General features: G+C 36.1%; 1 protein-coding gene across 1 annotated transcript; it reads right to left on the bottom strand.

Moving 5' to 3' along the window:
• Positions 1-26263: 26263 nt before the first annotated feature.
• On the bottom strand, positions 26264-55062 carry LOC137401827 (tripartite motif-containing protein 2-like). The gene is made up of 9 exons (XM_068088300.1): positions 55005-55062; positions 49441-49610; positions 47907-48063; positions 38990-39173; positions 38316-38506; positions 37603-37773; positions 36762-36870; positions 34632-35369; positions 26264-26943 (listed from the first exon to the last, which is right to left on the bottom strand). The coding sequence occupies exons 2-9, from the start codon at positions 49602-49604 to the stop codon at positions 26777-26779; spliced, it is 1881 nt and encodes a 626-aa protein (XP_067944401.1). The 5' UTR covers positions 49605-49610; positions 55005-55062; the 3' UTR covers positions 26264-26776.
• Positions 55063-72089: the final 17027 nt, after the last annotated feature.

Raw genomic sequence — 72089 nt, forward strand, 5'->3', positions numbered from 1 at the left:
TCCGATGTAGCAACAGCTGCCATCTCTAGCGCATCTAGGCAGTTGCCTCGTATGTATCGGGTTGAATTGTGCTGATACTTTTATTGTGTGTTGTAGTACGTGTCTTGGACTATACCAATAGCAAAAGCTGCTAAAATTGGGCTCACAAATAGTTTGTTCAACCAATTAAAAGCATTTTGTCGACGACTTCGGTGTGTATGCACAGCTCAGACAATTCTGTGAATTTCAGCTGAATAATTCCGTGTATCTTGTTCAGTTCGTGATTTTGGTCAGAACCAACAAGAGCATTGTTACGTGTGGCCGCACCTTTAAGGTACGGCCGCACGTAATAAATCATTAATTAATTATGACCAAAATTACGCAATGAAAAGAATTGTCTGAGCTGTGCATACACACCAAAATCGTCAACAAAATGCTTTTAATTGGCTAAACCAGTTATTAGCGAGCACTACTCTAGCAACTTTTGCAATTTATATAAAACAATCATACAAGTGAATGTTACAATAACTGTAAGTACAGTAACAGTAACCTTTTGCTGAAGTTTCATTTCATGCTTTTCTTTTAGATTTATATATGATTACCAGATGTAGCCACCACAAAGTTTTTTATTGTGAAATGAATTAATGAAAATACAGTAAATTCTTATGGGAATATGTGCGTCATCTTATGGCGGTTTTGACATGCAAAAGAGTCTTGGAAAGCATTAAAACAATTATACAAATGAATGTTACAGTAACAATATATAGTGGTCATGTAAAAGTTGTGTAAGGGATGGTAGCTACAATTAATGACCGTCACGCCCACAATTTGGTAGCAATGTTTGTTGCTTTCTGATGCTGCGACTACTTACTAGTAAAATGAGGCTCTTTCAGGATGACTTTCTTCTATAAGCACTATTTCCTCGAGTTAATTGATTTTTTATTTGTATTAATCTAGTTATGGTTGCTCTTTGCTAACTAAATTGTGGCCAAGGCTAAATTTTTATTAATTACAAATAGAACCTGAAACCTATCTTATCTTAGAAAATGTAAACAAATTCAATTGTTATCACTTACAATATTAGTATTTTTAAATCAGAATTGCATTAGCTTTTTAATAAAGGTGTATGCTAACTTTTTAATAAAAGTATTGTCATGTACTCTCTGTATAGTGATTATCCATACAAGTATATAATAAGTGTAGGTGTGATGATTGTACAGTAAATAATTAAGATATTCATATACTTTTATTACAGGTGAGAAAGTATCAGAGTTGACAGTTGATCATCTTGATCTCGATATAGATGATGATACTCATCATGTTTGTGGGTTTGAAAGCCGTATCACAAGCTTGAGTGCTACTGGTAACACTTTGGTTGTATCTTATCATTCATTTTCTGCCTTCTGCGATTGTGGCTGGGAGATTGACAAGGTGTTCCTCTATAAACTGAGTGAGAAATAAGGACCACAATCTTATTAATCATCATATAACAACATTTATGATCAGGTTTCATCAAGACTGACTACTCTATAGTGAAGTTATACTAACAGTATCATTATTATTATCATCATATTTTATCTTCTATCAACTTTCTTAGATAAATGACTGACTGTATGACCGTAAACTGATTATTTAGATGTAATGCTGTCAGAAGTTAAACTTTACTTTTTGTTCTGCTGCCAAAGCCTTCTTTTGTTAAAATGAGCAGAACATACCAATTGTTTGGTCTTACATCATGATATTTCTTTCTAAAGTATGATACATGTGTTTCACCCTTTAACCCTTTTGCTGGGTTGAAGCTGCAAAAACACCCAAAAATCGTGTAATTTATTTTTGAAAACTTAATAAAATCAGTATTTTATGAACATGCAGTTCAAACTGAAAATTATTTCTATTAAAAAAGTCTTTTGTACATAAACATTCATTTAGATATGTACTACTTCAAAAAGAGTTACGACTATGTACAGTTGTTCCTGTATGAAATGCTTGAACGTATTCCTTTCGGTAGAGTCCAACGCTACAGCGTAGTCGTGCGAGCTACCATAATGATCACTTTTCTCTGTATATTCAAAAGTTCTAAAAGTTTACATCACTTCTATCATCTGACTTATTTTTTTATACTGATCTGACAAAAACCACTAATGATCGCAGGATCGAATAGTTTTTTATTTTACTGTTTTGAATGTCTAGCCGCTGTTGACTGACTTTTCCAGCTTCCATTTTTTTCCAAGGAGGCACAATTTCTTTAGCTTTTAGCATAAGGCAACGCCTCTCGGATAATCGTTTCATATTGTAATTTATCAACTAATATCTTGTTGATGATATTTACATTTTACTAGCCTTTCTATTCTTTGTTTAACGTTACTAGGCGACAGCTTTATAAACATCTACCGAAAGTGACATAAAAATTGTTTCCCCACGTAACCGATAAACAAAATTTTTGTCGTTTCTCCAGCCAAAGGGTTAACACACATTTGCACATTAAGTTTATATACTTTTGTGATCATCAAATTATACATTAACTATGAGGCTAATAAACATTATCCATTATAAGGATGATTTTGAACAAGATTTCTGTATGGTAATTACCTTCCTTTTTATTTATGTTTTGTTGCGTATTACTAGATAATATTTGATGTGTAATTTTAATACATGAAAATTATTACGGACTGAAGTTGACATGAATATGGGACATGAGCATGAAAAGGAACATGAACAGGAACTTGGGCACAAACTTTGCAAACAGCCTTTTTCCTATGTATAATATAACCACAGAACCTTTGTTGAACCACCACAAAATAAATTCTTCACTCAGAACTTAGGCTATCTCATGATTATATATTAACATATTCAATCAGCATAGGCCTACAGCCTGGTTTCCATATCGGTTGCAAGACCCCGGCAATAATCTTGCGCAGCAAAATTTTCGCAACGTTAGGCTCGGCGGCTTCTGTTTACATAAAGCTGCATCGCTAATAACTGCAATAAAAATTTTTGCACGCCATGCCGTTTTGATAATGCTGATCTTTATCCGTACAATGAATTTTGGGAAGGTTTTGCCTGCGGCTCATCGTAAAATTTGAACAGCGCTAAACTCTTGCGTTGACTGCCGGCAGCTACTGACACTACTCGGCGTGTAGGTTAACATTTCACCGCTGATAGCCTGTGGTGCTGTCACTGGTGCTTTGCAGCGTATATGGGAATAAGGCTTTAGCAATGCTCTACTCAACTCAGCATGAGTATTATGAGTCAGCAAACAATTTCAAGTAAAAAAGGTTGCTCTATCACACTAACAGCCACGATGATTATAGAGAAAGGTGTGACTAATACAGAATAACAAACAGGACAATGTCTGTAAGAAACTTGAATGTACACATTTTGCTTACCAACTGCTAGAGTCTCTAGTTAGGTTGATTGGCGCAAAGTCCTTGGTTGGTCGTTGGTTCTCACAGCAAATTCTACTGTTGTCTATTGTTGCGCTTTACATCATCTTTAATATGTGTAATATTTTAAATATTTGCTTGATTAAAAATTAGACTGACTGGAACATGGCTGTAGGAGACTTGAATGGAATTACATGGGAGGATAGGTGGAGCGAGTGATGTTTCTAGTAGGTGTAAATGTGACTGGGTGCCTGGTCTCTAGTTCTAAACTATCTGGCAGTTCTTTTTGCTAACATTATATATTTTTAAAAAATATTCTCAGCCAATATCTCATTACAACACAATAAGTTCATACACACATGCACTTGAAAATCCATGCACATTCAAGTACACACATGCACACACACACAAACTAATGCACTCCCGCACACGCACACATGCACACACCCACACATACGCACACATACACTAGCACACACAAGCGCATATGCAAATAATTGCGCGCACACGCATGCACACACACATGCATGCACACACACGTGCACACACATGTATGCATGCCCATACACACGCAGACACATACATATGCATAATAACACAAATGTGCTCACATGCACACACATACATGCATGGATAGCTGCTAGCATGCATAGAGCTGCTAGTTGGGTGGTTCAAAGAGATTTCTGGAAGAAAACAGGAAACTGCGCTCTCAATATGACCTAACGGCTGAAACAGCCAGTGCATTATTAAAAAACCTCAAACTACAAACTAAAGATAAAATACACCCATTTGGAGAAAAAGTGTTGAAACTAGTTCAGATGGTTTACCCCGATCTGACTCCTGAGCAGCAAGACCAGCAAGCTAGACTGAAAGTAGTGTGCACAGTTGCTTCCTCCCCCCCCAGTTAACTTGGACGTTGCGATTGAACCCACCCAGCACCCTGGCTGAAGCGGTGGATGTCATACACAAATATTATACTCTAGTGGATACAGATGTGAGTATACACTAGTGCTGGGCACAAGTACTTCTTGGTCAACGGGTCTAAACCCGCCCCTTCTGTTCTGGTTTTTCGAGTATCGGGTAGCTAATAGTGCTAGGCTCAGATATTTCTTTGGCTACGGGTTTTTTGGGTATCGGGTTTGTTGATATGGATTTATGTTTAAATTTTGTAAACAGATATATCTTCAAATTTACAAAGCAATTATATTTCTTTTCCATTTATTTATCATTTTTCAGTTTTTATCGACTGACATTCGTACTCGCAGCGTTAACAGGCGGATTGTTAAACACTCAAGATAATCTGGGCCACAGGGAATTTTCGTGTCAACAGGAGGCAGAAGATAGGGTCTATGGTAGCTTAATACTTAGGCATGTTCTATGGACCTCTCTGATTTTCTGTAGATGGTGCTCCAAATCTCATAAAAACTTAACATTATCGACTTTTTCTGGAAGTAAGACTTGTTGGCTTAGTAAAACTTGGTTATAATGAATTATGTAATCCATAATAGCTAGCTGTGGTAATACATTTAAACAGAGTTATTAACTTTTTACTGCTACTACCAACGCTGATGGCAGTTTCTAACAAGGCGATAGCGGAAACAGACTAAGAACCTATGTGTTATCGGTGTAAGCAAACACGCGCCGTATTAAAAAAGGCATAGATTTGTTTTTGAAGCTGATTTGGCTAATTGTGCAAATAAAATTTGATTTAAGTATTTCTGCTCACCTTTTAATGACAAGTAATCACTGCTTGACTACAATATTTCCGGTAGGTATGGTAAATAAGGTATGAGATGCTTTATTCTATCTATTAAATTAAAGACTCATTATGCCCTATTGTCATGCCTCCTTAGCAAAAATGACACAGAAATGCCCTGTGGCCCCAGACTAAGAGTGCAGGGTGCAATAGACCGAGTTTTTGTTCACACTACCCGACGGATTCGTGTACCAAAACCCGAACTCGAAAGTCAAAATCTGAACCCGAAAGATCGGAATACCCAAAATCTCTATTACCTGATACTCGAGAGAAGATAAACCCGCGAGTTCAACGAGTATTAATACCCGTGCCCAGCATTAGTATACACCAATTAAAGCTTGATGAAGCCAGTGATTTGCATCAACAACTAAGTAAGCAGAATGAAACATTTCAGACTAGACCAAATGAAATGATGCAGCAATTTGTTGATCTTCAAACTAGCATTAGTCAACAGCTGGCAGAAACGCATGAAAGGCTCGCTGCATCACAAAAAGAGTTTCTGGCTGGGTTGCTAGATGCTCGTACAGATGTCCGAATGTCCCGAAGCTTAGTGCGGTTACAACTGCAACGAAATTGGACACATCTCTCGATTTTGTAAAAAAACCCAAAAGTTCGAGAAACGAGACTGTCCAGGAAAGTTAATGCCCAACTTTTATGAATCAACTGACAATTTGGGCCAACGATATATCAACATAATTATGTCGATTGACCAATGCCTATTACGTTCGCAGTCACATTGGTGGGGGAAGATATGTGATGCTATTGGATAGTGGGTGCACCCAATCAGTCCTCCCCAAAGCAATTTAAGACCGATTACCAAGTACTTGCCACGATTCAATGGGACCGGTAACTGGTATAAGAATTTGGCCGATGGAAATAAAATTGAGTTGTATGGTTCCGTAGTATTGACTTTCAAACTCGGAGAGGGTCAATATCAACACAAATTTATGATTGCTGATCTTGATCACCATGTTTTATTCAGACTAGATTTCTTGGAAGCTAATCAGTTTCACCTAGACTTTCATAATGCAAAATTACGGTGTGGCAAGAAAATTATATTGCGTTGCACCGCCGATGGACATCCCCTTTTGGCCAAAGTATAAGCTAAGCAGGAAAACATTATACAGCCAAAATCAGAACAAATTATTACGGCAAGATCAAATCAGCTTTGAACACAAGGAACAGCCTGTGTTGAAGATGCAAGCCAGATACCAGGCTTAATGGTAGCGACTTCACTACACACACCCTAAAGCCAAGACATTCCAATTCGCTTAATGAATACAACTAATAAGCCCATCATCGTCAAATTGAGTAAAGTATTGGGAAAGTGCTTAGCAGTTGATGTCATAATGTACATGTTGTAATGATATTAGTACAAGTGCGAGTTATCCTCTCATGTTTATGTTTTCATAAAGAGTAGACAACTCTTGCATTTAACGAGCACATTATATTCATGTCTGGGGATGACCATGCGTTTTCGGTTAAATACAAAATTAAAGAAAAACGATCTTATATCGCTCTCGTTATAATCCAAACCATCTTCTCCATCTGTGTAATACAACATGGTGGCAGCGGTCTAAACTTGTTCCTGGGTGTCATGCAAGGTGTTTCGCCTCCACACGGCTTAGATCTGAGGGCTGATGATCTCTCTGGAAAGTAGAGAAAATGGTCCAGATCATTTGAAGATTATTTGCTGGCCATAGATTTGGTGGCAACAAGCAAGGCTGCAGAAAAAAGGAAGCTTGCCTTGTTCAGACATGTGGGAGGTGAAGATGTAAGGGAAGTATATTCACAGCTGGAATTTACAACTGACCCTGATGAAAATGGTCTGATTCATGAGATAGAAGAAGGAACGGAGGGGAAGAAGTTAAATGACGTGTTAAAGAAATTTCAAGATTATTGCAACCCAAGGTCCGGAACTATAGTGAATAGATTTCAATTCCACGGCTGCACTCAGTCAGGTGAGTCATGTGATGTATATCTTATGAGGCTGAAGAGGCTAGCTGAAGGGTGTCAGTTTGAAACACAGAGGGATTTACTCATCAGGGATAAACTACTCTTTGGAATGGATGATGTGAAGCTTCGTGATAAGCTAATGAGAGAGCCTGATGAGAAGCTCACTTTAGAGTACGTTGTCAAGGCAATTCGAGTGCAAGAAATGGCAGTCAAGTTCAAAAATGTAACTGCCACCCCACAGCAAGAAAAGCAGGAAATCAAGGATGGAGATATTGAGGTAGTAAGGAGTGAAAGGAAAAGCTGGAAAGCCAAACCAGCAATAAAAACAGTTGGTGGAGGCTTTTGTGGCAGATGTGGAAGGAATCATAGCAAGCAAGTAAGGTGCCCCGCTATGGGTCAAAAATGCAGAAACTGTGATATATTTAACCACTTTGCCAGACAGTGCAGAAGAAGAGCAGAAATAAATGCTCTAAAAGAAGATGGAACTGAGGTTCAGGAGGAGGTTTATTTAGGAGAAATAAACCTAGTGGAATCCATCAACACAGGAGCATGGCATTCTACAGTCAAAGTAGACACAAGCTTGAAGAAGGGACAAACAGCCAGCTTTAAATTGGACACTGGGGCTGCACTAAGTGTTTGTGGACCAAATCACTTCAAAGGGAGATTGGAGCCTTCAACTAAAAGATTATACGGGGCAGGTAAAACACAGTTAAATTGCTTAGGGGTTATAAGCATCCAAGCTGGTAAATTTGCCACAAAAGAATATATATATGTAGTTTAGAATCAACAGACACCATTGCTGAGCAGAAAAGCCTGTGAAACACTACAGGTAATATCAGTGGATGTTGACAGATGTGAAGTGAGTGATGTGAATGTGGACCAGCAGCTGTTCAAGGGTCTAGGAAAAGTGAAGAGTGAACATTCCATCACACTAAAGGAGGATGCCATACCTTTTGCCATACACGTCCCTAGACCAATAGCATTCCCGCTAAAGAAACAAGCAGAGCAAGCATTAGATGAGATGGTGAAGGATGGAGTCATCACGCCAATTACTGAAGCAACACCCTGGGTTGCACCAATGGTCATTGTACCAAAAAATGGCCAAGACAAAGTTAGAATTTGTACAGACTTCACCCAACTCAACAAATATGTGATGAGGGAAATTCATCCAATGGCCACTGTAGAGAGCAGTCTTGCTAGTCTGGGAAACGGTGTAAAGTTTTCAAAAATTGATGCTAACAGTGGATTTTTTCAGATACCACTCAGTCAAGAGTCAAAAAAGTTGACTACTTTTTTGACTCATAAGGGAAGATACATGTATGAAAGACTTCCCCAAGGCCTTTGTAGTGCCCCAGAAATATTTTCAGCAGAAATGAATAGAATGCTGAATGGGATTGAAGGAGTGATAGTTCATATGGACAATGTGTGTGTATTTGGAGAAACGGAAGAGAAACATGACAAAAGTTTGGAACTGGTCCTGGCCGCAATCAAGACGGCGGGTATGACACTGAACAAGTCAAAATGTAAGTTTGGTCAAAAATGTGTGGAGTTTCTTGGGTATATCATTTCCAAGGAGGGTATAAGCGCTGGACCGCGAATACAAGGAATACAAGACTTTCCCACACCCACTTCCATGACAGCTGTAAGAAGTTTCCTTGGTCTTGCTAATCAATATGCACGCTTCTCAGAGAAACTGGCTGAGAAGAGTGCCCCTCTGAGGGCTTTGCTGAAGACAGGTATTCAATGGCACTGGGGTTATGCACAGGAGAGTGCATTTCAAGAAGTCAAAGAGCTGTTCAGCAAACCAAACATCCTTGCTCCATACAGTACAGAAAAGCCCACATTTGTGACCACAGACGCCAGCAATCAAGGACTAGGAGCTACTCTGAGTCAACTTCAAGGTGACGGCACTCGTAGGCTAGTGGCGGCTGCTAGTAGATCCCTTAGTGAAACTGAGCAACGTTATGCAGCAATAGAAAAGGAGGCGCTAGGAGTGTGCTGGGCAATGGATAAATTTTCTCATTATGTCTTAGGAATGAAAGATGTAACGATTGAAACAGATCACAAAGCCCTCATTTCCTTGTTCGGTAATCAGTTTCTAGATAAGCTGCCTCCCAGAATTCAAGGCTTCAAATTGCGACTACAGAGATTCTACTATGACATCAAATATGTGAGTGGAACTGACAACAAGGCAGTGGATGCACTATCACGATATAACACTAGGGAACCAGAACAGAGTGATATAGTACGAGTAGAAGTGATTGAGAGTTACGTACGAGAGAGTGTGCATTGGAATGGAAGCTGCGACAGATTGGAGAAATTCAAAATGGAACAAAGGGATGATGAAACTTTGAGACAGGTTATTCATTATGTTGAACAGGGTTGGCCAGTTTACCTTTCATCCATGGACACAATCCTGAGGCCGTACTTTGAAAGGCGAGGACTACTTACTATGAACAAGGGACTGCTGATGCTAGGCATGAGATTGGTGGTTCCCCTATCCCAGAGAAGTCAGGTTCTTGAAGATATACACAAGGGACATTTAGGCATTACTAAATGCCAAGCAAGGGCTAGAAACAGTTTGTGGTGGCCGTCTATGGCAAAGGCAATAGAGGTACAGATAGCTAATTGTGAAGTGTGTAAGAGAGAATTGAATATAACATACGAACCCCTGAGACTTTCCGCTACCCCTGATCACCCTTGGCAAATGTTAGGCACTGACTTGTTTCAACTAGAGAGAAACAACTACCTGATAGTGACAGATTATTATTCAAGATACCCTGAGATAGCTTTACTAGGTAGAGATACTACATCAAAGAATGTCATATCCCACATAAAAAAGTATGTTTTCCCGGCACGGTATTCCAGATTGTTTAGTGTCTGACAACGGACCGCAGTATTCATCTGAGGACTTTCAGATATTTGCAAAAGCATATGGATTCACCCATGTCACAAGTAGCCTGAAGTTTGCTCGCGGCAATGGTGCAGCTGAGAGAGCGGTTGCAACAGTAAAATCCTTGCTCAGAAAGGAGAAAGATCCATACATAGCTCTCCTTGCCTACAGAGCATCACCACAGTTAGGAGTATACTCTCCTGCTGAATTGCTTATGGGACGGATGCTGAAGACAACTTTGGCAGTACATCCTGATAGTCTAATGCCAAAGCTACTCGATCATGAGAAGTTTAAAGCCAAGAATGAGCTTTACAAAGAGAGAATAAAGATGAACCACAATATCAATCCTAAGGTAAAAGATCTTCCAGCAGTGTGTGGTGGAGATTGTGTTATGGTGAGAGATAGTAGCCAGGAGGGCACAGTAGTCAGAGCTAACCAATATGGCGATCGAAAGGTTATCATAGAGGGAGATAATGGTCAGCACTTGGTACGGAACAGGTCAGCAGTAATCTCAGTTAATGACTCTAATGTAAATGCGGAAAGACGCAGAGCTAATGTCAGATCAGTTATGACGGCAACCCCGAGGATGAGTATGCGGCTCAGGCAACAGCCAAATAAATATGAGGCATAAGCTTAAGAGTATGGTAACTACCATACTGCGACATGCTACTACATCATATCACTGAGCAACAAACTATGAACTATGGTAACTACCATACTGCGACATGCTGCTACATCATATCGCTGAGCAACAAACTATGAACTCTAGACAATCACTATTGCATATTATTACGTACCTTATCTTGACAAATATTCTTGTTGTTTACTTGCGTTGCATTTACCCATACAAATTTATGATAGCTTATGTGGTTGTCACAGGTTTTATATGCCGATTTATCTTAGTAGATCATTATATAGATATGCCAGCTTTTGAGCTTGTGAAGGGATGTTGTAATGATATTAGTACAAGTGCGAGTTATCCTCTCATGTTTATGTTTTCATTAGGAGTAGACAACTCTTGCATTTAACGAGCACATTATATTCATGTCTGGGGATGACCATGCGTTTTCGGTTAAATACAAAATTAAAGAAAAACGATCTTATATCGCTCTCGTTATAATCCAAGCCATCCTCTCCATCTGTGTAATACAACAATACCCACCACCCCCCCTCTTTGATGCAGAAAAACTTTCCAAAGCATTTAGAAGAGCACATAGAGAGACGGGGACAACATTTAAGCACCCTCCGAAAAGGAACAACTACAAACTCTGTTGATCAAGCATCAAAGTGTATTCAGTGATGGGAAGTTTGACGTGGGCCGATACAGTGTTACAAGACATCAGATGCCCACGATCATAGATGCATGCCCAATCAAGCATTGACCTTACCGACATGGTCCGACACGAAAGGGTGAAGTTGAACAACAAGTTCAGGAGCTAAAAGAACAAGGGCTCATTAGAGATGGGCATGGTGCCTGGAGCTTTCCTGTAGTCCTGGTTAAAAAGAAAGATGACACCTGGCGATTTTACGTAGATTATCGCCAACTAAACGACGTAACTATAAAAGATGCTTACCCTCTATCCGGTGTTGATGACAGCCTGGATGCATTAGGCAGAAGCAAACTCTTTTAGCGCGTTAGACCTAACCAGTGGCTACTGGCAAGTTGAATTGTATGAGAAAGCTAAAGAAAAGTCAGCTTTGGTGACTCGAACGAGCTTAGCAAATGGGAGTAGGAAGTGCGACCCTTCAGGATGACTTCAGCTCCTTCTACTTTTGAGCGGCTTATGGAGACTATCCTAAAAGGGTAACAAAGGAAAACCTTTCTCATCTACCTAGATGACATCATTGTGTTCTCAAAATACGTAGAGTGTCATTTGAGCAGCCTAAAAGAAGTTTTTATGCATCTGAGAGAGGCGGGACTAAAGCTTAAGCCAAGCAAGTGTACCCTCTTTGCACAGAGGGTAAAGTATCTATAACATTTTTAATGTTCAATGTGTGAGGGATTGGCCTCTTCTCCAACACAAGAGAGATGTGCGAGCTTTCTTAGGGACCTGCGGGTATTACCGAAAGTTTATCGCTAATTATTTAGAGTTATCCAGGCCGCTAAACCAATTAAGCTCGAAGCACACACCCTTTGTCTGGACAGAAGCCTGTCAAACTTCCTTTGATGCATTGAAAAAACCGCTTGATACAATCACCCATACTGGCTTATCCCGACAATTTTAAAACTTTCATCTCAAATACTGATGCTAATCAAGTGGGAACTGGTGCGGCTTTGTCACAAATAAAAGATGGCAAGGACAAAGTAATTGCGTACTACTCAAAGATGTTCCAGCTTGAGGAAGCGAACTACTGTGTCACATGAAAGCAGTTGTTAGCCATTGCGAAGGCTGTCAAACATTTCCATCCTCAGTTGTATGGGTGAAAGTTCTTGATACGTACCGATCATGCATTCTTGACTTTGTTGCTGCACAACCCCACACCTGTCAGACTGCTCGCACGTTCGATTGAGGCCTTATCAAAATATGATTTTGAGCTGAGTCACCAGAAAGGTTTGAAACATAATAACGCAAATGGGCTCAGCCGGCCGACCTGCACAGATTGTCAGCAGTGCAGACGCATGAATTCCCACAGGGTCGAGCAACACATCCACTCGCTCCAACTAGCAGATTTAGCCAGTCAGCAGCGAGCCGATGCAAACATTGAGCCTGTTTACCATGCGATTGTCAAGGGAATCGAACCAGAAACACAACATACCGGCTGGGTCACCAAGCGTCTGGCTGATAAGCAAACGCTATTGCAGTTGAATTCGGATGGCGTACTGTGAATCATGCTTCCAATAAAATGACAGCACAGGCGTCAAGCTATTTGTCCATATGAGCAGCGCAAGAGTGCTATTCAAACTGTTCACCGACAGGCTCACTTAGGCTTTAATAAAACTTTGGAACAGTTAAAACTACTTTGGTACTGGCCGGGAATGACAGCGGATGTGAGACGATATGTTGCCTACTGCCAAGAATGTCAACAAGCAAAGCAAATTACACATAAAATAGCTCAAAGAGAAAACATCTTCACGTAGGAAGACCTTGGCAGGTAGTGGCTTTTGACCTATGCGGACCATTTCCAGAAACAACCCGAGGAAACACTTAAATATTGGTTTTAGCAGATCATTTTACAAGGTGATATGACGCCATTCCCATTCCATATGGCAAAGCAGAAACCGTTGCCAAAACCTTGGACGAGAGAGTTTTTTCCTACTTCAGCCTACCGAAAGTCATACATAGCGATCAGGGAAGTCAATTCGAGTCGCATGTGTTTGCCGAATGTTGCAAGCTGTGGGGAAACAAGAAAACATGAACCACCCCATATCATCCGCAAGGAGATTTCGTGGTCGAAAGGCTGAATCGTACGTTGGAGAATTCGTTACGAGCGCTCACCTGTGGTGTTGAACGCCGAGATAGAGACGAATTACTGCCACAACTAATGAGGGCAGTCCGGGCATCCCCACATCGCATCACTAAATAAAAGGCAAATTTCAATATGTTCGGAAGGGAAACTAAATCGCCTGAAACACTGATACAAACAGGTATAACATCAGAACTGCTTACCGAAGCGAAATATGCCACTCAGTTGCAAACTACCCTACAAGAAGTAGGCCAGCGAATACAGCAATAACAGTGGATAATGCGCTCAACTACCAGCAATGAACTTTCAACCTTTAAGAAAGAGGATCGAGTTTGGCTTAAATCATTTTACTCAGGAGGGAAGGGACAAAGCTCAAGCCGAAATATGTCGGTTCTTACCATATCACAAAATCTCTCCCTTATTAAACTTATGGAATGCTGTGAAATGGGAAGTTGACAGTACAACACGAAGGGCAAATCAAACTGTATTTGGAAGAATCTGAAAAGTTAGATTTACATGTTAACCCAATAGAAAAGGATTACCCCAGCCGCTATTCCCTAACGACACATGGGGGAACCCAGCTCCAATTTTGGTTGGCGGAGTTAGCTCTCAAGGTCATACCAGACGGCCCAGGAGGCGAACTCAAAAACCTTTGCACCTCGAATGTTACTGGCTCAATCAATTACAGGCAGAGGCACCGAATTAGTCCATTCTGAGGCAGAATACAAAAATAGGAGGAGGTGATGTGGTAAATTGGCATGAAAGTTACAAAAAGACTTTGATCATGTGAAAGTATGACTATGGTGTCGGTGATAGTTGCAAAGAGACTGACAGAATAGAGACAAGTAATGTGCTAACTTGATCGCAATAGCTGATATCAACTAGAGCAGTGATAGCAACTAGTGATATCATCCCGTTCAACATATTTCTCTTCTAAGCATTTTAACCATGAACGATTAACTATAAGTTTTGCAAATTTTATCGTCAAAACATCCAAGCAGTCGGAACACCTCAAACAAAAAACATCACGAACAATTGAAAAATATTGATACTTTCCCAGGAAGTTTACTTAAATATTTTGCTAATTCAAATTTTGCTGTAAGAAGTACTGGCCTTTAATAAAGCCAGTACTAATATAGATGTGTTAACAATTATAAGGGAACAACTAAGAGAACAATGCAAGACAAATGTAGCTTTTCGACAAAAATATTACTGAGACCAACATTTTAACTTGTGATACAGGCCAAAATATAATATAGCAAACCAAAATATTAAATTTATCCTCTGACTTCCAATAATGTGGACATCAAGATATGATGAATATTCTAACAAAGCCATGTTTCACATACTCATTCACTACTGCAAGCCGGTCTATCGGCTCGGGTTATCTTCTCTCTGTGGCTTTTAGACGGGGTTAGTTTATTTATAATTACTTACCTTTTACTTCAGATAGACCAATAAGTTCTGGTCTCCATGGAAAGAAAATTGTTGCTAACCATATAGACCAATCAGCAGGCCTCTCACTAGCAGCTCAAGTTTAACACTGATTTTCAAACAAAAACTTTACTACAGAAAAAGCTTGGATGAAAAAAGAATACCACGACAGATTACAGCTCTAGAAGCTTCTGACATTCTCAGCTATTAGGACTCCAGTAACTCTACATCTAGTGAATCTGAATCTTCTAGCAACGAATCTTGCTATGAAATAGCCCAGTATAGTAATAGTAAGAGCAGTACCAGTATAGCATTAGAATATTATGGTGACAGTCAGAGTAGAACTATCGAAATTGCTGGCAAAATATGGTCGTTTAAAATTTTGGAAATTGCTGTTGTTTTGTAATAGAGTAAATATAAAACTTTGGTTTACTTCCCAATGAATTATTTCGTTATCAACAACCTGTTTTTTTAGCTTGAGTGGGTATCTTCATTCCGTCTCAAGTTATCACAATATTAATGACAATGATATGTCAACATTTGCATGAATAAAAAAACCTTGGTCAAAGCTAAAAATAAATACAATAGTAAATGAGTTAAGCACAAAATCATAAAAGCTGAGACATGATTGACTGTGTGGAGTCATAAGGACAATAATGAAATTGATTGTAAAACATTACAAACACAAAAGTATAATAATACTGATGATTTCGGTCTAAATAATTAAACTTAAAAGAAATATATAATAGAAATGTGGACTTATCCTAACATGAATGCATTAAGTAGGTCGAGTCATTCCAGGTTTTTGCTGATCAACTGAGTATATCTTCCAACTGTTGAAAAGCAGCAGTAAGAAATATAGATTTTTGGTGATGCAGTCGGGGAGTTATTGCAGCTTTTAAATAGATAAAACGTTTTCAACTGTCATCCTGGAATACAATGCCTTACTTCAATTCATAGAGTGTCAGCGTTAAGAAGCTTTTCAAAAGTTTTTTAGAATCTTAATGAAGAAGATTAAGAAGTGGCCAGGAGAATACATCAATTCAAATTTAAGTGAAAAATAGTTCCAAAATATTAGCATTTCATGAGAAGAAATCTTTGAACCTTCTGAATGGAAGCATATATATAAAAAAATCATTCTACGCTTCTATTTCAAATTTATTTATAAAAAAGTTTTTACTATAAAATATAAATCTTGATTTAAAATTGTTGCTATATCACACCAGTTTATTTTCATAAGAAGATGGACAAGAATAGAAAATAGAGAAACACCATTAAGCATTTTTTAAGCTGCATTTTTAATTTCTAGTTTAATAAACTAAATTTATTACATTCAACTTTTATGAGAATATAAAGTCTGAAATACAATTATTATACCATGTAAAATTATAAAGAAAATGCTACAAAATAATAAAATTATTAATAAAATTATTATATTTTGGGATAAAATTATGTTTATATAATTAATAGTTGGACTAAAATACAGCGATTAAATAATGCAAAATTGCAAAAAATTAGATAAATACCCAAAATTTTAAAAATTTTCATCAAACCTGTGAAACATTATTTGTATATGTTGAGGTTTAATTCCACATGAAACATAAATGTATAAACTTTAATGTTTATTTTTTTCACTGTCAGTGCAGTGTTGTTTTTGTGTGATAATCAGGTAGGTAGAGTCTGAGATTTAAATAGTCTACAGGGTTGTTTTTAGACCAATAAGAATTGAGATTAATACTCACACATAAAATAATAGTTTTACTGAGTCAGTTTCCAATGGTTGGGTAGTAGACATAACCATTGTAGCAGACGATATTAGGTTCTGAACAGCCATTGGTAAACTGTAGGGCGGGTATCAGGGGTACTCGTAGTCCTTATACATGTAATACTGAGTCATAGTGCTAAAAGAAACAATTCTATTAACATAAAAATCGGTTTCATTTCCTAATAGTGCGACACTCCAACCAAGCTGTATATTCTAGTCTGGTTCTGTATCGAAGTTTGTATGAACAGTGTGTTGGAGTTGTGTTTTCCATATATAATAATTATAATGCAAGTGATGAATGACTAGCTTCTTGGTAGCTGTACCAGTAATTAAACCAATATGACTCTTCAATTCAGTTGCAAAATAGTCAAATTGTTTTATAAAGAGAACAGCTGTAGAGATTGCAAGGGACAACTTCAGTTATTATGCAGCAATGTCACTCCGATATATACCTAGCTTCATTGGTAATTATTAGTAAGCTCATCAACACTACTTTCACGCGTCATGAGAGATCTTCCTGTGTAGTAAATATTCGCATATTTATTCATAGATGCCAAACAAGCAGTTGAGTGCAGCAGATAGTAGTGTGCTTGACTGGGAATCCAAATATTTTATTTCAATTATTATCTGGTGCAAACCTTTTTTTTGGTGTTGAGTTGGAAAGACAGAGAGACAGACAGACACGTCTATTATTATAGTAAAGTTTAACCGTAAATTTGGTCTTGCTCGTGATTTATTTTTAACACAAATTTCAATTTTGCTTTTGCTACAATAATTGATGAAAGCTTCGACTGGGAGGAATTGTTCTTAAAACATGCAATGTAGCATTTTAGATTTTTTTTAAAGATATACCATGGCATACTTATATGAATACTAATGTTCTTAGATTGCCAATAGAGACAGGCATTGCTTGGAATGATCTTGATGTTTCCCATAGAATAAGCTGTAAGTAATGCCTGACAATTTGGCAGTATGCTTTTATAACTCTTCCATCATACAAAACTTATTAAACTCACAGAACACCATCATTCTTACAGTATAGATTATTAGAGAATAGCTGGATTGGCACAGTTAGTAGCCTAGGGTTTTGGTATTTTAACTTGAATTTCACAAGTTCAAAACCTTTAAAAAACAATGTTTTATGAATCAGTGCGACAGTGTGACAGTATTAGGGATGCTAACAAAATGATCAAAGTTTTACAAGTATATGGACTTGTGAAATTGTTTAAATGTAATATTTATTATATTAAGAGTTGAGTCCACTTGTCTGAAGCAATGATTAAAAACAGAAAAAAAGGTTACACCGTGCTAGATCTGAACCCATGACATTCAGCTTGCTAGACTGACATTGTAACACATCTGGCAACCAGCTACAATTCGACATATTCGAATAATTGTTTATACAATTATTCCACTTAATAATCTCTCACACCAGGATACTAGTATATTAAACTATATGAATACTATAATAATAACAATTACTCAGTAAGTTAAACTGTAACACATGATCATTATCTTTTCACTAGAGTAGGTACTATTAAAATTGCTGACACAGTAAACTAACCAATCATGATGAACAGCATGGGAGACAGCATGATATTGCTATTGGCAGGTTTATTAGAGTTACTCATTACAATGAGTTACTAAATGGTAGGTAACTAATGGAACAAACCGGAAGGTTAAGTCTTGTATGTATCTTCTCCCGTCTTGAGAGTCATCTACTCTCTGAAAGCATTGCATGGGAATAAGCAGATTGTTGAGATAATCAATACTTAATAAAGTTATTTATAGTAAAGTTCGAGCTAGCTCTAGCTTTTCTTCACACAAAATTGGAACTAGGTAATCTGCTCAAAAGACTTCCTACTCTACTACTTGACTATCACTATGTTTCCTTGATGCGCAGTGCTTTGGAGTTGCGCTATTTCCGAATCATGAAAACGGCGTCTTCGCACTGAAATCACTGCCCACTGATCAGTGCAAAGCCAGCGCAAATTCGCAGCAAGGAAACAGCGATTGCGCAGTGTCTGCACATAGCTCTCATGCTGTGGTGACAGATTCTTCGAGGGCCATAGACTAGTACAAAGGTTATCCCGCTAATCTTGTTATTTTTTCTATTCTTCCGATCTTCTTTCACCTAAATTAAATTATGGTCTGCATTCACGAGGATGATGAGGTGATTACTTTCCTGGACTTTGTTTTCGATGCCAACATTTCGAAAAATAGGTGGCAAGTCCTAAATTAACGTTTAAATAATATATTACATAAAATTACTTATTAAAACTATATTACTTTGTAAAAATTGTGTTAAGGTTTGTAAAACCTTGTGAATGTGTATTGTAAATAAAAGTATAATGACGACAGAAGCATAAAAAGACTGTTTCGCACGTTCGGTATCCCTGATCGATTCAATTTCTTCATCAGGCGATTCGATTTATACAATTTCTTTTCTCTGGCTAATTTGCTGAAAACCACTGCGCAGCATGGAAACGTACAATCTCCTCGACTTTGGAGGGGGCTGCTTCGCAGTACTGCGCACCATGGAAACATATTGTTTGAGTGAGGTCGTATGAAGGTCGAAATGATGTTTGGCTGGCAGCTGTCATGAGCTATGGAGAGTTCACCTGTAAGTTCTGTCTGACAGCAACAATCATATCTAGGTACATCATGTACTCAGCAGTTGCAGTAGACCTTCAGCCATTGTACACTGAGGTGCTGACTCTCTGGCAGCATAGAGGTATATTCTTGCTGTAACATTATGTTGCAAGTGGATACATAATATAAACTAAGCTACATAGACTTAGAGTGTCTGAACGTGTCTGAACGTGTCTGCACATGACTTTTTGGCAGTATTGTTATTGAACTTGCTTTGAATCTATTGCCTCAAATCTATGAACAGTGTGGTCTTTGCAACTTTTATTGCGACGAGTCTAGTTATTGACCCAGATCCGATGTTATTTTAATTCGACTGTGCCACGTTAAAGCAAGCACCTGCTGATTAATAATACAATAATTATTACATTCAAGTAAAAATGATTGTTTTGCTGTTTGTTATGTTATTCAACTTACTTTAACTTTAAAATAAAGTCACAAAGAAAGAAAATAACCAACTGCATCATTATACCTTCTGTATTTTACACCATACTTCAACTACTGTCAATAGCCTGGGATCCTATGACTTTTACGTACATGTAACGGCTCTATAAGTATTATTTCCTACTTTTTGTGTATTAAATATAATTCTTTAAACCAGCAGTGATGTTATTAAAATTTAAATAATAATTTGCAATGTTATACTTAAAAAAACGCCTGCTGTTTAACAACACATGTTCAAATAAATATAAAAAGAAGTGTTTTGCTGTTTTTATATTTTATTTATGAAAAAAAGTGTAAATAATCATCTAGAATAATAAATAGTTAAAATCTAATATAAAAGTATCTTAAAAATATTATTTGTCAGTTTTTCAAAATTCAACAAAGTATTTAAAATAATTCTCTAAGAAATGATGAAAGACAGTCTTTTTATTATTGTTATAAACAACATTGAGAAGACATAAATTTTAGTGCCCTTTAAAATGACCTTGGAAAATCTGATCAGCTCTAAGACACCTTAATTCAAAAAATTCACAGACATACGAATGGAATGAAAATGACAAACAAAATTATACAGAATTTTTGAATTATTTTGAAGGCTGAATTTAGATGATAATGAGTTTAAGACATTCATCTATATTTTAGATCGGACTAAACATCCCCCAACTACCGTTCCTAAAAACCTACGTTGCGCCACATACTTATGAATAGAGCTTGCTGTGTCGATTGCTTCAATTGCGAGACCGATATTGAAACGCTGTAAAAAGCATTCGTGACTTTGAGATAATAAACCAATTTTGATTTTGAATAGAAAATCGGAATCAGCTTGTATGATTTACCTAAAAAACAATGAAAGCTGCTCGTGTCAGTTATGTTTTAATATAGTATTCCTGAGACCTCACACAATCTTGGTAGAGTTATGTGTGACTAGTATAGAAGGCTAAGCTTAATATTGAAAACTTGCCAAGGTTGTCAATACATTGCTGGTTCTTTTTAGCAGCCTATAGCACCTGCCTGACATGTCAATCAACTTGCCTATTCAGTCCTCATTGGGCTATGTAAGAACTGACCTAATCATATATTTTGGCTTATTTTAAATATTTTATTTAAACAATATTTTAAATGGTAAGTTCAGTGTTGATTAAATTCCATTCATACTATTTTTCAAAGAAGGAGAGTGCCGCCTGCATAAACTTTAGAAGTGTTATGTATGTCAAAGAACATTGGCTAAGGTTCAACTAATTAGCTCTACAGTAACTCTAACAGTAACTGTAGTTTAACTAGTTTGCGCCAAACCCCATGTCAGCTAGTCTCAAGCAGTCACAATTTTTACATCAACGAGTGTTTTATCCGGATGCTCGACTACTGAGCTAGAACGCCATAGTGAGCAGATTCATTTTCATATAAAATATACAACATGTGCATGCTAATTATTTTAGCCTTAGGTTTTCCACCAAAGATTTTGAGATTCGTTTGCCTCGGAGCTTGAAAATAAATTCTGTTCTCGACTAAACTGGAGCATGCGCAATGCAATTAGCAAAGCTCCGGAAAAATTTGGAAACGGATAAGCATTTTATGCTTCATAAATTCTTTACAAAAAGGGAGGAACCATGTGGGACGATGCCTCCTCTACCAAAGAGATTTGCTAGAGAGATAACCATTTCAGTGAGAGTTACCTTAAATCTTTTTGGAGGGTGAGTCTCCTTTAAAGATGTAAAGTTAACAGGCCATTGCTGGTCATATTTACTTTTCCCTACAATTTTTGATGTAACTATCTGTTGCATCTTTTGCTGCTTCTTTATCTATTTTTTAAATTTTCAGTGTAGTATTTTAACCTTTAATACTTTGGATGTTTTAAATGCCAAAGGTACGACATGCTTACTTTTCCTTTCTTTTTCCATCATCATAAATATAAAACATTTCATTAAAATTAAACACGATCTATATATACCCATTTCTATTTATAGTAAGCAGTATATAGTACAGCTTATGGTGTAAAATGTTGAAAAAAATACCGAAGTATATTTCTGAATTTACCCAAGTTTTTCTTATCTTTGAACGGATTAAAATTTACATAATTTTTTTTTAATAGGGAAAATTGTTTCGGATCTCTAAAAACTCCATTAGCAACGCTAAACCTGTTCTGCTAGAATAGGTTCCAGTGTACGTTATTAAAAGCTATGCGTTGCTGAAAGTTATGAATTTTTTAATTTACAGTCGTTTGAAAACCTTTTTTTCATGATATGAAGTTTAAAAGTTACAGTTGTTTGAAAAAGTTTGAAAACCTCTAATTTTGCTTTTATTTTCTCTCTTAAATTTTTTCAACTACACAAAACACTTCTCATGATATGCAGTTTGAAAGTTAGAGTAGCAAATGTTGTTATATGTAAAATACAAAACAATTTGCTTTCCAAAGAATTTTTTATTACCCGGGCATTGCCGGGTAGCACAGCTAGTAGTCACATAAAATTACAAACAATTATGAAACTTTGGAAGATTGAACATATAACTCCTCCTTCACAAAAGCATTTTACCATAACAGAGCATAACTCTTAATATGTTAAGTATTATTCATAACCTGACCTGAATGCCACAAGTTTAAGACCAGTTTAATCACCATCCATAAGAATATCTCATGGTGATATTATCAAGCATGATTACATGATGATCAGAGTTTTACAAGTCGTAACAGACTTGTGGAATTGTTTAAAAGATAATCTTTCTTTTATTAGGAGTCATGTTCACTTGCCTGAAACAATCGTTGAAAGTTGTTAAAAAAATATTACATTGGATTTGAACTCTTAACACTCAGCTTGTTAGACGGACATCATTACACCTCCACCTTTCGTTGGTCATATAGCAGAATAATTGTTTGTATAGTTATTACACTTGAATATCTCTAACACCAGGATACTAATATAATAACAATTATACAGTAAGTTAAACTGTAAACACATAGTTATTATATTATCTCTAAAGTAAGTACTATTAACAAGGCTAACCCAGAGAACTAAAAACTGTTTGTGGTGTTAGGACAAGAACCCAGCCACAATTGTTTCTGTGCCATATGTCATGAGTGAATAGCAAAAAATAAGAACATGTCTACTTACACTACTCTAGTGCAAAAGTGAGAGCAGCCAACTCTTCCAAGCAAATAAACCACAATGCACAAATACTTTTTGGTAGAATAGTTCTGGAGCCAACTGGTGCACAACTTGCAACAGAGATCACCTATACTGTAAATCATTATACTTTAGAATTGTAAGTTTAAATTGTTTTACAAATATGGTTGACAAAATACAAAACTTACCACATAACAAAAATTATAGCCATACTGACACCTTGCGCTGACCTCAATATTTGTGTAGTGCCTTACTACAGATATATGGCTAAGTAAACAATAAGATGGAACTATTATTTAAAAAGTAAAATAAAATTACTGGGTATCATCCTTATGTTTTTCTCTCTGTTTGTTAACAATTATTTATAACTGTAAGTTTAGCAGCAGATTCAACAAGAGCTTTAGTTTGTTAGCTCATGAACTGTTTAACCTTTGACCTATTTATATAGACTACCAATAAAATCTGATTCAAAGAGCTGACTGAACAACTTGGAAGCTGCCATTTTATAAGGAACACAACTACTAGCATTTACTGTTTCAAATTTACATGTATATATCTCATATTTATATTCACGGAATTAACTTGAAAAACTGAAATTATTTAGCTAACATATTTATGCTTTTTAAAATTATGAACACGATATATACAATTTTATTAACAATTTTAGCTTTTTATATTTTGCAATAAATAGAGTTAATCCTAAAATTAAGTGATTGTAAAGTTGTACATAGTGGAAGTTGCCTCTTATGGAACCCATGAAATGACAACTTCTGCAAAAAACCTTGATTATACACATAAAGGGCGGCTATTTAAAACAGAAAAAATATAGACTTTCATAAAACTCTAGTTGATTTCATCAGATTGTATACGTATTATTTCATCATTTGTGATTGTTTTTGACATTTGAGGAGGTCTGACTGCAAGTATGTTTCGAGATTAAAATTGACAAAACTTTCTCACGGTAAAACGCTCAGTATTAAGTGGTTGGCTAATTCTGTAAGTATAAAGTAGTGTATGTGGAAGAGTCCAGAAGCTATAAATATATACTCTCTTCTTTACCCAATCATCAGCACAAGTGTCTTATTTAGGTCGTAATAAATGTTATCACTAAAAACTAGTTGTCTGTAATCTCAAATATTCTCATTTTTAGATAATTTAGAATTCACAGTTAGACTCGCATAGGTTAGAGATTAGCATAAGCATAGATGATTTTCCAAAATAGAAAATTATTGAGTAATTTACCCGGGCAAAACTTGAGGAATGGAAGTTGTAACATGACAGAACTGTCGTATATTATGAGAGAAGTCACTGATTTACTAAATGACGATCGGCTTCCAACTGAATCTCCTTCAACAACTAAATCGGCACGATTTATTGAATAACAACAGAATTACAACTTGGCCTCTAGTTTCAGTGAAGATGCTTCAGACTATTTTGAGCATCAGGTGGTGAATTATTGGGGCAGACAGCCTATGGTATGAGCTGACAGGCGCTAAGCTGCTGAGGAAAATAAGAGAATGTAGCAAAATGTAAATGTTTGAAAACCTTTCCCAAACCATATCAAGCTCTATACCAAACATATATACCAAACATTTTTAGTAGACAGTCTATACTCTATATCATGCAACTGCTAACAAAGAGCATGGCGTAATAGCATTTATAACCATCATAAATAAGTTGTTCGTGGGTTATAAGAATTTAGAGCGTGACTTTATTTACGATAGTGTAAAGTCATATTATGACTGTTCTTTGGGAGTACAAATAAAGGGGGTCCTCTCATGTTTTGTGACGATTCTGACGACCCGACAACAGGGATATTTAAAAGTGACAGACGAGATGACCATGTATCAATGTAGGTGACGATGATTGTGTAAGTAGGATTACTACAGCTACACATAGCAAATTTTTCATTGATTCTGAGTTCTTGCCGAGATCATGAAAAATACGTGTCTTTGTATACGTGTATTTGAGCTGTGCATGCCCACCGAACTCGTCGAAGAAACGCTTTTAACAGACTAAAAAATTAATAGCGAGTATGATTCTAGCAGCTTTAACAATTAGTATAGTCCAAGATACGTATTGCGACTCACAATAAAAGTACGAAGGCAATGCAACATAGTACACATGATGTAACAGTTTAAGTTGTGCTATTGTTGGTTAACGAGCACGAATTTAGCAAATTTTGAAATATATGTAGTCCGAAAACCTAATGCGACACGCAAGAAAATTTCACAGCAATTCACCATAATAAATACGATGCAACTGATTTGATTGCGCTAAAGAAGGCAACATTTTTTACCACAAAACTTTTGTTGCTAAATTTTTTTTATTAAAAGTACAACAAACAATTTGTAGCCATAGTGTCCAAACAATAAATACATACAATAGCGCAATCTAAGCAGTTGCATTGTGTGTACTATGTTGAATTGCACTTATTATTTTATTGTGTGTCATTATACGTGTCTTGGACTATACTAATTGCAAAAGCTGCTAGAATCATGCTCGCTAGCACGAATCTAGCAGCACGGAATAATTCTGTGTGTTTCGTTCATTTCGTGATTTCGGTCAGAACTAACAAAAATTCATTACGTGTTGCCGTACCTTTACTAACTTATTATTTGTCCATAAATCAACACAATCAAACGAAACTTCACTAGTTTTGGTTTGAAGCATCTGGCCCAGCATTTATAGACTGCCAGGTAATTAAAGTAAACAGCAATGAAATGCCACGACCCTGACAGCAAATTTGTTTCCAAGTCTGTGACTGACAGTGATTATTAAAGGCAATCTCGGTCTATTTTCAGTACATAAATGTAGCCCTAAAACCTAAGATGGCTGTCACTCTTCGCGGAGTAATCAGCAATGCTCCCAAACATCACTAACAAGTTTGTGAAGGTCGCTGGTTGAGCATTGCTTTTGATTAGCAGAAGTTCAAGCTGAGCAAGTTTCAGGTAATTAACACAGCCCAGTGCCACCAGAATGGATATTTGTATTAAAATAACGAGTGTGAAAAAAGAGGTTGTTTTGGTTACCAACTAGAAAAAGGTGACGACAGTGATTTTAAAAGTGACTATTTTGACGATGACTTTTGATGGTAGGACTCCCAATAACAATATGAACAAAAAAGCATAAATTTAAAATTAATTGAGGAATGAACAAAAAACATAAAAATCTGTAAACTAGTAATTTATATAATAAGTTAGACAGTGATTGTTAGCAGGTCTGAGAATGTTGTCATAGTGTCCTACTCACAATTACTACCTAGATTATCAAGTATTTTTATCTTTATGGCAACATCACATACCATCACCATGTCTATGTCTGGATCTAGCTGTGTCTATGATTGCATCTGTGTCCATGAACATGTCTATGCCCTTGCCCTTAAATGCCATGCTCTTTTACACACCTATGTTCAAGCTCATGGCTAAGACCGTTGCCTATTCCCATGTCAATTTCAATGTCCATAATAATTTTCATGTATTTAAATTATATTATACATGTATATCAAATATTATCTGGTAGTACTAAACAGATAATAAATAAAAAGAGGAGGCAATCGCCTTACAAGAATGTCATCCAAAGTCATTCATATAATGGATAATGTTAACCAGCCTCATTGTTAATGTATAATTTTATGATCACAAAAGTATATAAACTTCATGTACAAATGTGTATTTAAGGCTGGAGCACAGATCTCATGTTTAAAAAACAAATACAATGACATGAAACTAAACAATCGGCATGTTCTGCCCACTTTAACAAAAGAAGGCTGTGGCAGCAGAGCAAAAAGTAAAGTTAAACTTCTGACAGCACTACATCTAAATAAGCAGTTTAAGATCATGCAGTTAGTCATTTAGCTATGAAAGTTGATATAAGATAAAAAATGATGATAATAATAATGATCCTGTTAGTATAACTTCACTATAGAGTAGTCAGTCTTGATGAAACCTGATCATGAATAATGTTATATGATGATTAATAAGAATGTGGTCCTTATTTCTCACTCAGTTTATAAACGAGCACATTTTTAGTCACCCAGTCAGGTACAACAAAGTTGTTACCAGTAACACTCAAGCTAAAGATAGGTTTGTCAAAGAGGCAATAGCCAAATAGACTATTGGTATAAACACCATCGTCTCTCATCTCTGATACTTTCTCACCTGTAATAAAAGTATATGAATATCTTAATTGTTATTACTGTACAATCATCACATCTACACTTGTTATCTAGCTGTATTAATAGATAAATATTACACCGAGCATCTGACAACACTTTTGATATAAAGCGTATGTCAATCTTGTTTATAATACTATAGGTGATAACGGACAAACTCGCACACATTTTGCTATAATAAGATAAGTTGCAAGTTCTACTTATGAGAAAATCAATGAACATTTAGCTATAGTGCGAGGACAGAACAACCATAACTAGATTGATACCATTTGAAAATCCATCAGCTCGAGAAAATAGTGCTTATGGAAGGAAGTCATCCAAAAAAAAGAGCAACCTCATTTTACTAGAAATTAGTCGCAACATCGGAAAACAATAAACATAGCTGACAAATTTGTGGGTGGGCATGGCTGAGTCATTTATTGTAGCTACTACCCTTGGCACACCTTGTACATGACCTTTTACCTTTTAATGTTTATAAAAACTAAATTAAAAATAAGGATAAAACCAATGAAATGCTGATAAATAGAATGAGTTTTTATTGCCAGCTGTCAATTCTCATTGCTACATATATGTTAAATTTTATATTAAAGGCCCATTCACACTATCACTCAAATCGACGGCTAGGGATGAGCAAAGATCTGCAATGACGCCATTTTGCCATGTGTTGTCAACGCAATCACTGCTAGCGACGATGCGATGGACTTTCAACATGTTGAGCTTTGACACCGATGATTGCAGCTATCTACATATTGATCGGCTGTTTGTATATGGCATCAGATCTAATTTCAACAGTTCTGAAGATCAATGTCAATGTCGTTTGGCAAGCATGGTGAATAAGTATGTACGCGACGAATTAATCATTAGCTTTGTCAAATAATACCCGTGTCTCTATGGCTTTAATTCAGTCCTGATTTAGGGCTGTTGCAGGAAGCATATAAAGTAGCTTTGTATGATTAATTTTGATACCTTGCTACCTAATATTATTCATGTTTTTAATACTTTGCAAGTATCGGTATTCATAAACGTTGGAAGGATATCCGAGATACACTAGCATCATATGTGAAAGAAGGAAATGGAGAGAAGAGTGTTAGTTGGCAAGCACCGATAATAACATGGCCGCTATGGGAGCATCTTCTTTGGCTATGGGATGACAACAAGACAAAATGGTATGTCAGTATGTGGTAAAAATATTTTATAAGTTTCGGTTAATAAAATTGTAGTAATTGTTTGTGGATCAATTGTTCTTCCACTTGTTTTTAGGCCACAGAGCAATTACTAAGTTACGATCTCGCATCCAATAGAGATCACCTGCTCTGAAGCAGCTTTAACATAGAGCATTAAATGCCCTTCCACCTCAGCCTTAAGCAGCCCTCCTGCTGATTTATCTACACCTTCATGTTCATCTGCACAAACACCAATGGTGCGTGACTTGCCACCGACCAAAAAAAAGGAGACTGCAGAAAATGCAGAAGATTCGTTCCAATAAGCATATGTTAAACACTAAAAGTTGTGAAGTATGCATAATTTATGGCATCTTTGTATCCAAACTCACATGCGCATCACTGTCCAACTTTACAGAATGCAATTCAACGCCATTTCTAAAAGAGTTCCAGAAGGTACTTCCAGGAAAAAAAATAAAAGGATATTCGTTATCACTTTAGAACGGAGGTTGCAGGAAACCTCAGAAAAATGCCACAATCCAGCTCTCAGGACATAAATAAAAATCCTTGATGTTATAGCAAATGAAGGAGATGATGAAGGAGATGATGAAGGACATGATGAAGCACCTCCAGCTTCATATTTAGATAAGCTCAACTCTAACTAGGTTATTTCATATCTTTATCTTATCTTTTATATAAACTTGCATTTGGGCGTGTTCATAAATAATGATGGGACATTTAGAGTTATATTATGCCAACTACACATGCGTTCCCTTTATAAAACTCTTTGAATTACTTGATGCAACATTTTCTTGGCTTTCGGATAATATACAATTTACTGCTTTCAAATTAGTAGTTCCGAAGCTATAAAGCGCAACATGCGTAAATGATGGGATATTTGTGATGTTCCATCATTTACGCCAGAGCTGTCAACTCTCCCGGACTTTGCGCACTCTCCCAGAATTGAGATTACCTTTACACAAAAATAAAATCTCCCTGTAAACTCCCACATTTACACTTTGTGCTCTAGGATAAAATGCCGAGCCATTTATTTATTAGTTTCTGTAGCATTAACACCATGCGCGTAATCCAATAATAATGAAAAAATCGCTGTATCGCAAAAGACACTTTCTTATGGCTTTGTGCACAGAATTATCATTCGATTATTTTATGGCCTTTGAATTAGACACTCGAACATTTCGGAACATTTGTTTTTTTTAAGCTTACGTTCCACCTAGGCCCAAGCAAATATTTATATGTATAGCTCTTTGGATGGACGTTTCCTATGGCCATTTTAAGTCTTTAGATACGATTTACCATTCAGTCATGTCCAAAAAAGCCAAGTACTCATCAAAATTAAACCGGATTGGACCAAATAATGGCCCTTCATTGCATCAAGCACTAAGGTTAGTTTGGATGTAATGTCCTGTCATTGTACCTGGTGCAAAATTAAAACTAGCATTGAGTATGGCGGACAGAACGATGTCTTACAACACATAAAATCTGTCAAGCACAGCTAGCACAAGGAAGCTCTCACGAAGACCGACAAAGTACCAGAATTTTGTCCAATAAGAAATGAAAAAATTGATCATGTAAGTCCTGAGAATAAGCTAACAGGACCACTAAACAAATTAGTAATGAATACAAGGTAATGCAGCGCTGGCCTATATTCTTTTCCAGCTTTGAACCTTCTAAAAGATAGCATTATATTTCTTAAACTTAGACTAGTATACTTTAAAGTAAAAAAGAAAAAAGATGATATACTTTCACATTTATGCATGTATCAGATCACACAAATGTTAAAGCTTTGTTAATTCAACACTGACAATGTCTGTTTTAGGTAAAAAAAGCAGAATCCTTTTTTACGCTAATCATAGCAAAGCACAATTTGTCATTTTCTGCTGCAGATCACTTCACCAAGCTGGTCTCCGAAATGTTTCCTGACAGTGATATCACCAAAAAATATAGATGCATGTGAACACAGACAATGGCTATGATAAGATGTTGGTTGGTTAGCATTTATGCTACAGCCGCACGCATCTTTATTGAGACAGCTATCGAGACTTTATATTTAATTTAAATTATTCGTAAGGTTTTGTTAGCTCTATTTTTATGCATGTGTTTTGTATAATTGGTCTGTTTGATATGTCGGCCCAACTACTACTTGAATTCACATGCTCTGTTAATCTAGAGGGTTATGAACCATACTGCACAGCACAAGCTGCAGAAATCAGCCAATCATCCTATTTCGGCCTTTCGATATATGAGCCAACAGATCGCCATGTAGATAAACAGCTTGCCATACTTGCACAAGTGTTTAAAGATGGTAAAGTTGTAGCCAAATTTATTGGCATGCCAATATGTAATATGTCCACAGCAAGCAATTTGTTTTCTACTGTAGACCAAGCTCGTTGGTGAGTTTTAGGCCAAGTATCCTTGCTGACTAGATTTTTGTTTTATGACTTTAGGGCTTTACTATTTTAAGAATAACAGGTACCAGAGGTAGGTACAGCAGCTGTTGAGTGGCCTCTAACACTTTCTGTAGAACAACAGCAATTATATATATAAATATATATATATATATTATATGAACCATTTTATCGTAAATGTTGACTTGCAAAAAAATTCCCATTACAGGTATTTGGTATCAAAATATGTCTTACATGTCTTGCTCTGCTGTGTTGTAGGTGCAAAATATGTGGAATTGCGATTACAAGCTCTCAAAAGCTCAAAAACGAACAGTTAGTCGTCAACATCACGGAACCGCCGTAGATCAGAATTTCTCATCAGTGATCCTGAGATAAAGAAACAAGCTGCCATAACAAAGGTTCCATATGCAGACCGGCAGAAACTACTTTCTGATTTAGAACTATTTGTTGGCACAGAGTGTCGAACCCAGCTGGTAGCCTTGGAAGACGAGGCTAGTTAAGTACAAATCAAACAACTCTTCTGGTTAATAAGTTAGACAAAATGTGAAGTATGGCTTACTGGCAGTCACTCGGTCTGGTGCTCCAAAATTGGTTTTCTCATTTCGCTGTTATTCTGATTGCCAGCAATAAGTCTCAACCTTAAAAGTCCAATTAAAGAAACATCTTGCCATACTTTTCAACAGTCAAATTGCCATAAATAATTGATTACTGTATATTTTACTGTTTACTTTCAGCTGAGACCAGAGATGTCCAAATGGCTGCCATATCTAAAATGTTGGAATTAGTTCATTTGGCCAGCGAAGTCCTAAAGATGGTTCCAGCTAGTGATGTTAACCAGAAGATGTCCTTCAAGCCCGATGACATCAGATGGTTAGCAAAAGGACTTGACATATTTACGCAGCCCACTGATCTAGACTGTACTCACCAGGAATGGGTCAACCTGCAGCTAGATGATACTCCAGCATGAGATCAACACCAGCAAAGTTTTGGGATGCTATGGCATTAAAGCGTTACCCCTTACTAAAGACTTTAATAAGGGCCATCCTCTGCATACCTCACAGTAATGCAGCAACCGGGCGTGTTTTTTCTATGCCTAAAAATACATACCGAGGCTAGGGCTGACCTATGTCCTGAAACAGTGAATGCTCTGATAGCCACCAAAATAAACTTTTCTGCCTGCTGCTTTGAAACAGAGTTAAAAGCTGACCTACTCAAGTCTTAAAAAATTAGCCAAAACATTCAACTTGAAACATCGAGGAGCAGCAGCTACCACATCTCAAATCAGTGCTGACTCAAATGTAGATATGATATAGCATTCCTGTCTAATTACCAAATTCATTTACAGTTAACTTTTGAGTTTTATGTTTACGTTATGTTCATGACCATGAATATGATACAATATTTTTTGCAGAACTGAAATGTAAAACATTAAGTTCGTAAAAGTTGCCTGTGATTTGTTTTTATATTTTTGTAATTCACTTGAGCATAATTTTAGAGCTGAAATACAATGTTAGCCCGCCTATAATAATAATACTTTAAGTTATATTAAGTTTAATTAATATTAAACTTAATAATATTATGATTAATATTAATTTTTGTCACCTACTCATCATCTGGCTATTCATTTCCAATCATCAAGTGTTTGAGGAGGCTTCAGGTATAGCTGCATTAGGAAATCCCACAGGGCATTGCAAGTCTCATGGATAATCATGCCTATGGTTGGTTTACGGTTAGATTCTCTAACGATATTCTATTGAGTTAAATAAGCAGCCTTCTGCCAAGTAGTGCAAAGTCATTGCCAGTCTCATATCAGCAGGAATATTTTCTCTCAGATGATTATACTGTTTTTCTATTCTGTAACACAAGTTTACACATATATTTTAATACTACTCACTTCAACAAACAATATTGCATAATTTAGGCGATTCATTGCCAAGAAGGTTTTAAACTTACCTATGCCTGATCTTGCTAAAATTCTAATCAAACGTGTTTCTTGCCATGCAAAAATACTGCTTGGTTTGGTTGGCACCTTTTCTCAATTCAGGAAATAAATTGTAGTACAACCTTTTCTTTTTTTGTTTTCCTATGATTTATCAACGAAATTTCACCAAAAATTTATTTTGTTAGCTCGTTTATAAGCTGATGCTGATCATAGCGCAACATCATTGATGTGAGCTCAAGTTGAGCCTGTTCCCAAAACATGCTAATTTGGTGATGACGTGAAGATCTGCGTAAAGATAACGAAAGGACTCGAGATATAAGGAAGGCTTTTTCATAATTGCTATTGGTTGTAGGTAGGGATCACCTGCAGTTGATTGCTCGTAGTGTGTAGACCTTATCGTTGGTGATGACGTTAAGGCAGCCCAATGCTAATCGTCAATTTGAGCAATAGTGTGAACGGGCCTTAAAGCACATCAATTATATCAGTACCTTTATCATATATTTCAGCACTTCATAGAATTGACTTTCGAATAAGCCTTTGTTCAATACACAAAGGATAATGAAACTATGAAAAACCGGGTGTCAAAAGTAGGTCGTACAATAAAAAAACACTTGGTGGCGGTTCCCACAATGTGATGTGATAATTAGCATTTAGCCTTAGGTCATCGATCTTTTTCGCTGCCAACAAGGCTGTGATGTTTTGCGACAATCGGTGCTCTTAAACCCGTGGAGTGCTAACAATAAACTAGGATTCTAGGTAATCAACAATGCCCGGGGATCGTGCTATCGCCTAACCAATACAAACACGTGTTCTGGGTTGATAGATTTCTGGTGACTGTTAAGAGTTTGCTTTTTTCATCCTTGGTTGTAGTAGTACTATCATCTGAAAAATTTGTATCGCTTTCCACGTTGGTTTCTAAACATGATAATGCTTCAATAAATATACTGTCGTCGTTAAACGTAGTAAAATCACATCTATTAAACTGTGACCTGAAGTAGCGTGGCCCTAGGACTATATGTAAACTGCACTCTCACGAGACCACAAAATGCTTGAAATTAATTAGCCACAGTCATGCCCCTCAACATTACAATGAAAAGAAAGGGCTAGTGCCAAATATCCTCAGGAAAACATATTATGGTGCTTGGAATCTGAGCTATTTATCACAGAAATAATCTGTACACGTAGAGCTAATGACACTGATTCCTTTGTCATTTTGATTATTTCTGTTGAGTTGTGCTACCTTTTCCTGCCACTAGCGTAGTTATCGTAGTTGTCGTAATTAGCGTAGTTATCATAGTTGATAACTATAAGCAGTAAGCGGTAAAAATAGGCGGTAATAGCACACAACACCGAATATGAACATTGTTATGTCATAATTTCCGAGCCTGTACCATTGAACATTTCTGCGGTAGAGTTCTGGGTAAATCCTACGAACACCAACCAATGTCTGTCTCACCATGTCAAACAATGGCTCATTTGAAAGCCAAGATGTTGAAAAACCTGAACAAGCTGAAAAAGCATAATAAATATATAATTGATGTGCTTTAAAGTTTAAGCCAAGGATGACTGTATCCTTTAAGAAACAAGCCTAAAGCTGGTAGCTGAGCCCTGGCCTGCTCGGTTTGATAAACTATTCAATAAGACTTTCATTTGCATACAAACCATTTGTATACTCATCATTACAAGAACTGACCCTGACGGAACAACTTAATAACCACTTTGTATTGTCTTACTAGTTTAGTGAGCTTTTTACTCATCTTAAATTATATATAGGAAATTATACATCTAAGATCTACATATTGGATTGCTTCTGAACTATTTATAAACAAGAAATTGCTGTCAATGTCTTTAACATTGAAAAACAACAAAAGGAGATCTCCACAACCTTTTACTCAACTTTACTGGTAACATATTCTAATTTAATTTTAGTAATAATTAATTTTTTAATTTATAATTTATAAATTGTAAATGAAGTGGCGATTGATTGAAAATAATAATGTTAAGATTTAAAAAAATATTTTCTAAATATTAAAACAATTTTTAATGAAAACTTTTACTAAATAATAAAATGCATCATAAGCTAAAATGACGCCCTCGATAAATGTTAGTAACCAGCACCTCATACATACAATGTACAACTTACCAGTGGCATAGGTCAGTGTGCAGATGATATTGCTGTTGTGCGCAGCTACTAGTATGTAGTCTTCATAGCATACCAGACCTTGTGGAGGATTAGGATGGGTGAAAGTCCACATGACATTCCCAGTGGTGATGTTAAATCGGAAGCTTTTCTTTGTCTCATAGTCAGCTATGATGACATCATCGCCATGTCCAGCGCATACCGAGACCTGATTATTACTCAAAAGAGGGCAGCTGACATTACGCAGAGTCTTACCAGTGAGAGAATAAATAGTTAGTTTCTTGTTGGGAGGATCAGCAACTACCACATTACTTGCTGCTACAGTCAGCATACTACAGCAACTGCCATGGTAAGGGTGCTGCCAGGTTGTGATCACTCGTCCTGACAGATCATGGGCCCCTACTGTGCGAGGTTTACTACGAGCCAATATGTATAGTATGTTCTCATGGATGCTAATGGACTCAACACGACCAGAAGTAGAGATGAATGAGTTACGCAGATTGTAGTCGCTATCAATTCTACTGACTGTACCATTGAGCAGTCCTACATATGTAACTCCTTCGTGCCGGCACACTGATACAGGAGCTGATGGTAATTCTATAGATTTGAGTAGAGTTATAGACTTTGGAGTAGAACGAGATAAAGAAAGTTGTATTGGTTGAGGAACTACAGGGTGTTGGTTACCGTTAACCACTATATCATCAGCCGAAACAATCTTCAACTCAATCTCACGCTTTTCACCTGAAACATTAATAGTAGAATAACATTTACTAATATGAGCCGCGAGAGCAAGCTCTAGTGACATTGCCTACCACAGAGCCCTATGCCTATTTTAACTGAGATAACGACTCATATCACCTAATGAATATACTAGATATCCTATAGCCTAATTGATTAAGTAATCATGGTGTGAACAGGTTTCAATATTAAATTAAGCACAAAGAGGATCTTTCATCCCTAGATTTTAACAACAATAGCTAGACATACCGAATGACAGACTTTGAGACTATATTTACATGTATATGCATGTATATATACACATATATACATGTATATATATACATGTATATATATATATATATATATACATGTACATACATATTTGTAGTGATATGCTTACAATGTGTAACAAAACACTCGATTGCAAGCAGCGCAGCCTAGACAAGTAGAGCTAAGAAAAAGAACTTAATTACTCATTAGCTCAAATCAACCATGAGAGACATGAGAAAGTTTGAAGTATCAAATTGTGCAATATGAAAATAATCAGCATAATAACAATGCATTGTATCTTACAAACTGACTGAAATTTTAAGGTACTAAAAGTTTTGCAGTAGAAAAATGCAAGTTATATCAACAATGAAACTTTAATAGTGTCTCTACGGTTTGTTACCAGAAAGCAGGTCATGTATTGAGAGACTGTACAAGTGTTATTATTAATACATGCAAAGATACTGTAACAATATCTCTTTATGTATTGTCCTAGCCTGAGAGTAGAGAATGCATGACTCTGCTTTTTATTGTGCATATCATTTTTGTTAACTTGCATTAAAACATGAGATTATTTGAAAGGATTTGTTAATTATTGAAAGATGGAGTGAAAATATCACTTACATTACTCTAGATCCATCTTTAAACTTTTCACTGTCATCCATGTACAAATTTAGCTATCGGCCCACTGCCAGCCATTTTACCAAAAACTGCCAATTTTTCTACATGATATGTATGCAATTTTTTCCACTTCAACCTCTATCTAAAAGACTTTTGTTATTTATTTTATTTTTTCAATATGTTAACAAATAACGAAATTTTACGATTGCGACTATTAATATCACGAATGCTTGTGAATGGCAACTGACTGATCATAACGGTGACAATTTTGGACAACTATATTTGTTTTGCAACAAAATAAAACCAAAATATAAGTAAAATAACCACTATTGCTCATAATTTTTGTAAATTCACCAGGGGCCTTAGTCAGCACATTTGTTTGTTCAAGTGCAGTGTTACGGTTCATCCCAACGGAGCTCGAACATTAGGCCTCGCCCACATGATGCCTGTCGCCTATCTTGTGGGGGTTGTATATCATTGGTATAGGCTATAGCATTTATCATTGATTTTCATCATTTTACATACCTGTTTGCTCTATTTGAAGTTGCTCTCCCACTTCTAGTCGAGGCAACTCCTCAACAATAAATTTATCCATTTGTTCCTGCAGTTTTTTGAACCCTCTCACAATATCATCCTAAATGTTAGACTTGATATACAAACTGTTATAACCTTGACATAAACGGAAATCATGTAGATAAACTAATATGGTAAGTTAGTAATGTGGTTAGTACCAGAAAATATGATGCTCAGGTTTGTAGTAGAATAGCCTACATATTAAGGGTAAATTGTGTATTCACAGAAAATATCCTTTTTCTTTTTATTGCATAGAACTACAGAGCTTCACTGAATTCTCCTGATACTTTATAAAACGTGAAATTGTTCAATGCTGATAAAATATAATAAATAAATATAGTGCGATAAAATATATCTGAGCCAATTAAAAGTGTGTATTTACCAAAAATTTTGTACAAGTCCCTGCATAGCAGTTGGCTCTCTAACGCGGCTTTAATGATAGGGTTACCGATGATAAATTTCCATGTCATACTTTTAAACCATATAATAAATATATAAATAGAATATATATAATATTACCTATGTATAAACTACTATGGTTGATACAATAGTTAATGAAATAAACTGAGATAAACTACTACGGACTAAAAGTATGACATCAAACAATTGAATTGAACCTACACTCATGTGATTATATAGCCCCACCACCATGTCCTAAATAGTAATACTCATAGAAACTGGTATGATGTCATGACCTTTCAATTACAACATTGGTACTGTCAACTTTTTATAAGGAGTCCTTTCCTACTCTGAAGTTCCACTATATACATTGTATATTCAACTGTTTACTTACCGGTGAATAATGTTTGATTTTTGCCTCCAACATTTCTCTATGGTTCCTGAGACTTCTCCACTTGTCAAGAACCCCATCCTCCAGAAAATCAGTAAGCTGTACTTTAGACTTCTGCCTGTTCTCGAGCACCTTCTTCTCTATTTCATCATACTGTTCCTTCAGTGAGTTTATCTACAGTTGTAGTCAAATCTGATGCAAAACATGAATATAAATGGTCCTCAAAAATGATATAAAATATATAGGTAATACCAACTATATGCACAGTGGCCTTTACCAATTTCTATATCATCATTATTTATGTTATAGCTGTAGATGAGACAAATCCCACAAACAGGTTAAATTAATACACATATGCATAAGTTAGCCAGTAGATAGGTTTTGATTTAATCAATAAATAAAATTGACCCCCGACATCATTGTTGGACCAATTGAGCAGCTATGGCAGATGGTCTGATAATGTGTACATGCAATAACAAGAATAGCACATAGCTTAAAAAATTAGATAAGGTTTGTGCTTGATGCTACGTAAGATATTGTTTATGACGTAATGTATAAAGTCAGTGCCAAATCTACGATTTGATATAAACACTGAAAATCTCAGTTTAAGATCATATTATTAGAACATAGGAATCAAACAATAATGAGTGGAAAATGCAAGTCAAAGGGTCCAGAAAAGAATTAAACACAAACTCAGACTGAGCTAATTCACCAACCTGCTCGTCTCTCTTCTTTTGAACCATATTTAACATATCTTCAGTCTGACTGTCATATTCAGAGACTATCTTAGATATTCGTTTAAACAGCGCTTCATATTGATCGTCCTTAGCAGAACTCTCAGTAGATATCGTGCCTCTAAGAAGGGCTGATGCCAGGTCCTCTAATGGAAGCAGAGAATGTGTAGAACCTAAATTAAGAAGATAACTTCACATATACCAATCATACATAACAAATAACAACTTTGGTAAATAGTAAAAACATTTATGTGTCTGTTTATGCATTGTTTACATTATTTGCAAATAAAGAGAGAATACACTTGCGGCAACTAAAGACAATCATTTGGTGTTCTGAGCAAATAGATATCATACTAAAACTAATATTATTATAACTTCTGTTAAATGATAATAAAAATCACCCGTTAAAATTACCCGTTTGTTTATCCACTGCTTATACTATTAAGAGACAAAGTGAGAAATACACACACTCCAGCCAGAAGCGGATATAATGATACAACTTAACCATGTTACCCTGACAACAGGGTATCTTATGATATCATAATGAGTCACTTGATGTCCTGAGTGAATAGATATCATACTAGAACTAATGTATTGGGTTTAACAAATCTAATAAAATTTAGAGACCTACACGCGCCTACAATATGCTTACATACCAGTTTCACAGGTTTGCAAGTTTGGAACGCACTTCAAGCAGCTGAGCACATTGCAGACTTCACATCCAAAAATATATTGTTGGCCTTCATGCTTGGGGCAGTTGCTGACTTTAGCTTTTTGTTGTTGAGCCAAGTACTCAAGTATTGTTATCTTGTGATGTTCACCGAGTGCATCATCATGGGTCTAAAGCATTGATAAAGTGATCAACTGTTAATTCTTAAACTGCACAATTTTAGTTTACCAAAGTCTAACAAACGGTAGGAACAAATTGTATCATTGAACGATGTTAGCAAATTTACTAACCTCTGACACAGAACTGGTAGACAATGTTCGTATATGGAACCAACTATTTGATAAAAACTAAGTTTGGCAAAAATTAGGAGGAAATCTAAAACACAACATTCATATACGTGTAGATGTTATACTAGTGAAAATACCAATAAATTTTTTTATAAATCTTTCTCTTACCATTCCTAAAAAGTTATGATTTGTGATTTATCAGTTTTTGCAATGCCTGTAATTCCATGCTTAAAGTTGTCATATTCAATATTTTGTTCAAGGTAGACAAGAGAAATAGTGTTTACGACTATGATAGTCATATATGTTACAAACTACTTTTATCCTGATTGTCAACCCTAAGACTTAACAATACTTGAGATAAGTTGAACAACATTTAGTTAATGATGTTTTAGTATCAACACCTATATTAGGGTCGCGATTCATCTACTGTAAGAGTGACTTTTATATGTCAGTTTGCTGTATATGAATAAGTTTTATATTACTTGCTAAAACTTTTAATTATATGTTAGTATATGTTAACTATGTTTATGGCTCTTTTGTAGCATACCCCAATGTAAAACAATATTAGTATAATTATTAATGAATCCCATCTTTGGACTGACAATAAAAAACATTGATATGGCAATATTTCGTACAATTTCCGTTATACTTACCTAAATTGTCATTTAAGTTTTTACGAGCAATTGCTTGCAAATATTTTGATATTAGCATCACTTTATTGGCAGACATATTTGCTCTAGTTAGGTGATGAGGATGTAATACCTATGAAGTTGAGTAACCAATTAAATACCTGCTAATTATGTTAATACAAATGGTGACTTAGTACATTAATCTAGCAAAACTAACACCATAGAAAATGTAGATGAGAACTACCACTTTATCAACACCCTTTATTAATTATATTAACTAATTATTATAACATTATATTAACTAAATATTCAATATTTGGAATAATTGGATGAGATGGCTGAGATAAAATCTCAGGTATTGAACGAGGAAAGTGATCTTAGTTTCAACAATAACATTAGGCCAAAGCCTACTCCAGTTGCAACTGCAGGTATAAGAAATCAATGCAGCATTAAATGAAATGATTGGCCATAACTTCTTTACAAAAATACAAGCATGTACTGATATACATGTACAAGCATGTGCCTGAATCCTAGACTTTATTAACAACTTTTGATCAGCTGCACTTGAAGCAGTACACTTTCTCAATTGAGTTTTAATTAAAGCTTAAAATTATGCTATGTTATTTGTAGTACAGATATATTTAACCAAATATCATTTTACTCAAACATGCAGCTGGTTCCAAGTTAAAGACAAAGGGCCTTTGCAGATTCTTCACATTGGTGTCATCAGTCAAATCCGTCATATTCTAGCTCTAACCCTTGTTTTAAAGTGGCATTCGAAAAAGAACTCAAAGAGACTGAGTAACAGGGAACGAGACACCATCAAGACTGGTAATGGTTTTCTTTTACGGCTGAGTAACCATAAAGTAGTAACCTGCTTCTAAACCTCAATGGAATAGGCTTGCAAATGGATAACCACAGCATGGCCATCGGTGTGTCCAAAGCAGGGAGATCAACAAGGACTGTCAGTCTAAGATATTAAAAAGGTTGATGATGGTACCAACGACCCCTGGTTTTGGCACATCAAATTTAAGTGCTTAGTATGCATGTACTGAAGATGTATAACACTTTTTACGTTGCTTCCAAGAAGTAGCTTCAGTTGACCGGTAGACAGAAAATACCACGCTGTTACATCAGAGGGAGGCGATGAAGGAGGATGAAGAAAATTGTGGCCTGGCCAAACAAGTAAAAAAACTTGATGCATTTTGATGCATTCATGGCACAATTTAGCGTGTTTCTCAGGCAGGCTCAAGCAGAATTGCCTAGTCTGTAAAAAACTCAGAGACAACCATCCAAATCGTGCCGTCTGGGTGGAACAGCTAGTCTGAGTGACTTACAACAATCGACCAGACCGGCCTGAGTCAAAGCGGCAAAATAAATCTTTTGCAGCTTGCTGAACCACTTGTGCACACAAAAGCATTTACTAAAAGTATCAACCCTCACTTTGACTAACGTTACGTGTCCTGGTACAAAGATTCTCTAAATCAAGACAGAGGAGAAACAGGATTCACCCTATCACGACTGAGGAAGGGGAGTCCGTTGGACAGGTAACAGTGGTAAACGAGCAATATTGTACCCTGCACTTTAGTGCTACAATTAGAAAAACATGTATTAGCAGCTGCAGTATGGAAACTACGGCTATAAAATCGTAACTGTAGAACAAACCTATCTGTGCTAAAGCCGTGAGAATCAGGAAGATGATCACACAATTAAGACGTGCCCCACCTTGGGAAACAACTAGAGGCCGTAACATAAGTGGTGATCACTGATTACACAAAGGCCTCCAGCACTCGCGACCTCAGCAGTAGGGGCTCTTGTCAACTGGTTAAACCAATAGACTCATGATGGACTCATTCTCAAAATACCTTGAGAACATGCAGCGGATTAGAAAGGGAAGAATTTATTGTGACTATTCGCAGCTATGATATGGCTCTTAGGGAAATTGACTCCATCTACCAGACGCCAAAAATAAGGAATACAAGCTGAGCACACATTTGACTACTTCAAACACAGTGATTAGAAATAAACCAAACCGATATGGGATATGAGAAGCTGGACCAGCTGTCTATATGATGCCTGCCTTGAAAGAAGCAAAAACTTTTAAAGCTCACCCATGCGGAAGAGCACTCGCGGAAGCTAGTTCCTGCTTGAGCACTCGCGGAAGCTAGTTCTGGTAGACCAGACCTTCTGACCCAATCTAACTAGCCTCTAGCTCTAATAACAAGTAGACCAGATGAATAGGGGACAGGATAAGCTGCTTACAGCTACCGTCCGGCAGCAGATTCAGTGGGATGTTGGAGTCAGATAGCAGCTTCGAAAGAAATGTTGACACAGCCATGGTGCAGATAACGTTTGACACTCACTAGAGGGCGCTGCTGCTCTAATTAAGAAAGCCATCATCAATGCAACAGGCTTTGACATCCACCAGCACAGACTGGAAGAAATGTTCAAATGGCTGAGGGAAACGGGACGCAAGCTCAATCAGCTAACGACAAATTCCGGTAGTCTCAAAGCTACAAGGTGGGCTATAAGGTGAAAAAAGAATAGATTGCTATCAATCTTGAGAAGCCCCAACCAGATGGTAAATGGCTCATCTTTAAAGGTTGACTTGCAACAAAATTCACATTACAGTTATTTGGTATCAAAAGATTCACCATGTCTTACTCTGTTGTGTTGTAATTGCCAAATATGTGGAAATGTGATTACAAGCTCTTAAAAGCTCAAAAACGAAAAGCCGCTGTAGATTGGAATCGCTTTATTTCGATGACGTAACCACGAAATTTGGTTATCATCTTGTCAGGTATGTTCTCATGTGAATTCAAAGATCAATAAAAAGCTCAACATAAAACTTATCGTAGTACTAGTTTATGACAAACACTTCGGGTTTTACCGAAGACCACGTATCAAATATAGATGCTCTCTACTTTACAGTTTTGTTTCGGCATTATTCAATCATCAAGTCGTAATCTGATCATGTGACTCAATACTTCGCAAATAATTTTTGCAGCACTTTTTGATTATCACATGTGACCAACAGGCTCGTCATGATTATCAGACAAATATATGTAGTCCGAGCTAAAGTTAAGTTTAACGATTTTTTATGGTAAGTTATAAGATATCAGTGCTAAAAGTGACAGCATTACAATGACGAGAAAACAGACGCGAAAGAGCAATAGACATAGTTTTATTGAATGTGTGAAGTATATTTGTAAAAATATTTCGACGAATAAGGTTGCAAGAAAGTGTAAACAGAAATCATCTCTCACAACTATATCACATTTGAGCTGTTTTGGAAAGGGAATCCAAACTACGCCGGTCTCGTGTGGCTGCGATTTTCTGTTCGTTTTTGAGCTTTTAAGTGCTTATAATCACCTTTCCACATATTTTGCACAGGTCTACAACACAACAGAGTAAGACATGGCAAATCTTTTCATATCAAATCACGGTAATTTGAATTTTGTTGCAAGTCAACTTATAACCATTTCACGGCTATTCATGTACAAAATTTATCTATCGGATACTGCCAGCCATTTTACTAAATATTGCCGATTTTGCTTCGTGATATGTACACAATGTTTTTTTTCAACTTCAACCTTTATTTAGACCATTTTTGTTACATATTTTAGATTGCCAAAATGTTAACAAATAGTGTTATGCTAATAAATTCAATGTATCTTGGTGCATCCCTAAAGCTATGTGAAACTAGGATCGCTACAAAGCTAAAAGGATCCTCTACAATTTTCCTTACTTCTACAAAACTACATGTATTACTTTCACCACAATCAGAGTCAGTGCTGCTACTTTAATTATCTGTGTAATCACTAAAATCTGAATTAGCTATGAAGTCATCAACATAACTACCTCTCTGATTACTAACTCGGGAGGTACTTACGAAAGCCATAATAACACTAAATAGTTCGAACGTCAGAAAGAAGGAAATTTTGTTTTCAAGTGTGAAATTTCCAAACAAAACATTAAAATTGCTTCAGAATTTTAGGCTATTTTTATAGCAAGATTATCAAACAACACTGACAATACCATAAAAGTCCTAGAGATTGTTGGGTATGTTGTCATTGAATAATAAAAGTAGGTTAGTGCGCTATTACGGAAAAGTCGCAACAATGTGTCTACGGCAGTCGACCATAGACTACGCACAAATGTGTTTATGGCAGTGAAAGGATTAAGGGCTCTCAGAGCTGCATAGCTTCCTGGGTACAGTAGAATACAATTGTCAGTGCATTCTGAGTTGAGCTACCTTGGCATGGCCCCTGAACAACCTGACAGGCAAACAAGAGGCGTGAAAGTGAAAAGATCAAAAGCAGGCAACCATTGAAAGTTTAAAAGATAGTATCTTCTTTGCACACACTCTAGGATATCTTAATTCAAGCTAGTCAGACATACTGTATACAAGTGCCAGCGGATGTGGAGGAAGGGCAGTTTTGTCCAATATGCAATCACTTACTTCAGTAAAGCTCTGCACTTGCAGATAGGAATTGCTGTGCCACTAACAGGGAGATGCGGGCTGTAGTCAAGACTAAGTAACATACCTTGTACAGGCACCAGCACCTATTTAGGAAGAGCCGTCTCTCTCCTTGTTGACTGCACAAAAAAGGAGCCATTCACACATCGAGTTTTTTAAGCTAATGGATGGCAGACGCCCAAGGAAAGACCTGGTCATGTAAGAATAGCTCCAATACTATGAACTTGAGAGAAGCAAAAAACCGAGCATGTGCCAGTGAACTTGATAGGTGCTCCATCCAACAATCAATAAGGGTGCAGGTGGACCCTCATGCTGACAAACCAAATGATCAGGTGCCAGGATGGACCGACCTCTGCCAAAACCACTGCACTGCTATTACCCGAGGACTTGTGAAAACAGAGTTTTGCCACATCGGTTTGCCAACGCAGAACACACATATGCCATGAAGCACAGTTTGAGAGATGCTTAGTGGTAGAGTTGTACCAGAGGCGAAGCAAATAATGAAGCAAACAAAATTGTTTGGGCCAAACAAAGTAGTGATGGCCACGCCCAACCACACATCTGGTACAGCGATTGTGCAAGTCATTCATACAGAGCAACAGCCAGCTGAATCCTTATCATGCATGCCGAAATGAGTTAAGCTGAGATTCAGCTACAGTACAGGCAAGAGGGGCCAACTATGCACCAAAGTCAGATAAACAAAAGGGCACAAGTTTTTGGTCAGAGGAAGAAGCGGAGTTCTCACTTACAAGACTAAACCTCTAGGACCCTTTGAAGCGAATCTCAAAGCCAAAGGCACTGAGGGAAAGTCCGACAACAATGCCTCCTGAGACACCAAAAGAAACAGACCTTGAAGTACTACGGCAACTAGCCAAGTTGACAAGTCCACAGGTGATGGCACCAGCAGTTGCACCACAATCGTCGACCATCCAGGACAATTAATCCACCAGGCAAGAGTTGATGAACCCCTACCCCCATCAACCTTGACAGTGTTGTGGGGTAGGTTGATGACATCATAAGGGCACCGGGACAAGCTATTTTTTATTATTCATTTCCCTTACACATACTACTACTGAACCAGTGTCACACTACATACTTCATGATACAGCTTACTACCAACTTTTAACATGTGGATTCACAGCAACAAGGTAAGCTTAATTAATGATTCCTTGTGAGTATGTTGAGCCAGCTGGAACTACTAATGACAGGATAGGAGGAAAGGTAGAGAGTTGCCTTGACTCACATGAGTAGACTGGTTTCATGTGTGAAAGCCAACTAAGTCAGACGAGACAGAGAGTCTTTTACCAGAGAATATGGAGACCGATGTGTGAAATTTTTGAACCAAGCTGGCTCTACGAATATCATTTGTACTGCTAAAAAGAAACAGGGTATGTTTATTTTATAGTCACACCTGGCTGGCATTTGAACCCTCGGCTGGTGCTGTCCAGCCGCTGTCGGTTGCGCTAAAGAAAAAGAACAGTTTGAGCTGGATACGAATTATCGATCCGACTCACTCTCTTCAATATTGTCAGCACTCCTAGAAATACACAAAGACTAAAACTAGTTGAATGAGGCGAAGCTGGCTGGCGCACTTGTCGCAAATTCTACGGGATTTGGCAACGATCTCTTCTGGCTACTCGCTCTTGCCTGAAGAATTATACAGGAAACTAAATTGGACATCTGCAAAATCAGCCAGGTTTGCACCAAGGAAAAACAAGCTACCAAAAAGGCTAAGAGCTCCTACTTGCTAGTCCAGCCACCAAGATGCTCAATATTAGACTGAGATAGATAGGTTAGATGTCTAGCCTTTAAGGGGGATGATACATATGGAAGAGTACATCTTCCAAAAGACCTGGGATAGAGTGATGGCCGCACTGAAAGACAAGAAAAATGAATATGACATAAATAAGATGTGAAACAAGCAACCATTAATGTGTTGAAGCCACCACCACATTTCCAGCACTCTGCCGTTGTTTTGTGTCATTTGACAAATAGCAGCATGTGTCAGAAAACAAAGTGATGCAGCTTCTAAACAGACACAAAATGACTGGTATGAAAATTTGTATTTTATCATTTGCAATGAAATGCTAATAAAATGATCAATATAAAACGTCTCGTAGCACTAGTTTATGACAAACAATTCGGGTTCTACCAGAAAACCTTTACCAAATATAGATGCTCGCTAATCTACAGTTTCGTTTCTGCTTGGTATAATCATCTAGTCGTAATCTGATCATGTGACCCATATCTCCGTCAAATGTCACGAACAATTGATGCAGCACTTTTCGACCATCACCAGTGACCAACAGCTTCTCATGTATATCAGATGATGATATGCACTCCCTCGAGCAAATGTTAAAAAAATCAAACAAATTCTTAGACTAGGTTTGAAAACATCAGTGCTCAAAGTGACAGCATTACAAAGATAATGAAATAGACGAAAAATGACAATAAACATGGTCCTATTAAATGCGTGAAGTTTATTTGACTAAATATTTCGACAAATGAGGTTGAATGAAAATGTAAACAGAAGCACGTCATGCTTCTGTTTCATAGAATTGCAACCTATGGCGTTTTCGTGACAGCTGCGATTAACTGTTTGTTTTTGAGCTTTCAATTACTTGTAACCACATTTCCACATATTTTGTACCCACAACACAGCAGAGTAAAATATAGTGAACTTTTTGATACCAAATAACTGTAATGTTAATTTTTTTGAAAAGTCAACCTTTAAGAACAGAAACTGGACTTGACAATAGAGTCGTGTACCCCTTTTCTAAGTGCAGTTTTCCAACTCCGAGTTAGCTGGAGTGGCAAGCCAAAAAAACAAGCATGTTCTACAGAAGAGACACCACCAACGCTCACTGCAGTGCAGCAATGCCAGAAGAGTTGGCCAAACCTACATTGCCCACTGACCGCTGCAAAGAGATCTTGAGGTGCCAACTTACCAGTCACCTACTTAGAAACTAACAACAGAGACTGCTAACATACTGCTGACTGGCAGTAACCTCTCAACAGATGCAGCCCTTGTCAAAGCTAATATCACGTATTACCTGCAATTGAGCCAGCAGGAGAGATATGCTACAGCAAGAGATACGTCACCTAGAATATGGAGCCTGGCAACGCCACCTCAGGGCCAATCTGGTTGCCTCACCAGACTATGCATTATAAGCTCAATAGTCTATAATGGAATAAGTTTGAATGAAGCTAACCAACCACTATTTTGGCCAAACACTAACTGGCAGAGAGATAGCAGCAAGTAAGCAAAAACTATGACCATGGAAGGTTTAAAATCAAATTAATAAATAACTACCAATGAAGTTTGGCCAGACTGAAGGTACTAACTGTCAAAATAATTAATAGTGTTTTAAGTAACAGGAAGATAATGAGAAAATGCTTCAAAATAATTCTAAGAATTGATAACATGTCATGTGACAGAAACTAGCACAGTTCACCATGGCTAGTCTATAGTTAATGCTAAATTATACTAAAGTGAAACTAACATACCTCCAAGTGAGCAGAGCAGAACTTCTTACAGCAGTAAGTACAATAGCTGATAGCTTTCTGTCTTGGTGAGCTCTTCTTTAGACAAACATCACAGAGTGTCTTGTCTGTACCCAAGTCATATGATGGGAGATTGTCTGGTGCCATCTCAAACACCTGACTGTATTAAAACAAAAAATTTCACATCTGCTCCAACATTGTCTTGATCTGATGTAGTGAGAATTGTAGTGTTGCGTACACAGACAACATGGAGTTCAAGATGTTTATCTAAGTTTCTTTCATTCAACAAGTAGCGCATCAGCACCTGTACATTCATGTTTGTTTCTACAGTTTGAAAGACTTAATTTGCAGGTGTAAAACTATGATGCATAACTTAGGAAAGCATTTTTAATTTTTGGTGCATAACCATGAAAGCTCGAGAAGCAAGCGAACTGCTGAGTAACTTGTTGGCTCTCAGGTTCGTAAGATGGTTCTTTGTAATCAGTGTACTTATGAGATTATGCCGAAAAAAGTTTTAGTTTAACAATCATGATCAGCATTTCAATTTCTTTTTTGAGTGCTCGTAAATGTAGAGTGAATTTTTATCTGGCTCATAAAGCAATGCAAAAACCCTCAAGTAATTATTCATTTCAAGTATCTACAGAATGAGTAAAAATTTTATTTTTCATGTACTGAAAGACTTTGCAATAAATGCGAGCATTCTATTGTCTCAAGACATCAACATATTCAGAGCTGTTTCAGTCGACAGCTTTTGGTGATACATCGTCATGCCTAACATTGATAACTGTTGGGTAATCCTTTCCTATTCAGTTGTAATATGCTATCATGCACCCAACCTAACTATGGTTTCATGGTGCATCATAAAACCACGATGCCCGTCTTCCGATGTTGTATAGCTCAATATTGTACTCTTACCACGCTCCCCAAGTAGCTGATTAGTAAACTTTAGAGCAAGTAAAGTTGGTCATGTCACACCATGAGCGTATCAGAGTTATCTGCACATAGTGCTATATGATTTATAAACAATATAAATAAATCATGACTCACCAACATCCACTACATCCATACAGCAGCAGGTGTTTGCTCTCATAGTAGGAGGTCAAATAGGTCATACAGTGAATATTGCTGCATGGTAGCAATTTGGGGTTGATGATAGCGTCACTTAGTGGTACTAGTGCATTTTGCCAATTAAAGGCCGGCAAATTCATTTACAGTATTAACCTCATGCTAAAGCACAGCTGCAGTACATGTCCAGTTTCTGATTTTGAAGAATGTACATGTGCAGTGTTCATAAATTGATGGGTTTTCTTCTATGTGTGTCATGGGAATAAATCTGCAGTGGATCTCAGGGAGAAATTTGCAGTAAGATTGCAGTTCCAATAGCAGTAAGGTTCAGCTCCACATTATAAAATTGTAATTGATTGCAAAAACACTTGACATTGCGCTGCAGTGATGCAATGTAGTTTTAATGCATCACAACCATGGCTATATGCACTATCGTATAATCTAAGTTTGACTAAAAAATAGTAAGACTCACCCACATCCACTGTTTCCACACAGCAGCAGGTGTTTGCTCTCATAGTAGGTGGTCAAACAGGTCATACAGTGAATATGACTACACGGTAGCACTTTGGGGTTGAGAATGGTGTCACTTTTACGACAGCAAAATTCACACTCAACATCTGCTACAGTTTCAGCCATTGTACTCTAGAAATAAAACGCACTTTATTGAGATTAGTCTTACAACATAAATCGAAAGATTGCATTATGCCTAAAACTTAGCAGTAAACTGCAATTGAATTTGCGAAAGCTTTAGGTTGGACGCAAATCACAAAGTAAGAAACGCTGTTTACATTTAAGAGACCTTTCATTTTATTGTGAGCAAGTGTCGGAAAAAATCAGTAAAGTTTGTGTGAGTCTAGAATGTGAAATGATTAGACCAAGTCTGTCAAGTCTCTAACTGTGTCTTACATTTTTTTCAATGGGTTAAAGTCAAGACAATTTAATCAGTTGGAATAATATAATAACAGATTAGGGTTTACAGCGAGTCTATAATCGGTATGAATACTATAAACCATATAATTTCTCATCCTAACATATTATTAGTAATCAATAAAAATGACTCTGCTATATTAACTACTCATATCTGCACACACAACTCTAGTTTACCAATAGTTACTTTATGTTACAAGGAAGCTACAGCCTGGTTCCAAGAAATGATATGGACCCAGGCTTTAGTAAGCCATCATGAAACATAACATCATTATCTGGAGAGGCATGTCTTCTCTCGTAGCAAAGAGTTAGTTAAATAAGGCTGTGAATCCTGTCAGCAAACCACTAGTGTGATGGTGGACATCCTCAAAATAGCGCCTTAAAGGTTGACTTGCAATAAAATTCACATTACAGTTATTTGGTATCAAAAGATTCACCATGTCTTACTCTGTTGTGTTGTAGGTGCCAAATATGTGGAAATGTGATTACAAGCTCTTAAAAGCTCAAAAACGAACAATTAATCGCAGCCACACGAGACCGCCGTAGTTTGGATTATCTTTCCAAAACGGCTCAAATGTGATGTAATTGTGAGAGATGGTTTCTGTTTACACTTTCATGCAACCTTATTTGTTGAAATAGTTTCCCAAATATACTTCACGTATTCAATAAAACTATGTCTATTGTTCTTACGTGCCTATTTTATCGTCATTGTAATGCTGTCACTTTTAGCAGTGATATCTTATAATTTACCGTAAAAATTCATTTAATTTTTAACCTTACTTCGAAGGAGTACATATCACTGTCTGATAATCATGACGAGCCTGTTGGTCACTTGTGATAATCAAAAAGCGATGCAAAAATTATTTTCAAAGTATTGAGTCCCATGATCATATTACGACTTGCCGATTAGACCAAACCGAAACAAAACTGTAAAGTAGCGAGCACCTATGTTTGATACGGGGTCTTCGGTAAAACCCGAAGTGTTTGTCATAAACTAGTGCTACGATAAGTTTTATATTGAGTTTTTTATTGGCCTTTCAATTCACGTGAGAACATACGTGACAGGACAATAACCAAATTTGATGGCTACATCATCGAAATAAAGATATTCCAATCTGTGGCGGCTTTTCGTTTTTGAGCTGTTAAGAGCTTGTAATCACCTTTCCACATATTTGGCACTTACAACACAACAGAGTAAGACATGGTGGATGTTTTGATACCAAATAACTGTAATGTGAATTTTGTTGCAAGTCAACCTTTAAAGTAATTTTCAAACCCCATCAAACAACATTGCAAAATCAGTTTTATTATGTAATGTCCTTTTAAATGACATTGTGGTACTATCCCAATGCAGGTCTTACATCTCACCAATGAAGTACAGGATGATCAATTGTCAGTATCGCTATGGTGAATGGTTGTAAGAGCGAGCATGCAGGAACAGAATAGTTTCGTTTATTTTAAACTCCCTGACAGAATAAGTGTTTCATCCTTAATTAACTTTCTTTTGTTAGTTAGTAACCAGTAGGTCAATGTGTGTGTAAACAACAGATGAAATCACTTAATTGCTGATTGCTTGCTGTTGCACGAAGAAATGCAAAGTTGTATTATTATAGATACATTAGTGATGATGACAGTTCTTGATGACAGATGTTGACAGATGCATCAGTTCTTGATTCAGTCATCATGATTTTGCCATAGAGCTATCGCTATAAAGCAATATACAAAGCAAGTTTCTACATTCCTTCTACATTATTTTCAAAATGAAATAATTCTAAAGTAGTATAAGCGGTTGCTCTGGCTGCTAATTCAGGGATGTTACAATACTGGCACACAAGAGGAAAAACTGTTTTTAATTAATAAAAACTTGCAATTGAGGACAGCTTGAGACTAACTTAGAGAAAATTAATTGAATCTAGCCAATGTTTAATGACATAACAAATATGAGGTTTACACACGTGGCACTATCCTCTCCTTTCAAGGGATACTAGCTGTGCCTGCCGGTGTTGCCCGTCATTGCTCGAGTAATATTTACCTAATGAATTTTAGTAACTCACCTGGAATATTAGAGTTTTACTAAAACAATACTCACATTTTGGACGAGCTTAACATACACTAGCATAACGATCAACGTAATGGTCAACAGTGCTAGATCTAGATATTTTAAGATCTACAGCCGGAATGACGCACAGATATATCCACATACACACATACATTGAGATATATATATATATATATTATGAATACAATTTAATTAGCACTGCAGCTACCATTAACAGTCAACTTTTTTGAATCAATGAATCTTATAGCTTATCGGCTTATGAAAGGTCACTTTAAAGGTCAATAAAATTTATCTCTTCATGAAGATGATTATGAATTTAATAAACAGTTGATCTTTGATGAAACTTTTTTAAAGAACAATTTTAAGAACTTTTTTAAACGTTAAAGGGTCAACTAGTAACATTAATATCTGACATTATTGTATATTTTAATTATTTATTAGTTTAGATAATGACATTGACTTTTCTGGTAAATACAATCACAGAAGCTACTAAACAATCTTTTTAAAATTTTGTTTTGGTATTTGTAAACTGGCATGCATAGGGAATGAGAGACACGATTGTCTGCTGCACAAACCATGATATGTGGCATTCAGTTCCTAAGACTAGTGTCAAGGTATGTTGAGGATAAAGCAGAAGAATACAAACTTATCAAACCAGGTCTATTGAAAATGACCTATTATAACTACGGACACTACCGTGGTTAGTTTTGTAGCTATTTGGATTTTTGTTGGTGCTAATTTTACTTCATGTCATATCACTTTCAAGCGACATTCAATAAGTGATAAAAAAAAACATGAAAGTTAAATATTTTGTTAGTACTCAAGTATCCCGGTGTGGAGAACCTGAAACTATCTGAAAGGTAGCAGGAGCGCGAGGTGCACAATATGGTATGCAAAGACAAAAAATAAAGTGTATACAGTTCAATTGTATTTCGGAAACACCCAGACAGACTTACAGTAGCAAAGTAGTGGCCACTACTAACCTGCGTATGCACCATAGTAAGAGCTACTTATCCTATCATTAAATATGGGAAGAAATATCCAGATGCGACACATACAGAGTTTGACTTCACTGCAGTAGAGTAATTGTTCCTATTATATGAGCTAAAACTATGCGAGTGGCAATATCTTGAGTGGATTTTTTTAATGAAAAACTTTTGCTGAGATAAAAATTTTGTGGCTTGCGAAAATTAGATAATAATATAATAATGTTAAAGATAATTCAAAACATGATTTGCATAACATGTTGAATAAATATTAGCCTTGTTGTTACATGTGCCAAAGTCTTGTCTGATAGATTGGCTTATGAGTGGTTAATCAGAACTGTATTAGCAGGTAATTTTGCATAACTTGATTCAATTCCATCGCACCAAATATTGAGAGGTATTCAAATGATTCTATGCGCTTCACTAGTAAGTGAAAATTATGCACTTCACCAGTAAGTGAAAAAAGGTGAGTCCATACTACAAACTGCCAACCAGGTGCAAAAATGACTTTATTAACCCTTTGCCAGATTAAATGAGTTAATTGATTTAAAAGAAATTGACGTTGTTTTGCGTACATGATTTTGGTCAATTCAAAAAATCCACTTGCTTTGTACTTCAATAAACCAATCCAATGTTGCTAATAAAATTATTTCTACAATTTTATGCTAATAATGAATAGATGATGTTGACAATACATGTTTGTTTTTGGAATGCGGTTGGATTCAGCTATATTCAAACATATTCTTTACGAAGATGTGATTTGCTTATTTTATCCACTAACTACTTTTCGGTTTGAATAGCAACTGAGAACTTTGCTGATACAAAGGCCTCGATAAAATAAATTCACGCAAGAGCCTAATTACCATAGACTCGCAGAATCGTTGTCAGTACTCAGATATTTACACAAAAAGTAGAGAAAAGTAATATGACAAACATTTAATTATCTTTTTTTCAGACGTTTGAGACATTCATAACAATGTATCTGTAGCTAGATTTGAAACTTTTATTCTATCAATTATGAGCAAATATATAAAAAATGTATGCTGATACAACCGCATAGGGCTCGACTTTTATTGAAATAGCCAATGTGAATAATAGAGATCTGTAAAGACATGATTGCCTTCCTATATACCTCAATTTGGGCAAGTTTGAACAGATCTTTTTCTTCTAAGCATTTTAGCAGGGATAAAGTTTGGTTAATTTTAAAGCAATCTTTTATCTCATCAGTACAGTTTATTGGTGTCGGTAATTTCAAGTTGCATAATAATTAATAACTTTTAATATCACATTATCTTTACGAGTCCAAACAGTCCTAACTCAATTTATCACTTTGAAATTTCAGGTTGCATGAAGAATGATTAGAAGCCTAAAATAGCACCATAAAATATTTTATTAATTGCTACTAAATTAGTAACTTAATAAATGTTTTACAAAATTTAATAATTATTTCTGTATTAAGTGAAAAAAAAAAAAAACTACACGTAATCAACCAATAAGTAACTATACAAACTTAAAGATAGTCCCTATTAAATAAAAACATAACCATTAGAGCACGTGTGACATGTCATGAAACTTATTGCATGTCATTCCTTTTGTAAAATATAATTTTGCCTCTTCGTAAATTTTCCATGAGCTAGTTTTAGTCAAATATTGTTGAATCACACGTATTTGTAAAATAACAATTCATATGGTAATAATCTATTGTCGCTGAATGGGGGACAAAATATTAATAGTGATCCAGCCAGTTGATGAAGTATTAGCGATATCAACACTTCATTACGACATGTAATACTCAATTGATAAAAAAATCTTAATGTAAATGAAACAACATAACTAGCTTTTTGAATTACGGCTTTCTTTAGTATGGAAAAACTTCGTACATACCTTAAAATTGATGAAAGCGTTGTCTATTTTCATCGCAGTATGTAAGCGATTAAATAAGCTTATTGTTGATTAAGGTAGCGGGAAAATATTGTTGAGCATAAAAATAAGCCTATTTACGCTGTAAACTTTCATCTCTGTTTAATTCATCAAAGTATGATAAGAGCTTAAATAAATGCTTACCTAATGTGTAATAGCTCTAAGGAGATACCAGCTTTATTCCGAACGGGCTTGTGTCAATCCGGGCAATCGAGCGGATATTCAGCTTTAGCGCATTAGTAAATAATTAATTGTGTTACGTGCACGCTTTTGTACATCGCCATGTTTGCTTACGATTATAGGCTTTGTTAAAGCGAAGCGCATTAGAAAACGCGCAACACGAAGGCCTGAAGGTAAAGCGAATGTTTTTATTAAAACGGGGAGCTACGCTTGATTGAGCTAATTATTGCTGCGGAAGTCAACGCTTACTAGCCACTTGCAAACGGGATCTGCGTACAAGTTGGCTTATACCGAATGAGTAATAGCCCTGATGCACAGCTTTAATTGTTGCAAACAAGGTGTCTGGCGAATAATGGCTCTTTATTCAAACAAGCTCTATGAGCATGAAAATGTGGTGGACGCTGGGCCATGACGTTACATTTCTTATTTTATAGTATGTGTTGTCCTTTTTGTTTTATAGTTTTTTACTCGTTGTAATGTCATTTGTCGTCACTCATGTTGTTGTCTTTTTTATTGTATATCCTTCTCATTATATCCTTCTTTTACTCGTTATGCTATCACTTATCGTCACTTAGATTGTTGCCATACCAACGCACTAGCGATCCTGTTTATTCACCTTATTAGCCGGTATACTTACCGTTTGCCGTTAGACGGAACGGGTGATGTTATTATATATAAAGGAGCAGGCTCACTTAGTTGAGCAGAGCAAATGGCCGTACGCTCCTCGACTAGTGGATTTTCCTTCTCTAATAAAAAATTGAACGAAACCACACGCAATTTATTTATTTATGAAATAGTCTACATTGTGCTATGTAAAGACCAGCAAATTCCTTTACATTGGTGGCAACATTAGATTGCAAACCTGGCACTCTAAGGCTCCATATGTTGGTCTATTTGTATTGTCAGGGTTTGAAACGATAGATGACCAATAAGTCAAAAGGAATAATAAATTGTGAGATCATGGAACACCACAACTGCTGCAAAACATTACACTAAGCACTGCGATACATCAACAAGCAAACATGAAAATCTAGAGCAATTGCTATGCTGCTAGAAATATCAAGCTTGGGAGTTGTCCAACCATCACAGCTGATACAATGCGAATATATGGGACATCAGTTGGATTGAGAGTTGTCTGATCATTGTAATAAAAACTTATAAATAAAAACAGCACAAAATTGCGACTAAATCATGATTATTATTGACCAATACCACCTAAACTGAAAGAAACTAACTAGCTACAACAATTACTCAAGGATATTCAGTGAAGCAAACAACTCTACACAGTGTCAAGCACAAGGAGAGGTATATCATGAATATTACAGGAGCCAGCTAGATTTATGACTTGTTGGGGCGAAGTACCAGTCAGCATACACCAGATCAGCAACCAGTCATCAGCAAGACAATAATTTACAACACTTTATTTAGTATATTTAGATATAGCTTATAGCATCATTTTGGTCTAGAAAATATTGTATTGTATAACATTAGAAAAATATAGCATAATTTTTCATTAACTAAGATATTGTATTTTATGCAAAAATATTGACGAAATGGCTGTGAAAAGAATGGCATAAAAGGATAACATGTTTCTTGCTTTATATGAATTAGCTAACTAGTAGCGTCTTAGAATGATGATTACTGCAAAATTAATTTCACAATGCTACTCCTATTAGTTTTTGAGTTATGGCCAGTTTTGTACAAATTGTTGCCAGACTTAAAATATTTTTTGCTTGTTGTCATGGAATTCCAAGAACAGTATGGAATTTTAGCTCACCGCAGAGAATCTGAAGCAGAAACTATGCAAGAAATGATGCAAAAACCACAAGCAAAACACAACCAACCAATGACCTCAATGGCAATGACTCACGGAAAAGTATAAAAGAGGGGCAAATCGACGAGAAAAGAGCAAGAGGCCGGCAGCGAGCCAGGCAGCAGCGAGAAACTGGCAGCAAGCCAGGCAGCAGAGGGGAGGCACAAAAAAGGAGCCAAGACAGGAGAAGACTAACAGAAGCCCAAGATAGCTAAGGAGCCGGCAGCAAACAGCTTGTTAAGGAAATACATAGCAGATACGATTCACCCAAAGAGGTGGCAAGCCAGGAAGCCATAAAGCCCTGAGAAGAGAGATTATCCAGCCCCCTTGACAGCAAGAGCTACCGGTGCACGCCTAATAGATACATACTCATTGAACTTAGTAAGGCCATAACAAATAGGGCTAAGTATACAAGCATATTGTTATTTTTGCTTGAGCTAGTGAGCCTTGACAGAATAATTGTTATTTTGACCTTTGGAGGAAAATAGAGTTCGTAGACACTTAAAAACAAACCACTGGCGTGTTATTATCGATTATAAGATAATTACCCTCAGACAGTTGCCTACAAGAAATAGTAGGCCTCACAATCTCAGTAATACTTGATACTTGGGCTCATCATTACAGCAGCACCTTATTTTCAGAACAAATTGCAAGGATAACTATAGTAGCATCCATCTCCATTGATTGAGTTGCTATTTCAATTTCGCTTTATAGCAACAGTCTGACTTTTTGTGGGGCAGAAGTGCCACTTTGTCTGCGGTCAAAAATTGTCTTGGGAGAAATTGAACTCAAAGTCCAGAGGCTAACCATTGCACATAGAACCATAGAACCATTGTAGTATTTCACTCAAAGGAAACGCACAAAAACAATAAGTTTTATATTACTATTTAAGTATCAAATAATCATTACAACAATTGTTATAACAATAAACAAAACTATCCATATATTAATTCAGTTTTAAAAATTTATTAAATATTAAATAACAAAATTTCTTCCTTGACAGTATACTTCCACACCAGGCAAAATAACGGCTTTACTGCATCCTAAACAAAGTCATGGATTTAAACCTTTATCCCACAAATAACTTGTTAATTATGGCAATACATGCTGATACACCATGCTGCTTGTTAGCTGTAACACGATGCAGAATGTCTACTAGACACGAGATGCAGTACTGTCAGATATCAACGCTGCAACAATTGTGTACAAGAGGATATGTTTTGCCCGAAAAATCCATAAACTACTATGTCCTTTGATCACAACAATGCATGAAGAAAGGAGAGTTTATTACCTGCTTATCCTAGACACAACACACCAGACTGCCCAAAAAATGTAAGATGCTAATTTGACAGCAAAACTATTGTACAATTCACTGTATCTCACCATAATATATAATACTTATTTAAATATTCATCCCGTTTCAACAAATCAGAGTATTGCATGAACATGGGGTAAAATTATTGTTTGACATGATCTACTGTGATAGTGGCGATATAGAGTGTATTTATTCACATTAATTCAGAGTACACGTTAAGATGTCGATCTTAACATGGCTGACTCAAAACCTGAATAGAGCATGCAACTAGAACGGCTGTGAGCTAAAACCCAGCTACAAAAGCACAACTCCTAAAAAATACATACCAAGAGAAAACAACTATTAAACAACACAAAGTCAGTTTAAAGCAACTCCATTGCCGGTTAACAGTTCTTGTATAATGTCACATCCTCCCCTTTAAGTAATTAATAAACATAGGGCTATCTGGTTTGTCTGCAGGATTACGAACAGCCCGACCAGAATGTGTCATGTAATATTCTTTAACAGAAGCGGTTGAAAGTGAAGTAGGTGCTGACCAAGCTCACCATATGTAGTTGCTGCCGACTGGTTAGTAAGGTTGTCTGATGGGCTTTCATCGCTAGTGTTGTCATTAACCTCTTTTGAAAGTGGTAATCTTAAAAAAGTGCTGTCTAGTTCGGCGGTACGCATTGCCTTGTGCATTCTCGACCTGATAAAAAGAGTTTGTTGTTCCAGAGCAGTTGACTCTAGCTACCTTTCAATAACCTTTGTTAACTTCCATACCCACTAAACCTCCTGGTTTCAGTAAGCTGAGAGGTTTGATGTGCTGAGATGCTAGCATCGCAGTCTTGCAGCGAGATTCCGATAGTTTGTGCTGAACTTGTTCACTGTCTACAGACTGAGGTCTAAGCAAAGACTCAGCTGCAAAGATGAGTGTCCTTGTTCGTCTATTCAGGTTTCACTGAGCTGAAAAGCCTACCTCTTGTCTTGGTGTGTTTCGTAAATTTAGCATAACCAGATATCTCCACCCTCATTTTATGTTTTCTGAATCAATCTCTTAGCAGTTTGAACTCTCCTTTTTGGCAACACCGTTTGATGATGCATGCTTTAGTGCACTTGTTGTATTCTGATTATCCCAGGCTTGGGTAAAAAACCTAAACTCTTGGCGTGAATACTGTGGGCCATTGTCAGATATAAATTGGACAGAAATCCCAAACCGGACAAAGTGAGCTTTGAGCTTTTCAATGACCATCTTTGCCTTAGTTGTTGTAAGGTCAACCTTTATCCAGCCTGAGAATGAGTCTGTTGTAAGAAGGTAAGTCTTGTTGGCATGCTCGAAGAGGTCTGTTGCCACCACTGCAAATGGTCTAGCAGTAGTATGTAGAGAGCAGATCTACACAAAAAAGTGACGGATCCAGCGGGGGGACAGAAAAAGGGGGTTTCAAATTAAATTGGCTAGGGGTGTAGATTGAATTGTGTGGAGTTGAATGAGATGTTGGGGTTTGGGGGGAAATTGTGGTGTAGAGTAGGGGGTTGAATTCGAGGGGGTATGGATCCGCTCCTGGCGTAATCGGCGGATTATTTGTGGTTGAGTCATCCGATTAGTGGGGGATGAGTCATCCGATTAAACATGGATTATCGCGGGATTAGTCGGGGGAATCGTTGCGGATTAGTCGGCCGAATCGTCGCGGATTATCGGTGGATTAGTGGGGGTGAATATCTGGGACATCGAGGGCTGGTTGGTTTTCCGGAGTGGATCTCGCGGATTATCGAGGAGAGCGAGAGATTACCGGATGAGTGAGGGGGTTAATATCTGGGACACCGAGGGGTTAATTTTCTGGAGATTGTTATATATTTGAAACATTGAATATATATGAGAAAGTGTTTATGTACAAAGTTATTTTTTTGAAGATTTGATGTTTTTGTAATGTTGAAGCTTTTGAATGGTTAAGAATTTTAAGGATTTTATTTTCGGGTTTTTTTTGTATATATGTAAGATTGAAATTTGTTGGAGAAATTAAAATGTTGAATGAAAGATCAGTTTTATTACAAAATTATTCACTTTAAAAGATATATTTATATGTATTATTCATTATTTCCATCATCATTTCGTTTCAAAAAAAAATAAAATAGTTTATGTTTAACTTGAAATATATGAAAATGTTCAAGTAGATAGGTCACAATAAAGATAATATAGTATAAATGAAACATTGAATATATATATAAGAAAATGTTCATGTAAAATCTTTAAAACGAAGTTTGTATCGAGTTGTTCATCAATCACTCATCGTCATCGGAAATAGTTATGATAGCAAAATCCTTTTTGCATTGTGCCGAACTCTCGTAAAATCTGCTTGCTTCTTCATGTCCCATGACTACTACATCGTAGTATTCGCGAGTATTGTGAGATGTTACTAGCCCCTTGTATATAATGATACCCGGATAATTTTCTTTCAACGAAAGGGCATATCTCGAAGGCATCGTTAAAGTTCCTTGAACTTCCTCTCCATCAACTTTGGTTGAAAGTGCTACAGTTGGTACCACATCCACCTTGCCTTCAGCATCTTTGTATTCACTTGCTCCAACATTGTGATAGTAGAAAATAGATGGTGCTTTGAACTCCTTGAGATGACGAGTCTCGAAATGTTGTATAAGTTTTTCAAGTCTCTTCGTTCTCAGATTGGCTAGAGTGCGTTTCATGTTCGAGGGAGTTGAGGTTCCTTCTGTTACTCGTCTTAAGTCATGGTAACTTCCCTGTCCATTACTTTTAGGTTTTAATCCAAGATATACCATAATACTTGGATAAGACAGCGGTCCAACTAGAAATCGTTTTGGAGCAAATACAGCAGTAGATTTACTAATCCCATTTTCCACATACCCTAGGACACTTAAGTATTTGCGGCATCTAACTTTCGCGTTTTCGCGGAGTCATCATCACGCGAAAAATTCATGCGCGAAACTAAACTATCATAACGAACTAGCGAAAATTCGAAATTAAATAGCTATGTTCTACACAGGCATGTATTCACTGGTTGCAAGTTGGGGGGCTAATGTTAGACGACTAGTTATGAACATCTGGGGTGTGGAGAAGGAGGGGGGGGGGTGCTGTAAGCTCCCAACAGGTTTCTCTTATGTAGGGCCTCAGCCGGGCCTCTCACGTGAAGTTTTAAAAAATTTTATTGGCAAGTATCAACATTTTTCTATTTTTTGAGATTTGCTTTCTTTTAGCTGATGTGACTGACAAAACGTTTTAAAATTAAAACAGGCAAAACTTGTATGCAGTTAAAAAGCTCAGAAAGAAGACATCTTTTTCTTTTAAGCGTTTTAACAAAGATCATTTTTGCCGATTTTATCTCAAGTTCATTAAGTAGGATATGGGCAAGCAGATGTTTGCTAAAACTTGATATTTTGCAAACCTTTATAAAAGTCGTTAACAAGAATATTTTGCCGCTGATGAAGATAATAATGACGCCTAAGAACTACTAAAAGTTGATGTTTGTATCTATGGCTTCGAATAAAGTGATATTCTACAGCGATAAAAACCTTTCTATAGCCGTTGGACTATGAAATTCCTAAAAAGTTGGGGCGTCTTAGCCGGCCAGCTGTCCAAGGGAATACGGCCCTGTAGTTCATTGATATCCACAACAAAATCGTGATATTAGAAATGCAGATAATTTTGTGTGTGATTGAGCTCATTGGGAAATTTCTAGTAAATTCGTTAATACACCGAATGAGCAGCATGGCAAAGCAAATTAAGATAACAAGTTTTTTTGGAAAAGCCAAGACAAACGAAGAAGATGATGATATCAGTTTAGTCACCGAATTTGTAACTGATGAGGATGAAAGTCTGGTAGGTGAAGTCATACAATTAAATAATACTTATTGTAGTGATGATTTTTACTGCCAACCAAAAACGATAACAACCCTCACCAGGTCCAACCATGTTATACAGTTCTGGTTGTGATGTTTGTTGTTATCTATTTTCTTTTTTATGAGACATGTACTGTATTTGATTTTTTTTAAATTTGAAATATTGTGAACTCAAAACGTGCCATGGCCATCGCTTGCTATAAATACTTGAGATCTAATATTGGTACCATATCGCTCACGACGGAAAGGACCGAGACGTCATTGATAGTCCAAGAAACAAATGGCAGCAAGCGATCACGTTGAATTATCGATTTCTGCTATTCATTTATACCTGCGGGTTACAAATACAAACTAGTCGCAAATATAAAAACTTTTTTTACTAGAGGACCGGACCTGAGGAATCTAATTTGTTTGTTCCACTGTATTTATTTTCACATCACTATATTTTCGCACTCATCAGAGCTGCGAAATTAAGTCGCAGCGAAATTTTACTCTGTGTGCTACTCACGAAACTAAATACTAGCGAAATATAAGTGTCCTAGGGTAGTTGAAGTGAATGATACAGCACGCTCCATGAATCGAATGAGCTTCTTCCGTTTTTGTCACCTCCATAATCAATCCTACTGAAAGGTCTGTCATTCTCTGCAGTGATTTTGCTTCCATTAAAGTATCCTTACTTAATGTTCTTAACTTGTCTGCCACATCTTTTGCCCTTTGCTCCAAATTCGTTTCGATTTGGTTGGATTTCTTCTTCTTCGTTGGAGGAGTCGTGTTAGAAAGAGTTACAGGTGAAATTTTCTTTTTCGAGATCTTCACTGAACTATTGGATCCAGGTTTTATCACTCCAGATTGAGTATTATCCTCCATAGTTGTGTAGTGTGTTAATTCTCCGACTTTGAATGAAGAACTGATATCGTTTTAGTAAAATTCTGCTGGTTATATACAATTCTCCTCATCAAATGATTAATGAGTTTTGATAAATTTAGCTGCATCATCCATAATATCAGAAGACTTTTCGCGAAATTGAAAATCGTGAAATTCAATTTCGCGAAAGTTGACTATATAATATATATAATGTGTAATTTCGCGAAATTCACTTTCGCGAAAGTTGACAATATAATATATATGTGTAATTTCGCGAAATTGGATTTCGCGAAATTCACTTTCGCGAAATTCAATTTCGCGAAAGTTGACTATATAATATATATATGTGTAATTTCGCGAAATCCAATTTCGCGAAATTACAAAATCCAATGTCAATATTGTATTAGAATAATGCAAGTACGATATGGAAATGAAGGATTGACTCGACAAGAACTTCATGAGACTTTTGTCGAACTCGATATTGGAACGTGTTTGGAATCTGCTCAAATCAGACCAAGGAGTGACAAAGTCCAACTATCATTATTATCCTCACTTGATTGGAACACACCTTCAAACATAATATTAACCGAAACAAGACTTTATCCATATTTGAGAGGAGATACCAATGATCAACAAGCTACAAATCATTACTTCAGTGAACTCCTACATATCAATGGGAAGAATTGATAAACATCACAGTTAGACTTTGCATAATTCTTTATATTTAATCACTTCATATCCAAGAAGGATTGAGTCATCAAACAGAATTGAATAACTTTTTTGTATAGTATTTCAAGATAATTTTGAAGAATGAACTATATATATTATATTGAGATACTTTTTATTCATTTTCTTTGCCTACTTCAGTCAAGAGAGTAGTATTTTAAAAAGACACTATGACTATAATGAATTTGCACATTATAAAATTTCTCATTTTACGGTTTACGGGAATAATAAATGGAAATCAAAGAATTCAATATGTTACCGATGCGAATAACTGCTTAAGCAGAACACTCAATGAATTTGAAGTTTCATTACTACTTCCATTCGAAGAAACTACTTTATATCACAAGAATAATGAAACATGCGGAAGAATATTTCCATTGGACTACTTTCATTGTGGTTATCCATTACCAGGCAATCACAGATTTGCGTGTAAAGAACTACTAAATGAAAATGAAACAGATGGAGAAAACTTATACCTTAATCCTATAGTGTCAGCTTCATCGGAGCAAGTTCTAACATATTCTGAATGTGAATATTCAGTTCAAAATTCCACAATCGATATTCTAATTGATTTCAAATTATTCTACAGAGGAGAATTATGTGGATATAACTCTACTCTTTCAATGTTGCAATGTCCTCCAGGATCGAATTGTCAAGATATTGACTTTATCTGTAATCTTCAGCCTATTTCAAATTCTACTACACCTAAAAATACCTTCATATATGATAATATTGGAAATAATGAAGGATTAGATTTGTTACTTCCTGTTCAGTTTCTCAATTCTTTGGGAAAATCAACTCTTATTTTAGTTCTTCGATGTGACACAGAAATTGATGAAAGATGTATTCCAAAACTTTCCTTTTTAAAACGAATGACAGAATGATTTTGAATTTTTTGTAACATTTATAGTTTATATATTATAATAAAAACTTATCTCTCATTCCACCAAATATATAACATTCTCCGGAAAATCAACCCCTCGGTGTCCCAGATATTAACCCCCTCACTCATCCGGTAATCTCTCGCTCTCCTCGATAATCCGCGAGATCCACTCCGGAAAACCAACAAGCCCTCGATGTCCCAGATATTCACCCCCACTAATCCACCGATAATCCGCGACGATTCGGCCGAGTAATCCGCAACGATTCCCCCGACTATTCCCGCGATAATCCACGTTTAATCGGATGACTCATCCCCCACTAATCGGATGACTCATCCACAGAAAATCCGCCGATTACGCCAGGAGCGGATCCATACCCCCTCGAATTCAACCCCCTACTCTACACCACAATTTCCCCCCAAACCCCAACATCTCATTCAACTCCACGCAATTCAATCTACACCCCTAGCCAATTTAATTCGCAACCCCCTTTTTCTATCCCCCCACTGGATCCGTCACTTTTTTGTGTAGATCTGCTCTCTACATACTACTTCTAGCTGGTGTAGGGTAGTTGTTCACAGACACTTTAGGCTGGTGATTTTGTATTTGCTGACATATTTCACAATTTCCAATGTGCTGTTTAATGTCTATGTTCATGTTGGGCAAGTACATTATATCTCTGGCTCATCTCCTAGTTCCTTTGATTCTAATGTGACCGTGGTGCAGACTACTTATGTACTGCTGTCTTAGTTTCTCAGGGACTATGATACACTGACCTTTGTACAAAAACACAGTTCTGTGATCAAATTTTATCTCTAAATGAAAAGTAACATTTGAGTTCTTCTGCCAGAGAAGAGTCATTCCTTGGCCACCCCGTGTGGCACAGTTCCATGAGTTTGGTGATTAAAGGATAACTTGATGAAATGCGCTACAGTTCTTCCATTCGTGTTTCGGCTATAGATACAGAAGATACAATCATTGCATCATCAAACTTTATCACCAACACCTCTGCCTCACATAAATAGTCCCTTGACAGAGTGTCAGCAATAACAATATCTTTGCCCTTTTTGTACTTCAAACACAGTTTGTATTGATGAAGCTGTAACAACATTCTCCGAAGTCAAGTTGGGGCCATGCTCAGAACCTTTTTAGCTATGGGGACCAATGGTTGATGGTCAGTTTCTACCATTAAGTTTTGGTTTCCCAGGTTGTAGTCACAAAAACTGGAGCAAGCAAATACTACATTACTGCTAACATTTCCTTTTAATTTGTGAGTAGCGTATTTCTGTGTCTGTCATTGTCCTGCTAGCAAAGCCCAGAATTTGCCATTTTGAAGATATCCTGCTCCAATCCCCAGCTTTGAAGCATCACATGTGAGTGTAACAGCTTTCTTCGCGACAAAATAAACCAAAGCGGTGGTGTTAGCTATCTTCTTTTTGACAGCCTGATAGTCCTTGATTTGTTAGTTTTTCCATACTCATTCAGAAGAGTCCTCCAATTCTAGTCCAGAGGAGCTGGAATCTTACTAAGACCTGCTATGAACTTTTTAGGTATTTAGTCATACCCGGAAGTCGAAGAAACTCAGTTTTGTCCACTTGAACCTTCATGTCTGTCATTGCTTTAAATTTTGCAGGGTCAGGTCTAAGGTCTTTGTTTGTGAGACTATGGCCTATGTACAACACTTCAGACTTTTTATACACACATTTGTGAGCCAAAAGCTTGAGATCAATATTTTGTAGCCTTCTCACACTGTCGAGGTTTGCATCCTGCTTCAACTCAGATGTGCTCAACCACAGCAAATGTGTTGCACTAGGTCTAGTCAGACTTTGCAAATAGCTTGCTAAATGCTGACAAGAAGGCAATCACCCTACAAGATGAAATTATTCGCGGAGTTAAATTTTGCGAAAGTTGTCTTTTTGTTCATATTCGCGGACTAAATTATTTGCTTACGAATACAATCGCGAATAAATTAGTCTGTGAAAGCAGCTAGTACTAGAGTAAAACCTTTGCGTGCATATACCATGTGTTTAGGTTTCTATTAAGCAGAGAAATCTATGTCAATTATGCTAAGCTATACTTTTTTGGCTGCATCCGAAGGTTTTCATGAAGTTTCATCAGTTTGGAAGCCTCTGGTGGACCAACATAAAGAAGTCTTTTCAACATAAAGAATTGCAATAGAGAGTTGTTTGATGATGATGCCGGATCAATTTCCGAGTAACTTGTTACAACGTTAAATAAATTTGTAAAGAAGCATGATGCATTGGCAATGGGCTTAACTCAAAGCCACGGCGATGATGTAAAACGAGTTTGGAACTCATCTACGTTTACTAAGTCTGCTGAGCGGCTAGTTATTAATTTGAGGTAGTAGTTATTCTCCCTTGTGTTAAAAAATAGCACTAATTATTCCTGGATTTTAATTATTTGCTGAATTGACTGCACGCAAACTCACGAATCATTAACTTCATTAAATAATTTCATCATATAGGGTAATAGCTGCTATTCTGAAATGGTCTGTACAAAAAAGTGAGGTAAAACGCTCCACCAGAAGCCAATTAACAGCTGGTATTCTTGTACGGCTTGTATAAAATGAGCCTCTGAAAGTGGTTAAATCAGAGAAAAAGCGAGCCAAGATGATCAAACGGGTAAAATATTGCAAACCTTTTACTGCTGTCTCGCTATTTACTCCCTACTCTGCTAGGAGAGAAGGCAATTTGGTAGAATACTACTGCTACCCTAATACGAATTGAGGACAATTTTGATAACTATCATTTGGACTAAATATACATTCTATAGTACAAATTATTATGTGAAGGATTTCTTGAATTTTTGTTGAATATGCAATATAGTAAGCATTTGGAACACTGTTAAATGTACATTATAGTAAAAGTATATAATGATGTTGGTACGACAATGCCTACAATGTACGAAAGAGCATACAAAATGTGCAGTTAACGCCACAAAAAGAAGTTAAACACTTGTAATAGTCATAATATAGAACCACATAAAAATTTTATTACATTTTACATGTTTCCTTTTATTAGATTTATATTTCATTCATATTTACAAAAGTATACAATTACTTATACATACTTGTATAATTTCTTATACAATTACGTGTTGTTTGATTAGATTATAATGTATTTAATTTTTTTCATTTGACAAATCTTTAGCTGTTTACCGTTTTGTTTATAATTTGTTTTGTTACAAAAATAGTAATATTAACAATAGTAACTATAGTAGTATTATTAGTAACAATAGTAATAATAGGAATAATAGTATTAATATTAGTAATAATAGTAACAATAGTAATAATAGTAACAATAGTAATAATAGTAACAATGGTAATAGTATTAATGATAGTAATAATAGTGGCAATACTAATAATAGTAACAATAGTAACAATAGTAATAATAGTAACAATAGTAACAATATTAATAATAGTAACAATAGTAAGTAATAGTAACAATAGTATTAACAGTAACAATATTAATAATATTGACAATAGTAATAATAATAACAATAGTAATAATAGTAGCAATAGTAATGATAGTGACAATAATAATAGTAATACTAGCGACAATAGTAATAATAGTAATAATAGTAACAAAAGGGATTAGCAATAGTAATAATAACAAAAGTAATAATAGGAACAATAATAATAAGAGTAATAATAGTAATATTATTAATAACAGTAACAATAGTGAAAAATGTAATAATATTAATAATAGTAAAAATAATAGTAAATAATAGTAACTATAATAATAACAATAACAATATTAATAATATTGGGAAGAGTAACAATAGTAATAATAAGAACAATATTACCAATAGCGATCATTGTGATGACAATTATAATAATGACAATAGTAATAATAGTAATAGTAGCAACAATAATAATATTAGTAATAATAGTAATACCTAATAATAAAAATATTAAAAATTGTAATAATAATAGTAATAGTAGTAATAATAGTAAATAATAGTAACAATATTAATAATATTGACAATAGCATTAATAGTAACAATGGTAATAATAGTAACAATGAGATAACAGTAATAATAGTAGTAATAAGAACAATAGGGATAATGGTAATAATATTAACAATTCTAATAATACTAACAATAGTATCAACAATAATAATAGTAACAATAATGATAATAGTAATAATAGTAACAATATTAACGAAGCAAATGTTCTTAAATCTTTATAAAAAGTAACTCTATGTGATACGTTCAAATTAATCTATATTCCCCAAACTACATTCTATGGTACAATTAGAAAAACTGGTGTTACTAAATAATTTATATTGTTTACTATGAACACCCTTTTCTATGATCACATAACTTGTTACTTGCTAGTCACATCAGTATCAGTACTACTTGCTCATCAACCCAACTTCTCATATAACTACCAAATGAAGAACCAAAAGGATAACATGTTGTTAATCATAGCACTCCAATGGTGCTATCTTAAAGGGTGCTTTTCCTTTTAGTCCAATGCTGCATTAAATTGTTTCTTTAGTAAATCAAGAAGAGGTTCAAATTTACAGTCAATTTGTAGATGTCTAGTTGTAAGTGTAGGTAAGCTAATCAGCAAATTATCTTAAAGCTGATTAGTTTATTAAAGATGTAGTTGCGTCAAAAATGAAATTAGGACCCATAAAAGGCTAAAACATCAGCTACAATTTGATGCCATTTTTGTCTTTGTAGACCAACCCTGTCCAGAGATATATGCATTTGAATGAGGCCCTCTTTTAAAAAGCTCACGTTCCAGCGGGTGGCAATTTCGTGACGTCACAAGCTTGTTATCTGAAACGAAACCACAAGCGATAAATATGAGGTCGATTCGTTAGCCAATCATGCGTGCGAAATTTTTATATAGGCCGTAATAAATGTTATCACTCGTAAAACGCGTTGTCTGTGATCTCGAAGATTCTCCTAATAAGCGTTATTCTTTTGTCTACCAAATTATCTCATTACACGTTACTGATTCAACGCATTTCAACAATTACTAAGTTATACATAGTTTTAAAATGGCTTCAAGTTCGAGCGACCGCTACTCAGAGTTATCTGAGCAACTTTTAGTAAAAGATTAGAGTAGACAGCCTATGGCCAAAGCTGACAGGCGTCAGCAGCGTTTTGTTGCAGAAGAAGACAGAATGGAGGTAAATTAACTCAGAGTCTTCTATACTTTAGTAAATGTAATATTTTTTATAGTCATAAATACATATACTAATTAATAAAATGATAATTCTTTGCTATCTCCAATCATCGTTTCATAGCTTATCTGCCGTTTTACCTAGCTGTGATATTTTTTTCGAATTTTCTTTGGTAAATTAGAGTCATGATTACAAATTATTTTCACTCGTAGGAAGTGGGTAAAATCGATTGATCATTGCAAATCTTTAATTTCCAGAACCAAAGCTTCGAATCGTTGACTTGGCGTACTTGTGCCTTTATTAAATGTTTATTCGTTTTTAAAATTACACTCGCAATCTATTTAACTCCCAATTTGGAAGCTGTCAATAGATACGCTTTAGAATGACATATATTTATTGCATTTTTTTACTGATTACAGAATGTTTATGTCGTCCCACCAGCCGAAGAAGCTTTGTCAGTGTGGAAACTGCCATAAAGTGGAAAGAGAGACTTGAATGCGTGCTGCATAAGCCATGATGTTTTGTTTGAGTTTGTTGCAGTAGATGAATTTGTCTTATTGTATCAGCTAATACTATCTGAGTGGCCACGACTTGATGAATATTTTTAATAAAAGTTTTATGCCGAGATGAAAATATTTTTGCTTGTAAAAATTATATAATAAAACAATATTGTTGAAGATAATGCAAAACATGATTTGCAGAATATTGTAGTGTATGGTATATGGGTGTCTGCAGAACTGGAGAATGTGTTTTCAAATCCAGTTTGCAGCAGACTTCTCATTCTTAAAACTCTATCCCTGTCTATATTCTTTTCAAAGAAGTGGCTTGCTTATTTCACTAATCTAGTATTCGGTAAGAATACTACTAGCAAGACACGAGTACGTAGGTAATAGGCGACATAATGTGGGCGGGGCTTATGGGAGGCTGTATATCGTTTGTATGGGTAGATGCAGAACTATGCTGATACAAAGACCGCGTTCTACAAAAGTGACTTGACAGAATTACTGTAGACCGGTAGAATTGGTAGTCGGTACCCAAATGTTTACACAACATTTGGAGAAAGTGAGTAGAACAAATTTTCAATTTTCGTTATTTGAGGCCTTTTAAACATTCATAATAATGCATCTGTAGCAGGATTTAAAATTTTATTCTAGCCAACATGAGCAAATACAAATTAAGATATATGCCAATAGAGCCGCGTAAAACTAGACTTTTATCGCAAATAGCCGATGTGAATACGAGAGATAGAGACAGGTTGCCAAACGCGTGACATCATTTTTGGCGAGGCTGGGCACGTTTTTGTGGCCTGAGCGTTTTTACGGCGATCAGATTTTTTCGGTTTTAATCTTCAAATATCTTGGCAATGCGATCGCGTAACACAACAAACAACATATCAACTGATAGAGAAAAAAAATGCTTTCTTTTAAGATCAACTTAAATTTTGACGCAACTACATCTTTAAAGGTGTCTTTAAAGGTCGTTACAATTTATGTCCTCGTAATTTGGTGTGTAATTTAAAAAAAAAATCAGTTTTATCATATTGTAGAAAACCATTTTAGGTTCTTAGTTGAGCTTTAAAAGACCGACAAATACAATTTATATTTGCTGATTTTATATTATGTTTCAACCATTTATTATTCTAGATAATGGCTTTTATTTTTTTCATAAATATAGTCATAGAAACTACTAAATACCCATCTTATGATTGTTTTTATATGTTGAAACTGCCATGCATAGGGAATAAAAGACATGATTGTCTGCTACACAAGCCATGATATGTGGCATTTGGTTTCTCAGACTAGTTTCAAGTGTGTTGCAGAAAACTATTGATCTTATGAAACCAGGACCATTGAGAAAACCAAGTTCATTAAGAGTAGCCTATCATAACCCCCGACACTACCATGATAGGTTTTGTAGCTAATTGGATTTTTGTTGATTAGTAAGAGCATATATACTTTGAACAATAGGACTGGGATCATATCAACTATGAGCAATTAGAATAAGATTTAAAAAACACCATAGAAATGTTTTAAATGCATTAGGTTAAACAAATACTGAGTATTAATATTATGAACATGATGAAGGATATTTTATCAAACTTTATATCTAAAAGCTTCATGTTTTGTTTAAATGCAAAAATCCGATGTAATGTGACCGTGTCATTAGATAACATGGGGATATATATACTCAAAATCATACAAAAGCCGATGATTTTATGTATTATATCATCAGGTTCTCATAGGGCATCCTCACAAGATATTTGATAATTGTATTTAAACAACACATGAAGACTTTAGTAATAAAGTTTGAGAAAATAAATTCTCCCGAAGTATTCAAGTATCTTAATAATATGTATATACAGTGTATATAATAATTATTATATGTCACAAAGAAGAATACACCTTAACCCTTTAGCGACCGCGCGGTTACGATAGAAAAACC

This window comes from Watersipora subatra, chromosome 8 (assembly GCF_963576615.1).
Source record: "Watersipora subatra chromosome 8, tzWatSuba1.1, whole genome shotgun sequence".
Lineage (NCBI taxonomy): Eukaryota > Metazoa > Bryozoa > Gymnolaemata > Cheilostomatida > Watersiporidae > Watersipora > Watersipora subatra.

What these genes read in the sequence shown, in the direction of transcription:
- LOC137401827 (XM_068088300.1), bottom strand. Translation starts at nt 49,604, where the DNA reads ATGGCTGAAACTGTAGCAGATGTTGAGTGTGAATTTTGCTGTCGTAAA. An exon ending in AAATCAAACATTATTCACCG is followed by an intron (nt 36,871 to 37,602) that starts GTAAGTAAACAG and finishes TCTAACATTTAG; the next exon opens with GATGATATTGTGAGAGGGTT. An exon ending in ACTTCAAATAGAGCAAACAG is followed by an intron (nt 35,370 to 36,761) that starts GTATGTAAAATG and finishes TTAATGTTTCAG; the next exon opens with GTGAAAAGCGTGAGATTGAG.